The sequence below is a fragment of the Rosa rugosa genome, chromosome 2, assembly GCF_958449725.1.
Source record: "Rosa rugosa chromosome 2, drRosRugo1.1, whole genome shotgun sequence".
Classification (NCBI taxonomy): Eukaryota; Viridiplantae; Streptophyta; class Magnoliopsida; order Rosales; family Rosaceae; genus Rosa; species Rosa rugosa.
The window spans coordinates 62,845,071-62,914,154 of NC_084821.1; the positions used below are offsets into that span (position 1 = coordinate 62,845,071).

The 69,084-nt window shown below is 38.5% G+C and overlaps 8 protein-coding genes, 3 long non-coding RNA genes and 1 other non-coding gene across 17 annotated transcripts; 5 read left to right on the forward strand and 7 right to left on the reverse strand.

Moving 5' to 3' along the window:
• Positions 1-5,545: 5,545 nt before the first annotated feature.
• LOC133733205 (uncharacterized) lies at positions 5,546-7,677 on the reverse strand. Its single transcript, XM_062160833.1, has 4 exons — positions 6,998-7,677; positions 6,587-6,724; positions 6,052-6,135; positions 5,546-5,937 (listed from the first exon to the last, which is right to left on the reverse strand). The coding sequence occupies exons 1-4, from the start codon at positions 7,550-7,552 to the stop codon at positions 5,761-5,763; spliced, it is 954 nt and encodes a 317-aa protein (XP_062016817.1). The 5' UTR covers positions 7,553-7,677; the 3' UTR covers positions 5,546-5,760.
• Positions 7,678-7,857: 180 nt separating this feature from the next.
• LOC133731257 (putative F-box/LRR-repeat protein 23) lies at positions 7,858-8,491 on the reverse strand. Its single transcript, XM_062158675.1, has 2 exons — positions 8,451-8,491; positions 7,858-8,356 (listed from the first exon to the last, which is right to left on the reverse strand). The coding sequence occupies exons 1-2, from the start codon at positions 8,489-8,491 to the stop codon at positions 7,858-7,860; spliced, it is 540 nt and encodes a 179-aa protein (XP_062014659.1).
• Positions 8,492-13,300: 4,809 nt separating this feature from the next.
• On the forward strand, positions 13,301-15,404 carry LOC133729198 (uncharacterized). 2 transcript variants are annotated; one of them, XM_062156687.1, is made up of 3 exons: positions 13,302-13,690; positions 13,902-14,755; positions 15,267-15,404. In XM_062156687.1, the coding sequence occupies exons 1-2, from the start codon at positions 13,591-13,593 to the stop codon at positions 14,723-14,725; spliced, it is 924 nt and encodes a 307-aa protein (XP_062012671.1). In that variant the 5' UTR covers positions 13,302-13,590; the 3' UTR covers positions 14,726-14,755; positions 15,267-15,404. The 2 variants fall into 2 exon arrangements, with proteins under 2 accessions (XP_062012670.1, XP_062012671.1); XM_062156686.1 differs by lacking the exon at positions 15,267-15,404 and having other exon boundaries at positions 13,301-13,690; positions 13,902-15,130.
• Positions 15,242-21,133, reverse strand: LOC133729197 (protein BREAST CANCER SUSCEPTIBILITY 1 homolog). The gene is made up of 14 exons (XM_062156685.1): positions 21,009-21,133; positions 20,620-20,673; positions 20,457-20,527; positions 20,252-20,365; positions 19,307-19,779; positions 18,888-19,001; positions 17,524-18,771; positions 17,301-17,401; positions 16,829-17,015; positions 16,639-16,736; positions 16,423-16,549; positions 16,152-16,317; positions 15,847-15,965; positions 15,242-15,589 (listed from the first exon to the last, which is right to left on the reverse strand). Exons 1-14 carry the CDS (start codon positions 21,062-21,064, stop codon positions 15,242-15,244), a joined length of 3,276 nt encoding a protein of 1,091 aa, XP_062012669.1. The 5' UTR covers positions 21,065-21,133.
• An 893-nt stretch (positions 21,134-22,026) lies between these two features.
• LOC133732891 (pentatricopeptide repeat-containing protein At4g21065) lies at positions 22,027-24,680 on the reverse strand. The gene has a single exon (XM_062160499.1). It carries the CDS (start codon positions 23,987-23,989, stop codon positions 22,148-22,150), a length of 1,842 nt encoding a protein of 613 aa, XP_062016483.1. The 5' UTR covers positions 23,990-24,680; the 3' UTR covers positions 22,027-22,147.
• Positions 24,681-25,334: 654 nt separating this feature from the next.
• Positions 25,335-30,779, reverse strand: LOC133729199 (uncharacterized). Of its 4 annotated transcripts, none has more exons than XR_009856301.1 (11): positions 30,460-30,779; positions 29,095-29,192; positions 28,896-29,021; positions 28,718-28,786; positions 28,039-28,183; positions 27,807-27,949; positions 26,834-26,929; positions 26,387-26,492; positions 26,269-26,305; positions 26,007-26,071; positions 25,335-25,762 (listed from the first exon to the last, which is right to left on the reverse strand). It is a non-coding gene; the product is annotated as an uncharacterized LOC133729199 (long non-coding RNA). The 4 variants fall into 4 exon arrangements; XR_009856302.1 differs by having other exon boundaries at positions 26,269-26,311; positions 27,807-27,952; XR_009856300.1 differs by having other exon boundaries at positions 27,807-27,952; positions 30,460-30,777.
• Positions 30,780-33,425: 2,646 nt separating this feature from the next.
• On the reverse strand, positions 33,426-36,532 carry LOC133729200 (BAG family molecular chaperone regulator 3-like). Its single transcript, XM_062156688.1, has 4 exons — positions 36,138-36,532; positions 35,519-35,775; positions 33,936-34,082; positions 33,426-33,754 (listed from the first exon to the last, which is right to left on the reverse strand). Exons 1-4 carry the CDS (start codon positions 36,349-36,351, stop codon positions 33,614-33,616), a joined length of 759 nt encoding a protein of 252 aa, XP_062012672.1. The 5' UTR covers positions 36,352-36,532; the 3' UTR covers positions 33,426-33,613.
• A 1,907-nt stretch (positions 36,533-38,439) lies between these two features.
• LOC133729201 (probable mediator of RNA polymerase II transcription subunit 19b) lies at positions 38,440-42,364 on the forward strand. Of its 2 annotated transcripts, none has more exons than XM_062156689.1 (7): positions 38,440-38,530; positions 39,016-39,046; positions 39,945-40,228; positions 40,352-40,558; positions 41,101-41,164; positions 41,374-41,432; positions 42,065-42,364. In XM_062156689.1, exons 2-7 carry the CDS (start codon positions 39,016-39,018, stop codon positions 42,092-42,094), a joined length of 675 nt encoding a protein of 224 aa, XP_062012673.1. In that variant the 5' UTR covers positions 38,440-38,530; the 3' UTR covers positions 42,095-42,364. The 2 variants fall into 2 exon arrangements, 1 of the variants encoding a protein (XP_062012673.1); XR_009856304.1 differs by having other exon boundaries at positions 38,441-38,530; positions 41,101-41,165; positions 41,327-41,432.
• Positions 42,365-44,288: 1,924 nt separating this feature from the next.
• On the forward strand, positions 44,289-50,601 carry LOC133731258 (phenylacetaldehyde synthase-like). The gene is made up of 3 exons (XM_062158676.1): positions 44,289-44,859; positions 47,542-47,546; positions 49,627-50,601. Exons 1-3 carry the CDS (start codon positions 44,289-44,291, stop codon positions 50,599-50,601), a joined length of 1,551 nt encoding a protein of 516 aa, XP_062014660.1.
• Positions 50,602-54,316: 3,715 nt separating this feature from the next.
• On the reverse strand, positions 54,317-54,511 carry LOC133734972 (U2 spliceosomal RNA). The gene has a single exon (XR_009858716.1). It is a non-coding gene; the product is annotated as a U2 spliceosomal RNA (small nuclear RNA).
• A 5,588-nt stretch (positions 54,512-60,099) lies between these two features.
• On the forward strand, positions 60,100-60,657 carry LOC133729090 (uncharacterized). The gene is made up of 3 exons (XR_009856235.1): positions 60,100-60,327; positions 60,406-60,537; positions 60,628-60,657. It is a non-coding gene; the product is annotated as an uncharacterized LOC133729090 (long non-coding RNA).
• A 223-nt stretch (positions 60,658-60,880) lies between these two features.
• Positions 60,881-64,260, forward strand: LOC133728190 (uncharacterized). The gene is made up of 4 exons (XR_009855668.1): positions 60,881-60,964; positions 61,064-61,125; positions 63,755-63,855; positions 63,991-64,260. It is a non-coding gene; the product is annotated as an uncharacterized LOC133728190 (long non-coding RNA).
• Positions 64,261-69,084: the final 4,824 nt, after the last annotated feature.

The window sequence follows — 69,084 nt, forward strand, 5'->3', positions numbered from 1 at the left end:
CGTGTTAATTTCTTGTAATGTTTCTTAAAATTAATAAAAGTCCCAGCCGGTACAAATTATTATTTCGGTGCCTCATTCTTAAGTTAATTGAGAAATGGAAATTATTTCGGACAATTATTTACTTGGAACGCTTCGTTTCAAGGGTTGACTTTTTATACGTTATGATTATGTACGTGAAAACTTCCTTAACAGAAATCGTAGAGCGCATCGATACGAGTTCGTGGACATGTGAAACGCAAAAATCGAAGTACGTATGAAAAAGTTATGGTCAGCAAGAAAAATTTCTATTTTTGGAAATTCCTTATAAATAGAAAAAAAATCAAAAAATATAAAAAAAAAACCTAGGATTCCAAATCTGGAAATCCCGATCCTTTTCTCTGTCTCTCTCAGTCGCTGACCCGACCCAATCTCATTTTCTGGCGATATCTTCGCCATCCGGCTGCGAATTTGGGCACCACCGGTGCCGTTGGAAAGCTCTCTTCCCCCTCTTCAAGTCTGTGTGGTTTGGTGGCTTGATTTGAGCCGTAGAAGGTGCAGCAAGGCAGAGAAGGCAGTGGCGGTGCTGTTTTGGGTTCACTATCGAAACTCACGTTTCCGGCCACCTCCAACTGCGATTCTTGTTGGCTTTTGAAGCCCATGAGACGCTAATCAATCCCTCCAAACGGCTTGGGATGATTCGAAGTGTGGTGAGAGAATCGGGCTTCGGAAGGTTTTTGGGAAAAGTCAAACTCGTAAGCTTTCGAGGTAAATTCCGGCCAAATGGCTTAGAATATGACTTTGTGATAGTTGAGACTATTGTTGTGCTTGTTGTTGTGAAGATTTTGGCATATGTTTCATGACCCAATTTGGTGGTTGTCGGCGGCGCGTCCGGCCACTTTTTATGCTTCTGTTTTCTTTGTTGTGTCCTACTCATCAATACGAGCATGTTCATATATTATGGGGCTATGTTGTGATCATTTGAAGCATGCTAGGTTTAACGTAGTTTTGGTTTTCTCGGTTTGATATCTGTGAGGATTCGACTGTTGGATCGTCGTATAATTTTGAAAAATTGATCCTAGAAGTGTTCTGGAGACCCTGGGATGTCTCGGATGAAATGTTGCTTCGATTGACGAAATCTTCAGTTTTTGGTTCAAGTACTCAGTTCGAACCGTAACCGCTTTCGTTTTAATCGTGTACTAAGTTGAGACCTTATTTTACTTAGGTGATTGACGAAGAGTGTTCTGTACTTTATCTCGGTTGTGAGAGAAGACGTAGCGAGATTTAGAGATGAGTAAATCTCACGAGATTCATTTATGAACAAAGTTCCCTTTAATGTTTCGGTTTAATCACTTCTGAAACTGTTTTCTGGAAATAAATATTTGTTTTAAATTATATGAACTTGATCATCTACGGTTCATGGGTAAGTTAAAATGAGGTTTTATTATAAAAATAATTTTCTCGAGTTTTGCAATTGTGGACTATAGTTGGTATTAGTGACATTCCTGAGTGGATGACTACGTGTGTGTGTGTATTTGCGTGCAACATATATCTTAATGGTGTGGCATTATGATGAGTATAATAAATGTGATTTTATTTAGGTTATTGTTTTGAGAATTTACTCTTTTCAGGAATGCAATATATGATGCAATTGTTGATTTATATTGTGTTGAATGAGTACTTTGAGTTTTGGTGTAACATTTTGGGTCATGTGGACCTTTTTAAATGTTATCGGGTGTGAGGAGAATTGGTGTCACTGTAGTGACTGAGGCAAGAATATTGGGATACCAAGCTTTTGGCAGAGTGATTGGTTACGATTCAGTTAGAGCTCTAGTCTGTCTGTCATCGTATGTCATGGGGGTAACAAGGATGTTACTTGCGACTCTTGAGTACACGTTTTTAAAAGAGAGTTTCGAGTGTATTCTTTCTTTTGTTGTCCAGGAGGGACATGGGTTTCATATTTAAAATGTGTGATTGTTCACTTGAGTTGAAATAATGGTTTTATGGAGTTATGTAAACACTTGGTGATGTAATATTTGACTCTAGTGATCGAGTCTGTATTGACATTTATGGACACAGTTTATTTTGTTGCTTAGTTTAAATGGAAAAAATTCTAAGTATTTGGGCGATTTTTTGAGTTATCGAGTTTCGAATTTTAATTTCCTTTATTCAAAATTCAGGGCGTGATAGTTTAGTATCAGAGCGTAAAGTATATATTTGGTGATAATCAATATTACTCGAGTGATGGCCTGTCTGCAACGAATCCCCATCAAATACTCTTCGGTATTGATATAGTCATTGGGTATGTGAGAGTGTTAGGTGTTGTCTTGAACGTTAAATCGTCAAAGCATAGGTTGTCCTTGTCGGTGAAGTGTAGGAGCTTTGTGTACCCTCCGTGTGTTAGTGACTTGGTTAATGTGGCCTTTGTATTTAACTTATACTTGTGTTTAAGTTTTACAAGTATTAAGCAAGTGTTGCTATGCTTCTTAGGTGATGGATCCTCTGAGAGGTAGAGCTAGAGGCCGAGGTAGACCCCGAGGAGGGGGCAGAGCTAGAGGTAGAGGCAGGGTCTCTCCTATGGAGGAGTTTTATGAGGAGGAGGAGATGGAGGTACCACATGTTTGTGCAGCTTGTTCCTCCTGCTGTTGAGGTGGTCGATGTCACCCGCCCGTCTGAGAGTCCTTTTAAGGCACTTGATAATCAAAGGCTAAAAAAGAGATTTGGAACATGGGTCGAGGTTTGCAGCAGATGATCATCCAGATGAAAGATTTGATGGGATTTGGAACATGGGTCGAGGTCTAAGCAGTACCGTTACTGATGTATGTCTGAGATTCATTCAGAACTCTCATGGATATCTGTGTGTGGGTACCTCAAACTTTATTATAGCATCAATTTTGAATGTTTACACAGAATTGTAGGTTTTTTGTTCACACGGATGTCTGTATCTACATCTTACACAAATATATGTGTAATGTTCAGTTCACACGGATATCTGTATGAAAAAGTTTCAGTCACGTACAGAAGATTATCCCGATATAACTCATTTAACACTAAAAGATAACGACTTCTAATAAACTAATATTTGATATATATTGAAATCTGTGTAAAAAGTTGTTCATGCGGATAACAGTGTGAGTAGATGATAAAATATTTTAACTTTCAATCGAAAATTTGTGAATAATGTTATCTCACAAGGACTTTTGTGGTTATTGTTATTGCATAAACTCTGGTGAGCCCAATTATAAATATTTCACAAGGTTATGTGTACGTATTAATGCCAATTCACACAGATATCTGTGACTTTTTTGAATTTGTTTGAGTTAAATCCATATGAATTGCTTGTTTTTTCTAGTAGTGATATAACATATTCCCAGCTACCAAAATATTTGAAGTACACATTTTTAACAACGTTCATCAATTATTAGATTATTAAAAATTTGTTCATAGTAAAACTCCAGCCGCAGCCAACGCTCTCTCTCTCTAGGGTTAGGGTTTTTTTGACTACTAAGTCTCTTTCAATAGCAATGGCTTCTGTTGATGCAATGGTCGCTCGCCATCGCCGATCGGAAAAGGCCGGTGGACCTGCGTCCATCTAAGGGTTTACGGTAACCAGAGGTATCCATGATTGGGAAACTCCTCACTGTTAGGGAGTATAATCATAGATCTTTCCTTGGTATGTTTCGATCTACATGGAGGATTAATGGAATACTTAGGGTTGAATACACCGGGGAAGATGATCGGATTCTATTCTCTTTCTCTGATCTGGCTGATCAGAGCAGAGTTTGGAAGGGAGGACTGTGGGGCTTTAGTAGGGCTCCAATTGCGTTAGCGGAATATGACGGTGTGAGTCAAGTTATAAAGGTGCCTCTGAAGACATCCTCATACTGGATCACGTTGTTGGGATTGCCACCAACCTTTCGATTTGAGAGGATTATGAGGCTTATTGGGAGTAAGCTGGGAGAGTTTCAAGAATCCGATAGGACAGCTTTCAGAACTAGGGTTTTACGTATCCGGGTGGAAATTGACTATGCTAACCCGTTGCTATTCAAGAGAAGGTTCTGGGTGGAGGACAATGTTCGTTTCCTGGTGAAATTCAAATTTGATAAGGTGTTTGGGCGGTGTGGACACTGCGGCTTTGTCACCTATGTAGGGCTACCATGTTCAGGCCTAGAACTGTAGGAAGATGATGATGAGGTGGTGGGTGCGGAGGCACAGCCCTCTGCTCTGGCAGTACTGCGTTAAGACTATAGGGTACGAGTTCTAGTGCAGCAAAGGGTTTGGCAGCTGGCCAAACCCTAGTCTTCGAGGCACAAATCCCGCGAAACATTCCGGAAGCATTCCCTTAGTCGGTGATGGCACTCCGTTGCTCTAGGCGACAAGTACAGATCAGAGAGACAGATGCAACATGCCAGGATAGTGGACCAATCACGGGAAAGCACCGCCCTAAGGCATAAGATGAGGTAAATGTTTCCCCAAGAAATTGCGTTTAAGTTTAGCAATTGGAAAGAAAAACTTGGATGCAGCGACTATGGGTCTGTTGGAGCCACCACTGAGTACCGGTGAACCATCAAAGAAGAAGAGAGGTCGCCCTGTGAGAAGCCTGAATAAGTTGCCTTATGGTTCGGCGGGGAAAAGGAAGAATGCTGAGACTGACACTGAGAAGAAGACTGATGGAAAAATAAAAAGACCAACCTGTTGTCAAGGTTGTTAGCTACAGAAGATGGAGCTACCTCCAACCCTAAAGGGAAGGAGTTAGCTCTAATTTAAATTTATGCTATTTGACATTTGGATGCAAGCCTATGTTTAGGTAGGAGTAACTTCTATTAGCTTTTCTGAGATGTTTCTAGTTTTTGGTTGTACTACAATTCCGTGCTGGCAACATAGGCTAGATGAATGATTTTTCCTTAAGAAGCGAGATTGTTCTTGCTTAGTTAGGCTTGCCTCATGCTAGTGTCTCATAGACTTTAATGAGTTTAGTTTGGCTTAGATAGGTTATCTGATTTTTTTTTTCCTGATTTTCTTATGTAAATTCTGTTAGACTCTGGCTTGTATTATGGCTTGATTACTGTTGAAATCCATCTTTATTAAAAAAACAAAACATTCATCCATTATTCAGAGCAAAGAAACTGCATGCGATCAATTTTATAGGGGATGGAAACTAATGGAAGATTGGGCTAGCTATAGAGGAAAACATTGCACTTTTGAGTGTACCAATTGTAATCTATTAATTGAATGATCACTTATTGAACACAATCACATATATATAAACACATTAACTTAAGGCATGCCGGAACAAGTTGAAAAATAGAAGACATACCTGAAGCTGAGAATGAATTGAGTGCCATGATGAACTGGTCCGGTCTTCTGCAACTGCTCTAAATTCAAGTCTTCTCTTTATGGGGCTGAGATCTTAATACTTGTGTGTAGAGAGTACAGGGACCTGAACCTATATATAGAGGGACTGAGATCTTAATACTTGTGTGTAGAGAGTGCAGGGACCTGAACCTATATATAGAGGGACTGATATCAGGAACTTCCCATAACAGTAATCCTAAATCAAATAGGTCCTCCATATATAAATTATGTATCAATATATTACTTGATTTACAAGCACATTAAGTTTCCCAATACAATATGGATTACAGATACAAATTCCTTATCGTTGCAGGAATAGAATCATCTATGCAATCCCGGTTATTTCATTCAACAGTAATCATATACAATTGTTAAAGTCATAGTGTGATTAATGTAAGTCCAACTCTTACACCAATCACCCAATAAATATCAGCGTTGCGGTCTTTCAGACTTTGGAGTCGGAACCTCAACCAGTATAGGTGGTTGACTGGAAAAGGAGTTGAAAAACTGTTGCCAGTACATCTGGGCTTTTTGCGAGTATTTCTCGGCTTTATCTCTCTCGGCTTTATCACGAGCATCACCACTCAGCATGGTGTAGATAATAGCCTGCAAATTTGAAACATGCACCAAAATCTTCATTAATCGTATGCTAATTGACTACCAGAGCAAAAAGAGGATTTATTCGAAGAAAAGATGAAATGGTTAATTCAAATGAAGTACCTTGTAATATGGAAATCGACCATCCCCACCAACCCTGGCATCATGACTGAGACATCTACATTTCAAAGCTTCTTCGTATTTTCCCTGTACACACACACACATACATTCAAGATGTAGGAATGATCTCTGAAGAAAATTGTTGATAGTTCTAACCTTTATTATCGGAAGGTTAAAACTATTTCGGCCCCCAATTGCAAATGCCTAAGTGAACTGGATTTAGACTCATATCCCATGAGTTCAGTTTTTTTATTCTATTTTATTTTATTATTATTTTTTTCAACTATGATGGGTCATGAATTATTAATCTTATAAATAATATGAGGTAAAGACTTCACCCGGAATAAAACCATACGTACACGGCAATTTGAAAACAAGAAGTCAGATATTCAAAATGGTTCATATTCATGTCTAGTCAAGCTCTTAGAGCTAGCATTGGACTTCCGTAATTCAGGAGAATTAGTTGTAGCTTCAAATGCCCTCTTCCCCAAGATTAGAAAGAAAAAAAAAACAGCAAGTTGTATGTTGTAGGACAAACCTGGAAAATGAGAACTAGTACCAATTCCATCTCCACATTGTATTTAACTTCACTCCCTTGGATGTTTTCGTATAACCCTCTAAGTTTTGTCTCTGCCTCATCGCACTTTCCGGACTTGATTAAATCCGCTACTGCAATCTACAACCGTCATAGGCAAGGTTTGAAATATCATCAGCACAGATATATCGACACTTATATTTAAGGATATATCAAAAAATATATCTCCATACATTGAAGATATATCGGTCTTGAAGAGCATTTCTTGGGAATAAAGATATGTCTACCACTGGAAAGAGGGATATATGTATATCGGCAGAAAGTAAGCTAAGTCTGTGGCAAACAAATTTAGTTTTACATAAACTAATAATATCAAAGTTTAATTAGATACTGGGTGTAAAGGGCGAACAGAACCTTAAGATTGTCGAAGTGTTCCTTTGTAGGTCTGTCGGGAATAGACGGCAGCAGCTTTGTCGATTTGAACATCCTGGATATCGATGGGCCTATCTTGTTTCTTTTTTTTTGGTTACACAAATGTCTATTCACCTTCAACAACGAATCTAACACTTCTTCTGGCCTAGACACGACTACTGGTTCCTCTGGCCTTTCTTTATGTGTGCGCGACAAACTTTTCTTTTGCCCTGCAATGGCCGTGGGAATGAAATTGAAGTTGTAGTTGATGACTCCAAGGACACAAGCCAAAACTACAGAAGCACCCCCCACCATTATCACAATTCTTTTACCATTGTCTTTGTCGTAGTTTGGCGAAGGTGGCGAGGGCTGGTTAAGTACACATATTACAGGACTACAGAAGGTGTGTCGCGATAGGGTGGGGTATGTGGAAGCCTTTGGAAAAAGTGAAAGAGAAGAAGGTTCGAAACTGGAATAAGGCCTTGCTAATCCGGCTGCACGGCTAGTGGTGGAAGGAATGTGTAGAGCACCACGATGGAGACAAAGTGCAGAGTCCATAAGACCAGTTTGTGCTCACAACCGAGGATTTCGGGTTCTTGCTAGAAATTGAAGGGTTAAGGATACAAGTATTTATTGGTCGATCATATTCTGAAATGAGACAAGGACTGAAAATATGAGGAATATTTTGAGGTGCATGTGCTGAAGTAAGGTATCAAACTTTTGTCTTTGTATTATGGAATTTCTTTACATGTGAATGTGTACAGGAAAAGATCAAATGTGTTACACATGATCACACGCAAGAGGTGTAAGGAAGAAGCTGCATTTCCATAGAGTTTGCTGTTTTTCCCAAAAGGGTTTCTTCTCTATATGTACATAGTAAAGCATCGAAATTCATATGCTCCAAAAGACTCGGTTGATTCAGAATCATCATCAGGACAATCCTCTGGAAGCTGCAGTCTTTTAATTTGTTTAGAACATCTTATTTCCAAATCTCCTCCCAGATTAAGATTGAAACAATCCCGCAGATCAAGTGACTCAAGATGAGGGCAACAATCAAGAATCTTCGCCAAGCCATCATTAGTCACTGCATTCCCAAAAAGCTGTAATTGGCGTAAACCATGCATTGTTTCCGCTATGGCAAGTGCATCTTCATTAGTACCCCTATGTTTGTAAAATCTCTGCCAGCTGCCATTATACTTGAATGTTGTTAAAAGAGGGCAAGAGCGCCCAATCACTTCTAGAGTTTGACGCGAGTATGACCTTGGTGATCTTGAAATTTCAAGGTCCTCTAGCAGCTGAGGTTTGGAAGCAGCTTCAATTAATCCCTTGTTTGTCAAACGGAGACGTTTGATTCCAGGTGAACTGTTGAAAATTTCAAAACATGTTAAACATTATAAAAACATAGAAGTACACACAAAGAAATTCTAAACAAAGCAATAACAAATAAATTGAATACCTATTAGTGATATACTTGAGAAGTTCATCGATTGCCAACATATTCAAATTCTGGACTCTTCAAAGAGTTAGAGTAGATATGGTCTCATCCAAAGAAACGGAACCACTAACAGATCTGCTTGAAGAGACATCCTTGTTTCTGAGAGCGTGTATTATGCTACTAGGAGCAGGAAAAACAGTACCTCTGCTGCTGGGAGAATGGTTAGTGACAACTGTTTCAATAGACTCAACAGTTCCTGAAACTGACGTATCACTAAAAGGAACCAAGATGCTTGACTTTGAACTCAGTGATGCCGGAAACACATTCCCTGAGAGGCCATGATTATTATTGAGAGTAGATGTTTCCTTTATCGTCTTCACAACTTTTGTTGTACATGGCACCATAGGCTTTGACAAGGAAGCAGAACTCCGTGAACCAATTTGAGACCCATCGCTTTGGTTCGTGACATCACAGAGAGCGATTTGTTTCTTGGCCACTTGGGGTGTTTGGGAAAAAGTTCCAGCAAGGATATCATTACCAATACCATTATTCAACACATATCTAGGATTAGGAGCGGAAGGAGCACCAGATATAGGACTAAGTACACCACAGTTCTTTGAAGACTGACAATTTGCAGGAACATTGGGAATAGCAAATCCAGAGCTTGACGACATAGATTTCTGTGGTAAAGCATTTCCAAAGTGTGTAGTGGAGACAGTAGGTGATGTATTGTGGTGAGGCACACTTGACACTCCAGGAACCATATTAACACTATGATGCATAGGAGCAGATACAACACAATTACTAAGGTATGGTGATGAAAGCAATTCATGAGCTTTTGCAATAAGATTAGGTAAGCCATACTGCATGTTTTGATGTCCTGGATTTGATACACCATTATGTGCAATCATAGCAGTAAAGGGAGATAAATGGTGTGCCTTGTGTTCAACTTCCAACTCAAACTCAGCAGAGAGCAACAAACACCTAACTTCTTCCATAGTTACAGAATTCTTGCTTCTGATAATTTGCCTTGTATGAGCATATTCACTAGGAAGGCCAGCTAAAATCAATGGTTTGATATCCTCATCTGACATACTAACATCAATAGAAGCTAACTGATTTCTGACATGTTTAAACCGCAACAAATATTTATCTATAGAATCTGATCCTTTCCGAATTGCTTGCAAATTAGATTTCAACTGCATAATATGGAACTCAGAAACAGTTGCATATCGTTGTTTAAGGGTGAGCCATACCTCCATCGATGTTTGACATCCAACAACCAGAGTAAGTGCATCAGCAGAAAGCGAAGTTATAATCAAACAAATCACAGAACTATCTTGTTGCAGCCACTTTTCATAAGCTTCAGTGTTATCAACAGAGAGAGAATCATGATCGGCCTTCTGAAACAGGGGAGGGCAAGGATAAGAACCATTTACAAACTTGAGCAATCCAAGACCACGAAGGTAGTGCTGCATCAGAAAATGCCAAGTGGGGTAATTTGTATCATCAAGACGAACAGAGACTGCATTAAAAAGTTGGTTCGAGGTCGCCATATCACATCTTGAGGATGCACAAATATCTGGATCTTAAAGATGAACAATTTTTCTGAAACTTTGAAGATGAACAGCAACTAAGCTTGTGACTACTATATGAGCTAAAAGACCGGATCTTGAGAAGCAATTGCTACAAACCGTATCAAATGCTGAAATGAATCTTCAAGGATGAACGAAGAACACGGATCAAACCTTGATAAAAAGCTTTCTACGAACTCGAAATTGAAGAAGTACAGCTACGAACACAGATCAGACCTTGAATTTCTTGCTGGTAATTGTACAGACTCGATTTTCTTGTTGATTTCAGTTGGTAATTGTACAAATCGCTTCTAGCTAGCTCTACTGTTCAATGTCAGATTTGCAAGAAACAAGGTCATCATACTACCAAAAGGTGCAGGTACATATTCAATAATCAAAATGCTAACACTGCGATGGTTCCCTGTACTGACAATATATGCATCAGATGACTGCAACCTAGTGCTAACCGGTAATTGTACAGAAATGATGAAGAATATGCAATTTCTAGGGTTCTTGATCTGGGAATTTCTGTTGGTAATTAAACAAAGAGAAAGATTGCAGCGGAAAGAAATGAGATGAGCACAGGTCATCATCTGGGAGCTCGATTGCTCCTAGACGTGACAATATCAACGCGGTAACATCATCTGGGAGCTCCGTCCAGTTTCGGCCAGTTGACTTGGGGCTGTTAGCAACTTCACTACCCCATGCACCATAATCAATTGAATGTGCCCAAGAAATAGGAGTCCGAAGGTCACTATAAGGATTTGGAACATACACAAACCCTCCAGTGTATCCATACCCATAATGAACTCCATAACTAATGCAATAAGGATTATACTGCCCAAAATTTTGAATATATTATTATCAGACGTATACCCTAAACGGTATCCATACCCATAAGAAGCTCCATAACTAAAGCAATACGGATTATAATGCCCGAGAGTCCGAAGATTATAGCAATCATAAGGTTTCATCAGCATGTTTTTCCTATTCTTAGGGTGAGCCCTCTTTGCCTCCACAGACTTATAATTCAATTCATGAAACCTCTTGCGCAACACATCCTCCACAGCCTCCTCTGAATCAAAAGTGACGAATCCAAATCCCCTAGGCATGTTGTTTTCCCTATCATACATTACAACCCACCCAGTCTGTAATTTTACCAAAATTCTCAAAGTAGTTCTTGAATTCTTCATCTCTTAGATGTTAGAAAAATCCTTTTGGAATTATAACCTTCAGCGTTTTGGTCCTCCTGGTTTTTGTTTTTCTCACCCATTGGGATGTATGGTTTCACATCGATCTGCATAATTGTATACGATTTAACTCAATAATTTACATAAAAGAACGAATAGAAAAATACCAACATATACATGAACGTATAAATAAATAAATAAAATTGTAACTGACCATGTTATCTTTGTTCCTTTCAAACCTTCGTAAGACATCGATCGATGGATCTGTAAAGGTAATAGATCAAAATTTCTTTTGGTTATTACGAGTAACTTTGTTTACAATAATCAAACACTTGTTAATTGAACAAATATATTGAAATGTTTCTTCAGAGCAGTTAAATTTCGATCATGAAACTCCTTGGACTCCATGGCAAACAATATATAAGTGAATTAGGAGTGGGAATTAAGGTCTAGGTTTTTCCTTCTTTAATACCTAAAAAGGACTTCAAAATCTGAGCCACTGGTATGATCAAACGGCTGAAACACTACTTGTGCTTATCAAAGAGAATCATAATTAACTACATATGATAAATAAAACTCCACCAACCCCTTTTGATTTTTGAAGGTTTGGTTGGTGATGAAAGAGAGCATTCATACCCGAAGAATATCAAGAGAAAGAAAGCTATTGATGTAGTTGTACGCTATAGGTTAAACTGTTCTTTTCCTTAATTATTATTTATTTTCAAGAAGAAATTGAACTGTGAAAATTGTAGAGCACCTCAATTAATCTCATAATTCTACCAAAAAGAAAATAAATCTGGGTAGGATTTTATCATTTCAATTGTTCCCAGTACTTGTGTTGTGTTTCAAATCTCGGTAAAGTTTTAATCTTTTTGGAAAGAGGATCTTAGTTTCTGCTCCTGTATTAAGTGTCCCCAATGCTTTTACATGAGAATTAAAAAGTTAAAACAGATAATTATTTACTAATATATTTTGTCAAAGCAGCAGATGCTCAACTCTTTTTATAGACTGGTTCTCTATCAACTGATTTACATCATTCTTTGTTTCGAACATCTACCACAGTTATTGGTAAATACTACATTTATCACTTAAAAGAAATTTGTTGCTACAAGCATCTTGTACAAGTTTCTCATCCAGTGTTGTCATGAGGTTACAAATTTAGGGTCTAGGACTCTAGGCTTGGGCTAAGTTTGAGAGCTAGACAACATGTAGGGCTGGTGTTTACAGTTATTTACTGAAGAAAAGATTAACCAAGCCTAGATAACTTCATCAAAAAAAACCAAGCCTAGATAACTAATGCTAATATAGCTCTTTCCTTGTGCCTATTTCGCTTTAAGGGGTTTGGTTAATAGGTAAAACGTAAACCTTTGTATCATCATGTCAATTTCCTATTAATTGATGCATTTTAGATTTGAACCCACATCATTGATTATCTGATATGTGAAATTAAAGCCTTCCATGCAAGAGATATATACATCTGAAACTGATACTCTTAGAGACGTACCATGTATCATGAATGCGAGGACTTTTGAATCCCCAAATTCATGTGACGACTATTCTATGAGATATTGAGATCATAACAATTTAGGGCTCTCCTTTGCACTCCAGTACAAGAACATAAGTTGGCGTAGTCCCACCCCCGGCCTAGAAACTCCAGCATTCACACTCAAAAGGAATTAAGCAAACCCTAAATGCCTATCTAACCATGCTTGTGATGGATCGATCTTACCAAAAAGAAGGTATAATAAGTTCTGCAATAGAACATATCATAACGCAATATAATGTTGTATTCATATCGATAATGTGTTCTCTACTATGTTGAGAATGCTTAATTGACATTGATCTCATTTTAAGCTGCCATGCATGTAGTTAGCATAAAACGACGTTTTCAACGGAAACAGAACTGAACAGTATATATATATATATACACACACACACACGACTGCATGAAATAAGATGTACAACAATAATTGATGATGTGAAATCCCCCATTTTGTTCTAAGAAAGTCAAAGCATCCATTGCCAAAGAAAATGTCAAACTAATACCAATATTTTCGCATGATTACAACTATGAACCAATAATTCTCAAAACAAGCCAAAACCAACAGAACATAGAATATTACAGAGCCTGGGAAACAAAAGGGAAAAGTTTTTCAACAGGAGAGAGGAGAGAGAGAGTGCGAAGGCAGTCTCTCTTTTGGATCTCTCAAGTAGGTGGAAAAAACATATAATACAACATATATAATATCTTGAATAAGAAGAAAATAACCTTTACTTCTGTTGATTTTGATGCGCCATTGTGTCATAGAAGTTCATTCTTAATTACATCTTAGTCTCTAGATTTATTTCCCCTGAAGATTGAAGATCCTTGGGCTTGTCCTTTCGGGAGAAGTATATATGATGAGTCGAATTCGAGCATTTTCGTCTCCTTCAGTATTACCACCATCTTCTTCCACAAGTCAGATAGAAGTCCGGCCAGAAGATCATAGTTTTGAAGGTAATTTATACAATGCCTGTGTTATATAGTCACGAGTCATGACAACCATTTCAGAATAGCATTACATTCGTACATGTATAGACAGATAATAAACACAATTGTGTTTTTATTCGATCCACGAGTTACAAAAAAATTTCCAACATCATGCATATAATACATATATGAAACAGATGTTACAATTATTAATTTGATTTGCTTTTTGTCTATTTAGGCATTGCTACCAATGTTAAGTTACTATTGAAGCTAATCCAAGATCAGAATGAGGCAAAAGACAATGATGCCAGAAAGACACAAAGAGTGGCTGGAATGATATCAATAATTGATGATGTGAAATCCCGGATTCAAAAATCTCAAAATGGGGGGAGAAAAGCCGAGCTGAGGCGCTGTAACACAGATCTTAAGCCACATGCTCCTCCAAAGGACAAAAGGCCTCACGAGCCAATAACTGATGAGAAGGAGAAATTGAGAAGATCACTAAGTGCAAGCTTGGCAGCAAGAAAGAGCCTAGAAATTATGTGTTCAAGTTTGGGAAAGGAGAAGGAGATTATCGCAACTGAGCTTGCAAGGAAGGTTCAAGAATTTCATGGAATGGAGGAACATATCAATGATCTTAGAGTGCAAAATGAGAAGTTGTTGGCAAAAGTAAAAGCTTGTGCAGCAGAGCACAAAGAGAATAAGTGTGGCGGTGAGGAAGAGAGTGATACCTATGGGAATGCAGCGCTCCAGGAGCGGAACAAGGAACTTTCGGAGCAACTCCTTAAGTCCCTTGATGGGTGTAGATCCCTAAAGAGGAAGATTAAAGCTGCACATAAGGAAAATGATGCAATGCACCTGGCGATGGAGGAGATTGGAATGGATATTCAAGATGGACTAGACCGAATACGCTGCCTCAAGGAAGGGATTGTGGCAGGGAATGCAGATATTGAAGAGGAGCTTTTGGCATTGGAGCATCTGTTTGAGTCCTGCTACATGAAGGTCTCAGAACATGAGCAGAAGAAAATTGAGAAAAACAAGGCCGAGGTGAATGCTACTTAATTAGCTTCTGTCATCCCCAAAGAAGGAAAGGTAATTAGAAACCAGAAATGCCTGGTCTCTCCACTTTTGCAGTTTTGTTGGGTTGTCAATAAAAGACAACAAACATCTTGGAAAACTTATAACAAAAGAAAGAAGCAGTTGTAATTTGTCAGAAGTAGAAGAGATTAGTGATGCTGGAGATTGTTGTTCATGAACAATCAGCTAGTTCAGGTTTCTAGGTTGGATCTACAGTTGCCCAAAAGAGTTGTAAACTTACGATTTTTCTTCTCATTTCATGTTCATCCTGGATATCAACAAGGTTGATAATGGAAGGATGTACATAATTTTGGAAGCTCTTGTTTTCATTCCTATCTTTCAAAAGTGCAGAACTTTGGTGACTATTACCTTCAAGCATTGTTGGCTGCATCACATAATTAACTTTATTATCATTCAATAATATAAATATATATAACTGATTCTGGAGAATTTGGAGAAGTTCTGATACATGTACATAACTTCTGGGAGATTTATATTCTATTAAGAGAGATTTTGTAACTTGCAGGCTGCAACAGAGTTCAAAATCCATGAATTGCTTACTACATTGGCTCCAGCAGAACTTGCCAAAGACTTTGCATCCGCCTGCCTTTGGTTGAAAATGGTACCCTTCTTGCTAGGATGACATTGATCAGGTAGCTCAAGACTAAAGATAATGAAGGTTCGACATTCGAGGGGGCTTCCAGACAACCCTTTCTGGCTCTCTGGAACAGGCTTTCTGTGCAAAACAATTCCTCCAGCAGCTATTACAAGGTCTTGTAGATACCCCTTGTATGAAGGTACAAAATCTCCCATGAAGTAAAACTTAAGCCCATCAAAAAGCTTTGGTTCCTGCATGTAAAAGAGTTTGTCAAAGAAACACAAGGTATTATCACCATGTCTGCACAACACACCAAAAAGTAACCTCCTCATGCACTGAACAAGAATTAGATGCAGAGACAAATGGCATGGCCCTTGAAGGATTCCAAGACAAAAGTTCAATTAAATTACATGTATTTGGCGAACAAGAAAATGTATATATAGATCCTTATAACTGCTGAAGGAACTGAGTTTTTCATTATCATAGTTGAACACAAGGAAAAACTAACCTTGTTCTGCAGTCTTAGTCTACCAAGTCGAGGGCCATCCCTGATTCCATAAATGTCAACGCTAATTTCATAAGGCTCCTCATTCACTAGTTTCATGGCTTCCATGCAAGCTTTAATCCCTGTAGAGAGAGAGAGAGAGAGAGAGAGAGAGAGAGAGAGAGAGAGAGAGAGAGAGAGAGAGGTAGATTATGATATGATTTTAGTAATAGACACATGTACAAAATCACTTATTTCAGGCTTTGCACTACAAATGTAAAATCCAAATGCCTGAGGGAGAACATTGAAATAGAAAGAATAATACTCACATCCCATGCTCAGTATCCACTTCCCCTCCAAGATTCCCAACAATACTTTGAGGGTTCTTCTGCATGCTCCATTTTCATCTATTGGCGCAACAATATGTGTGATACTAGAGTCCCACTTCTTTAAGACTGTAACTCCAGATAATTTTTCAAATTCTGCAACATATTCCTGTTTGTAGACAACAAGGAATATTGGAAATATTTAGCCTATTTTACTACCAAAAAGGATAAGGAGAAAAGAGAAAAAAGCAAGCACTTTAAGCAGCTCTATTACCCGCTCTGCATTTGTGAGAGTTGAACAACAGAGAACCAATTTCTTGGATGATCCACAAAATTTCAGATCCTGACAGGTATTGCTGTCTTGTTTAACAGCAACTTTATTATGATCAGCACCAGGTTGTCTGCAACAGGAAAATGAAAAAAGATAAATGAGAATCTTGTTAGTAGAAATGCCAATATTTCAGATCTTTTGAGTAAAAGTTGTACATACTTTCTAGGGTTGCTCTTCTTCCTCCTTGCTTCAGATTCAGAACTTTCATTTGGCAACTTAGAAGAGGCATGAATGGGGCATAACATAACAAAATTATCCTGATTCAAGACATGTAGAATTATATTATAGATGGAAATTGAGAATATGGGATGATACTAACACTTCTTTAAAATAATACAATAATACATACAGAATCCCATCGACATTCAGGAGTCATCTTTGCACAGCTAACATGAAAGCTCTTACGACAACTCTTCTCATAACACCCAAGAGATGCTCCTTTAATTCCACAGCAACAACATTTAATTCTACGACTTCTAGTTAGCTCAGCTTCAAGATTCATAGCAATATCATCTTCAAAATATACGTTGGGAGCCCTGCACATAATGATTATCACTTTATAAGCAGCAAGCACCTAAAGGAAATCTAGATCAGGCTTTCACAATCCCTCCAACAGTGTCACATGTTTCAAGTAAGAAACCACTAAAGTATAAATCTGGTTTAAGTATTAGATCAAAACTTCTCCTCATTTGACTCTAAGTTGAAAAACTTTTTTTTTTTTTTTGGGTGAAAAGAAATTCTGGTGAAAAACTTTATATAAAATAACAGCAAGATTCAAACTCTAAACCATGCTCTTGGTTCATTTCTATGATTTTATTTACCATTCAGTGCAGTTCCTGTGTGAATGTATAACCTTGGACCCTCCATTGTGATCTGCAGCAACAGGCTTGCCATTATAATAGTGAACTATTTCTCCTGATGCCTGCAAATTAGGTTTTAAAAATGAATGTCAGCTTTGAATTCTAATAGAAATTTCATGCAAGATGAGGAGGAAACTGAACTATAAGTCACCCAAAAGATACATAGGGAAGGAAGTGAGGAAACCTCTGATTCTTCTGATGAAAGACAAAAGGCACATTGAATGTTACTAGTAACGGCATCACATCTCCTCAAAACCACATCATTCTTCAATGTAGGAAGCTTCTGCGTTGATGATCGGTCAGTAAAAATTCTAGCATTGGAATTGCCTTTGCTCTTCTCAGAGGGTTGGTTACCATTTTCATTAACATTATGTTGACCCTCTCGAATCTCAATAACAGCCTCATCTTTTGAATTGTCATCAAAGGAAACTCTCAACTTTTTGGTAGTTTTTCGATCACATGACTTGGCTTCTCTAGCACGTTTTCTGACTCCTGATAGTTCCCTGCTAACATTTGTAGGGAGATTTCTAAGGGGCAACTCAGTTGGAGCATTCTTATTTGCTTGCTTCTTGATCTCTGATACCTCCTTATCCTTTGAGTCATCACCAGAGGAAACTCTGACCCTTTTGTTGAATTTCAATTCTCGATCAGATGACTTGGCTTCGCTAGCAAGTTTTGTGGATATAGTCTTGACGTCAGAGACTTTCCTGTTATCATCTGTAGGGACAGTTACATGGGACGACTCAGTTGTAGTATTCTTATTTGCTTGCTTCTTGATTTCCGATACCTCATCAAGTATGTTGGGCATAGAGACCACCTTTTGTTTCCTTGACCTTACAGAGCGACACATCTGGTTCTTGGCATTTATCTCCGTACATATTTTCTTAGCCTTCTCCTGGGCAAAAGTTTCATCACTGCCTTCATTCTTTTCTAGTGAAGTAGGTAATTCAGTTAACCCCTTCTCAGCACTGCCTTCATTCTGCCTTTCAGCACCAATAGAGAGGATGCAAACACTTTCACATGTTGGCTTAGTTGCGAGCCGAGACAGATGAGCTTTCTTATTCCTTTTGCCAGCCTTGGCCATAGAACTGTCACTATTCTTGCAGCCGTGTTCTTGATAAAAATCTTCAGAACCCTTCAAATTAGCACTACTATTCTCAACCAGGTCCATATGACTTGTAGCACACTTTCTTTTAGCTATTTTTCTTGCTTGTCTGCCTCTCTTGTTAGATGGCTTGCAAAGAAATTGATGATTAGCATATTCAGTTTTATCATGTGGAAGATCAGGCAGCAAGATTAAGTTTCCACTACTCTGTCTAGAATTTCTGGACCTTTCTTTTTCAGCAGTGACTTGTTCACCTATTTTCTTGTTTAGTAAAGCTTCTTTTAGTTCCTTCACTTGAATTCTATCAATTTGATCACTATCCACAACCTGCATATTAATTTTATCTTAGTAAAACCCATGTTTCCTTTGAAAATATTGGAGGACATGACAACAGTAGAATTAGCACAAAGGTGAAATTACATCATATTTAGATGACCAGATACCTGCATCTTAGAAGGACTTGCAAAGAGCTCAGGGGAGCACGGCCTTTGCGTCCATTCGAACATTTCACTATCAAAAAAATCAGCAACATTGGAAGATTTCCCCTGCACTTTGCCCTACATGAGATTATCAAAGCTTAAGATAACTTTATGGCATCATGAAGATTTTATTGAAAAATTGCAAAATCCATGACATAAAAGAAATTGGCATCACCCAAGTGCCCTTTTATTTTATTTTTTTATGTTCTTTTTGGTTTCAGATCAGTGTGTAAAGGAGCAACTTGTCAACTTATTAATTTACTAAGTAGCACCTACTGCAATCAAAATCTGGCAGAAAATTTAGACCTAACTGCATGACCAATTAAACAACAGCTCTAGTCTTTTCAAAGCTAGCAATAACTAATAACAGGTTATACACTTACCAGTGGGCTCAATCTAGAACAGTCTTCATCATCTGAGTCCTTGATATCACTGAAAGTAGGAACATTGGGAGATGGAATATCATTAAGCTGATCACCACTAGAAGGCTGACTCAAATTTTCAGCATCTTTGTCACTCAACCAAAAGAAAGGTGAAAGCACCAGTTCTCCCTTTTCATTTAAAACAGGCTTCTCCTTTAGTGTTGTAGACTCCTGCTTCGACTTTTCATCAATAAAACCACCCGGTAACTGTTTAGGCTGTGTAGGGGTTTCTGAAGGAGGACATTGTGGAACCTGAACCCTTTTCTTGGTTGGAAATGAAGGCTTAACTGAAACAGATTCAGAGTTCTTTAGATTGGATTTAGTTTTCCATGATCTTTTCCCTCTTACGGTTCTCCTGTTCCCAGCTCTATTCTGAGAAAGTTTAGGAGGATCTTGATCATCAGGGTTCTCATCTTCAGCTTGCTGCTTTCCATCTATTATAAAGGCAACGGCACAGCAAAAGAACCATAAGTCCATAAGTAGAAATAGCAAGTACCTTAGCATGAACATCAAAAGAAAATAATTATACATTCAATGTCCTTGATGCCAATTTTATCCTAAAACTTTTAACACACAATCAACTGACTACAGTCTGATATATTGGAAGTATACACCCACAACTTAATGAAGTGAGTTTAGCATCCTACAAGCCCCATCATTGGGGGAAAAAGAATGAAGTGAAATAGCTTCCTAACACATTTCAGGTAATGACAGTTGCATAACATAACAGATAGATTAAATGTTATCATGGTAACAGAAAGAATGGAAGTCCAGCATCCTTCAAAGCCTTTGAGAATAAAACAATTTGCGTATCTGTTGCAACACAACACTTACAAGTTTAATTACACCAACATACACTGGCAATCTTAAAACTACCGCATATAAAATGCATGTGCAGAAGAATACCTGATGATTTAGCTGACAGCGCACTTTGAGTCATAAACATGTTAATACCCGAAGCATCCTCCATGCTTTTGTAAATACTAACCAAATTGTCCATATGAGGAGCAGGGCGAACCTCTGCACATAAATCATTGATAAAAAGTTAAAAACTACATAGATAGTATGACAAACCCCATTTCAGTCGCAAAATAAAAGAGTGTTATCATACCTCTCCGCTGAAATGGGATCTTACAAACAGGACAATTGGAACCCGATTTCATTGATTTCACAATACAAGAGCTGCAAGCAATAGCAATTGGTTCCGAGTTTCAATAGAGCGAAAATCAAACCGACATTTATATGCAAAACAAAACAACAAAGAAGGTTCTTACTTGCAGAAGACATGATTGCAATTCAGCGAAACGGCTGAACTAAACAGACTCAAACTGCAAAACCAAAAAGAGAAAAATGAACCCATTAAGCGAATACAAAGAAATTTCAAGAATCTGTACACCCAGAATCAAGCTAATACATATAAATTGAGATGGGTACTATCAATCAAGGCTTAAAAGGGTCTGTTTGGGCATGATTTCAACACAAAAATCTTGCATTACTGAGATGGGTATTTCAATTTTCACAGAGAACAGCAAGCAGATAGTAAAGGGTACGAATTGGGCTCTGTTTAATTGGGTATTTCATCATCAAAAATGGTTCTTTTTCATCTACGAAATGATAAAGAAAACACATAGAATAGAAGTTTTTGGGTATAGAGAGGGTTTACCATATTGGGCATTTGAGTTCTCTGCCCATTTTCTCGAGGTGCGCCAGATTGCCCATTTCCGATTTCTGATCAGAGAAAGAGAGAGAGAGAGAGAGAGAGAGAGATGGAGAAGAAGAAGAAGTAGAAGACGGAGGGTTTTGTTTTTGGGGTTTTATATTGAGATTTATATCTTCCAGGAGAAGCTTGGGTTTTGAAATTAGACCCGCCAAAGTTTCTGAATCTCACGCGCCTACTTTCGCACTTTTGGCGGGGTTTTCAAAATTTTAATTGGAAGTTAATGTGTGCTATATATTCTTTGGTATAGAGCCACTGGATTTGGAAGGTGTTAATGGCTTTCCTTAAATCTTCTCTTTATTAATCCTTGAAGAGTTATCCTTTTTCATGGACAAGGTAATTATCTTTTTCTTATTTTTTATACATAATTTTTATTCTTTTCAAAATTGTAAATAAAATAAAATAAAAAAAGAGGTCCTCTAAATGTTAATTGTTTTAGAGGCTGTTCTGCTTTTGGAGAGTTTATTGACCTAATTTGTACTCTGTTGAGTTGATTGAGTTTAATAAAATTCATTTTGATCCAAAAAAAAAAAAAAAAAATTATTTTGTTTCTCAGCTTTTCACTTTTATCGATCTCCATTCAACATGTTGCGAGCTGGTGATGTTATGACTTGTCCGTGCTTTTAAAGGTGTTAATTTTTTCATTTGACCACCCATTAAACTTTAAAGTGAATCAAAACCCGCAAGTCAACCAATGTAAATTCAACTCTTAGAGCATATTTCATGCTAAATATAAATAACCGTTTAAGAACCGCAATGGTATACAAAAGGATATACTCTTGTTCGGTTGCAACTATCCCAAGAGAACTGATTTGAAAGTTGGAACAGAACTGGCCAAAAAAATTAAGTTGGAAACTTGGAACATAAAATTGTTTATGGGAGAGGATCGCTTGGAGCAAGGGCATATATACCAGCAAGGACAGTAGATCTCGGCTTCTATTGTCTTCCAAGACTAATCAAACTCTAAGGAAAAAAATGGTAATCTTTGTGTGGTCATATTCAAATCTTCAATGGCAGAGATGAGGCTGCCATGCCACCACAACTTTTGTTATTCGAAGTTGACTATTACAAACAGATTACTCATGTCACCAGTAATCACTACAAGAACAAGAACCATCTCTAAAATGGTGAAATCGGCTACGATCCCTCACAACAATCTCCCGATCATAAACCTTTGAGATGAGCTTAAATGCAAGATGACAATCTGCACAAACTCTCAAATTCTTCCAAATCCTAATTGGTAACCCTGGTGCGGTAACTAGGAGCATGAATGCAATTGCAATTTTTTCACTGTGATAGGACAAAGCATTTTCTTTTTCTTCCTCCTCTATGTCTGCAAGAACATTCTCTGTATGAGGCACATAACCTTTCTGTTTCAGTAATTTTGTAATCTCTACCAGCTTTGCATATATCTCATCACTTTGTGGATGAGATCTATCACCCATAGTAAACTCGAAAACTCTGTTCCTCAACTCAACAATACTATAGCCCGGAGTTTTCTTCACACCTTCACTGAGCATTGTTCTCCTCACCTTTTGCACATCCGACCATCGACGCTCAGATGCATAGAGATTGGAGATTAGCACATAATCCCCACTATGTCGAGGTTCTAACTGCAGGATGTGGCCTCTTGCAATCTCCCCTAGAGCCGATTGCCCATGTATGGTGCATGCTCCTAATAAGGTCCTCCAAATAACAGCATTGGGCTGAACAGGCATGTCCTTAATGTATTCATACGCTTCTTTCACTAAGCCTGCTCTAGCTAACAAATCAACCATGCAACCATAATGTTCTATTCTGGGCACAATCCGATACTCCTCTTTCATCACTCTAAAGTACTCAAACCCTTCATCAACCATCCCGCAATGACTACAGGCATATAGAACCCCAACAAAAGTTATCTCAGTCGGCACCAATCCCTCTCTTTTAAACTCTTTAAAAAGCTCCAATGCTTCCTTACCAAACCCATTAACAGCCAACCCAACAACCAAAGCAGTCCACGAAACCACACTCCTCTCCTCCATTTCTTCAAACACCTTCTGCGCCTCCCTTATGCTTCCACACTTTGCATAAACATCCAGAAGCGCATTACTAGCATGCGCATTCCTTGTCAAACCCGCCTTCAACATATACACATGAACCCTCCCACCCAAAGCCAAAGCTCCAAGCTCGGCACAAGCACACAACAAGCTAACCATGGTGAACCCATCCGGCTCAACACCCTCCAAACTCATCTCCCTAAATATAGTCAGAGCCTCATTGGGCCTTCCATTCAAGGAAAACCCATTAATCACAGAGTTCCAAGCCACCAGGTCTCTCTCAGACATTGACTCAAACACCTCGTATGCACTCTCCACCTGCCCACAAACGGCGTACACGTGAAGCAAAGCGTTCTTAACAAAGACCAACGACTCGAGCCCATTTCTCAGAGCAATGGAATGTATCTTCTCACCCTCTCTCACAATCAACAACTTAGCCACAGCCTTCAAGAGAAAAGGGTATGTATGCGTATCGGGTTCGACAGAATTCACACGCATTTGGTGGTAGAGTTGAATTACAGGCATTGGGTTTTGGCTTTCGGCGTAGCCTCTAATCATGGTGTTCCATGTGAACACATTGGGCCATTGGATTTGGGAGAATACTTGGTGGGCATAGGACATTGGGGATGAGAGTGACACTGCGGTGAAGATGAGGTGTTTGCCCATATCTGGGTTGGAGAGAGGGACGCCATGTCGTAAAGAGAAGGCGTGGATTTGTTTGAGTTTGGAAATGGAGGAGGCGCAGCTTTGCAGGAGAGCAATGCATTTTTGGAGGATGAAGGGGAGTGGATTTTGTGGGCGGGTTGGGGAAGAGAAGCTTGAAACTGGGTTGTGATGAGTTAAGGTTGTTGAGATTGTGTGGGTGAGTGAGGGCTGCTTTGGGAGCATCACAACATGTTTGTGTGAGAAAGGGCTTTGCTATTGGTAGAGTTAGGGATGGGTGCTTGAGTGACCCAACTACAGTGAGGTTCAAATCAAGTGCTCTCTGTTTTTTTTTTTGAGAAACAAAATATAGTCCTTTATTCAAACACCAAGCAAACAGACTACAAAGCACGGATGTGACAAGCTGCAACTCCACCCTCATCCACAGGTCGAATGATTGATGAGTCGCGCACAACCTCAGAAACACCATAGGTGACAAGGAGGTCATATGAAATGACCTTCATGAACCAAACAAGTCCAAACCCCGACCACCATTTACGCCCATACAAGCGGGCTACAGAGAGCAGCAACCAAACTCTAGTGTAAAGATACAACCCTGCAACCAACCTGACGAAGAATCGCATCACCCTTTCCGACACCGTGTCCCAAAATAAGCAGACCACGTGTAAGGGTAATTCCTCGTCACGTTGAAAAACAGGCAGCATAGTCAACAGACCAAGCCATAGAGATGGAACTACAAAACGACCATGACACCATAACAATGGCATCGACTCAACCCGGACACACCCACACCCCCGCCCAACAGAGGGGGGACTTATTTTTAACCAAGCAACCACTAGAAAAAAACAGTAACAAACCAAATTGAAAACTACAAAAATGCAACGAGGCCCAAGAACATTAGCCCAGTCCAAGGCCCATTCCCCCCACCCCCCGCAAAAGCCACGCGCTGCAAGCAGCCACACCCGCCTCCGGCAAGTTCCATCGCCACCAAGGTTAGTTTTTATGAGTACTTAAGGTTAGTTTCAGTCCATTTTTCTTTTGTTAAAATTATAAAAAATTAAAATTAAAAAAAATTAATTCATGTATAAATAACAACTTGGTTTTTTCATTGATTTAGAATTTTTCAGTAGTGAACATTGATTCTTTACTGTTCTAAATAAGCCATATCTAATTCTAACATAGAATTACAAAATACAAATATAATCTTGATCCTACTTCGACAAAATTTTAGAGTAAAAGAAAAATTAACAAAATTCATCCACAAATGCAAATTGATATCATCCAAGCAAGTTGAAAAAGCCCCCTAGGTATCCCACACTAGATTCCTGTCAACCTGCACGTAGCATACCCCTCACTGAATTTTAGCAAATAAATAACTTTGAGTAGGAATTACAGTATCCCACCAAATTTATAACTTCCTCTTATATTTCCCTCACCCATAGTGTATCCCACCAAATTGTTATCTCCCTTCTAAATCTCTCTCCCCAAAACAATGCTGGAATTGTTATCTCCCTTCTAAATCTCTCTCCCCAAAACAATGCTGGAAGTGTATGTGGCAAGTTTTCAACTGTGCAAACAATAAAATCTCCATGCTCACCGATTAAAAATTTGTTATCATTACATGTTTAATTTTCTCTAATATTTTATTTGAGACTCAATGCGATCTACGTATACACATTAAATACTTTAAAATGACAAATCTCTTATAATTTATATTATTTATGTCATGTTTTGAGTATGATGGTCATTTTTAAATTATGCGTGTTCAAAATGACCATCATACTCAAACCATGACTTCATCATATATAAAGCATGAAACATTAGTGTGTGCTGCTATTTTGTTAACACTAGGAAAGTAGCCCGCGCGATGCTGCGGGGGAAAAAGCCATATTCCTGTGATAACACTGGAAATGGATAGGCCTTGGTTGCTGCTTTGGCTTTAGTCTTTATATATAAAGTGAGACTTCCATTGCCTGCAAAACTCATCTGTTCCATTGGCTGCAAAAAACAAAAATATGGAAACCCTTTCAACGACCAATCGAAATCAATAAAATGTCAATCTCAATCAAAATCAAAATCACTTGTAGTCAAAAATTTGATGATTGATTTTAATTTTCATAGTATTGTTGTGTTTCTAGAGCAGTTAGATTTCATATGTACCACTTAACCACCTGCACAACATGAACAATATCATTGTATCTCAATCTCAATGATTCGAAAGAAAAAAACTCATCTTCGTTACCTCTTTGTACTTCGACATTCCTTATCCAAAACCAAGGTATGAAACCCACTATTCCAGATTTCTAACTGTAAAAAAGCAGAAACCTATGTCAAGTAAGCCTCAATATACAAAGCCAAATGAACCCACTTCGACTAAAAACATATATAGCCAACAAAGGTTGAAAATCTACATGGGTTTTCTCTTTCTGGGTTAAATATAAAATATCAAAATGTAATGCTAAAAGCTGAGAATTGATTAACTATAGTGGAAAGGAAAATTGCACCTGTATCGTGGTCTGCAATTTATAACAATCAATCAAGCTGTAGCTGACAAAAATACGATGTCAACTGATGTCATTACACAAAACAATCAGTAAAGATCCGCATATCAACAAAACTTACCAGTGATCAAAAGTAAGCCAAAAGAAATCCACTTCAAAAAGATAACCCGCCGTCTTTCAACCTTCCAGCCAAGATGATGAACGTAGTCACATGGGTAATGCTTGGTCTGTATATAAACACAATGGATAAGTAAAATTTTTTTCTTGAATCACAACTAAACATTTATAAAATAAAAAAAAAGGAAAAAAGATCCAAACGAACTCAAGAAAATTGAAATCAATCTGTTCATTAGTAATTATAGTTATAACTAAATTTCCAAACGTTATAGTTGAATTTACCAATTATCTCATTCATTATTGCAGCTTATTGAACAGAAGACAACTTATAAATAAAAGTAGAGTAAAATTTTACGAATATAGTGTAGTGATATAAAGATTAAGGGTGAAGTAATATAAATCTAATACCACCAAATAGACTAAATGACATAAAACTGAATGTTCTAATTACCTGGTTCAAGCTCAACAGTGGATGATGAAATTCTAAAGCCTCTGCAAACTTCAATTCAATTTGAAACTCTGGCTGACAGATTGATAGATGACAAATCTGAACACTTGAAAAGAATTTATCAATTGAACCACAAATTGACAATAACTATCTATCTATAGCTTCAGTGAATGTGAGAAAAATGGAGAAGATATATATTGAAAAGCAATTAGTCTAGTTTAATCACCAAGATTAAAAGGAGACAGTAGATGTTGCAGATCAAATACAGATCTGATATAAAAAGCAAATAGTGATTCCAAAGAGGTATAATCCAAACAGCAGATAATCATTGGAAAGAGCTGTGAAAAGTACAGAACATCATTGTAAAGAGCTGTAAAAAGTAGATAAACAGTGTAATTAAAAAACTAAAGTGCTAAAAACTATCCATGTGAAATGGATCTGTGATAACACCGAGGCTACCCATGTTAACATCCATTGTGCCACTATTTGGACTATCCTCATAAGAGTCCGCAGTATTTCTTATTATTCCTAGCTGATGGGATCATCTTCTTTTTAGATATCATGTTATAGGTCAAATAACTCATTTGATTATTTCTATTAGTGACCAATTTGCAGTTGGCAAAAATCCAAGTTCTGATGTTTCATGACGATGGAATATGCAATAGACAAAATGCTACAACTGTAAGAAATATTGACATCTAGAAATCTGATTATGAAAACATACATAAACAGGTAGAGGAGGACACATCTATATTGATTTGTAAGCGTTGGTTATATCAAGAATTCATCAAACATAAATAAGATAATAACATGGTTTTCATCTTTCTCAGTACTACATCTTGTTCAAACACTAAAACAATGAAAAGAAAATTAAAATACCCTCCATCAACGATCTCATCAAAGCATAAAGTATATATCAAAAAATAAATAAGGAAAGTAAAAAAGAGCTAGAGGCAAGAGTTATGACCAACTCTACCTCAAGAGAAGGGGAACTCATCAAAGAATCCCTGAAGTACAGTGGCTAAATGAGTTCATTTTCATCATCACCTCCGGTCACAAAGAAGTGAAGGTCCTGAACAAACTTATATATAACAACGTTGCACACGAACATCATAACCTCTGCTGCATAAGATAAAATAGTAAATTATGATGACTGAAAATCTGGTAATTTAACATGACTTTTTGTAAATGATACCATTGTTGCACACCTTCTATCCATGCATTTGTCATTAGAGTCTTAGTGAACACAGATTGTTCAAGCTAGATTTGCAGCAATTGTTGGCCAATTATGAGAGTAACATGCTTCCCTTCAGAGTCTAGAAGAAGAATGTTCTTCACAGATGAGCTTGAATCCTAGATGGAAAAATATTAGATCAGAATAGTACGTGTAAAGATCACTCCAAATCCTATATGCAGTTAGCCTAATGGATCCATTCAATACAAATCAAGAATTCTATTTAAATGGCATCAAGCTTCTATTCATCAAGGCAGTCCAAATTCATACACAAAAGCAACATTTACATATTCTACCAAAAGTCTGTCAGGTCCAAGCCAAGGTGTAATTCATCCTAGCTTGCGATCCTTATCAGAGTTCACAATAGCACTGTATCCTTGGATCTTAATTCCGCTTGAACATTACTCACTATTTGTAAGGTTTCCAATTGATTCAAAATTAGTAAAACCCCCAGAATCAGCAAAATTTTTTGCTTCTAATCAAAGAACATACAAAGATATGTCGCCGTGAACTCAAATTAATCACACCTTAGTTCCCAATCAATTGCACCGAACAAATTGATAGAGGCAATTTGAACTCACATATATCCCCAGGAATGCTAGAAAACTCAAAAATAATGTAATTAGTCTAAGCACGGGTAGAAGAGAACTCACATCTTCATCAAACTCGCATCTTTTTGAGGTAACTTGAAGGTCTACTTCATAGTTATTATCCTCTTCCTCCTACCACAATATCCATTCATGAAGTGATGAAACGTAAATCACAAATAGTGTACAGTAGTGCGAATTACAGTAAACAAAACTTCAAAAAGAGGAGAGAAAAAAAGAATACCTCTTTTAAGAGCCTCTTGAAGTTGTTCACATTGGCAAGGGTCATTTAATTAAATTTAGTCGCCCTGTCCATAGAAAACAGTTCCAAGCATTCCTTTGCATCCTATATCTTGGACTTTCGTATAACCTATAAACACGTGAGATAATTCTTTTCATCAACATTTCTAAGATCTAGTCAAATTTTCTTTTTTGGTCCATACATATCAACATCAGTTTATTCTCAAACACCAGGAGATGTATGAATAGCTTGACATGCGATGATCAAGATTCCGAAGCAAAGCTGTTGTTGCCCCTGAAACTGAAGGCATAAAAATTACATTAGGAAAGAACAATATAAGTAAAAAGAGTAGCTTATTGGCTTGACTTTTTGGGTATGGGACTCCTTATATAGAAACTAATCCTAAAAGCTCATTGCAAAATGTATTATGTCAGTTTTGTGCCAAAGCCATCAAACCCAGTATATGTCCTTTTCAAAAGCTTTGATTGTTTCAAATTTAAATAACAGTTAAAGATGGTAAATAATCTCTTCTAAAGAAATGATCCAGTGTTAGCTTGCACAATGAAGCTACAATTTTCTCCACCAACAAAACTTCTGTTAAATCCCTCGCATGATTAAACAGAGTAACAGGCAGTAAATATCCATTTGAAACTAATATTCAGGACCAAAATATTTTCTTATAACATGTCAACCAAGTTCAGACCAAAAAAAAAATGTCAACCAAGTTGGTGCACATAAACTGAGCCATGTATCTAGTCAAACCAAATACAAAAAAAAAAAAAAAAAAAAGGGTATACTGCATATAAAAGAAAGCAAATCAAAATCAAATGGGAGAAACATTTATCAGAGAAGCAAGCAAGGGAGAACAAAGAGGTCCTCAATATGTTAGCAAAGGAAATCAGCAATTGGCATATTTTCATTATTTCTCAAGAACCTCAACTAAAGAGTAAATATGAGTTAATTTTGAATTGTCTATACAGAATCTTGAATACTAAGCTATGCAGTATTCGTAATCACATGTATTGTAAATAAGGGCTGCGGTTAGACCATCCTCCTCTTTCCTCCTTCTCCCGTCACCTCTTGGTACGCCTTAAACCCACCTTCGTTTTGACATGAATTCTTTATGAAAAGGGAAAAAATATGGGAAAAGGAGGAGATGATTTAAGCTGTTGGTAATGAATACCATAGAGAATGTTGGGTTAAGCTCAAAAGCCATTTAATCCAAAAACCAACATAATCAAATCTAATAGCTTCTCTGAAATAATCACTGCGCACAGAAAAAAAATACAGATTCAAAAATATAATCAACCACCTTTGAAGAACTCGTGCAACCACAGTAAAACAGATCGATCACACTATTTGAAATACTTTTAAACGAAATCAAAATTTACAAAACCAAATGGTACCACAATCTTGGATCTCTCCTATTCACAAAACAAACCCAGATTCACAATCAAAAACGCTAGAACAAATCAAAAATTCAAAAGCTCTGAAAACCAAAACCATCCTATTTGCTTTGAGCCCAACGTTTATATCTTACAGCCTGATCAATACAGTTAGTTAATACCTGTGTTTGACGGTGCGTCTCCATCTAAGAGCAAAACCGACAGCAGGACGACCAGTTTGCACCCTTTTTTTCCTTGAGGACAGAGATTTGGATAGAGTTAATTTTTTCTTTTTTGTTCTGGTAAGATACAATTGATGGATCTGAAAAAAATTTTGGGATGATTGAATTGACTGTATCGTTCAGCTTTGGGAGAGCGAAAGAGGGACTGCAGCTGGTGATGATAGTCTGGAAGAGTCGAGGAAATGACGTGGGTGTCGTCCTTATCACAAAATAAGGACGAAAACATGATTTCCACCATCCGGCTCGGCTGGAGCCGATAAAAAACGGCTTAGTAACAGTAACCGGAAACCCAGCTTTAATATATAGTATAATAATCTATAATGTTTTGAATTTTATTTATTTGCAGAATTGCAGACAAATGAAATATATTGGGAAATATCAGGACTAACAACAATTTTCCGGGATGTGAACCCATCTCTTGGAAAAGCAACTTTAAAAAATAGCCTCCTCTCATTGGACTACAGCCTTGAATCGTAAGATTATGCAATAGATTTCCTCAGGTTTCTAATAGACGATCTATATTCAGAAGCAACAACTATAAGATATAAATAATAAATAAAATCGTCTAATACATTTCATAATGCTAAAGTGTTGAGGGTATGCATGGTGATGGTATGAGACAAAGTAAAGGAAAGAGCTAAGCAGGTGACGTCTTGTTAGGGCGAAAAGGAAGATAATTAATTCCCTTAAATCTATACAAAAATAATGTAGAGAATCGCAATGTCTCCAGGTTATTTGGTTACTGATATGTAGTTGATTTAGTGTTAGAGAGAGCATGCTAGATACAAATTCTTATAGTCAAGCAAGCACAAGAGAGGAAAACCCTAGTGTTGATGGCGACTCTCAACGCTGTGTCTAGCATCGACCGCGGTTGACGAGGATTTTTGGATTGTTAGACAATTGCAACACAGGTTGGTCGATTGATCTCTCTTGATTGACAGTCGCCTGGTATCAAAACACCGGTTTCAGATATGTGTTACTTACACGGTCAAGGAGGTGTCGCATATCGGTGTCAGGGTTAGAGATAGCAGATCGACGTCGGGTTTCTCTACTCGGGTTGATTTTGCTGGTGGTGCTCTAGAGGCGTGCTTGATCAGCATCGGGCGAGGTCGAGAAGCGTGTGATTGCAGATCTCTTGCTTGCTTCGTTTGCTCAGGTTGATGGTGTAGACCCGGGTTGGTTTTGACACAGAATTGATGACATGATGCTGTGCCGGAAGGGCCGACAGTCGGAAAACTTGACGGCGTGCCAGAAGATGGCCTACTTCTGTTAGGGTTGCTTGTCTGTGTGTTTGGGCTTTTGGGCCTAGACTCATGTATGGGCTACCTGGACCTAATTCATAGGCTTTTAAGAAGGGTATCTTGCCACCCTCACTTATTATTTAGTTGATTGGGATAGTCTGGCCGAAGAATTGGACCTTCTTGGGCTTTTAGGCTGGTCGGTATATGGTGTTCAAATGCCTATCTACTCGGATCAAGGCTTCTATTGGAGTCAGTAACTAACCTAAATGGCGAGCGCACCTGAAGCAGCGTATGGATGAGGAGTAACTCCTATTTGTTTGTTAGGAAGTGACTTTCTGTTGGTACTACAATTGAGTGATTGGCTAATAGGAGGCTAGCTGATGATTTTTCCCTAGAAGACACAGAGTTTGTTATTTGTACTGTAAGTTCGCTGCTATAGCGAGCTCAAAATGACCTGTAATGAGTGTGCATTTACTTGATAGAGTTCGCGTTTTCATTTGTTTCTTATTCAAGCACATGGTAGATTCCAACCCTTGCTAATGACTATTGAATGTAATGAAATCAATATCCCTTTAAAAAAGAAGAAGAAAAGGCATGATAGTAATTAGGATCCTCTAACCCCAAAATCACCCGATACACATTTTTATTTTAAGGCAAAAAAAAAAGTACTTTGGAACTGATTTATGTTATAAATGTCCATTTGAAGTTTTGAATTACTATTTCTAAATTTGGTGTTTTGGTTGTTGGAGCTCAAATACTTTTCATTTGACATCTCATGGAAAATAGCATGCCAAGATTGGCAAATTATGCAAATGATCAGCATATACCAAAGAGATATAGTGTTTGTTTAAGCAAATAAAATCTCATATTTTGAACATAAGAGTAAAAAATACCCAATTTTCTCGCACATGTTACAATTAGATCTTAATTTCCTCTAATATCTTACTTTTAGAGTTTATACAACAAGTAATTGAATTTGAATCAACTCAAAATCTCTTACTTACAAATAATAGACTTATTCAGTAGACCGATGATTTTGGATGTGTTGTTCTTTTATGAGTTTATCAAATTGAAACTATGCACATTTAGAACAAAATCTGTACTAATTGAAAGAAATGACATTTTTTTTTTGGGGATATAAGAAAGAAATGACATTTGGGTGTATAAGAAAGTTGTTTACTCTCACATATTTAACCTGAAAATATAATGTGTGCTGCCATTTTCCTAACATATTCCCAATATGCAAATTATTGAAACAGAAATTGACACCAATAATAATGGTTGAAACAATGAAAACTCATGGACCAAAGATGGATTTGAACCTTTTTCTCTACTGAAGGGAAGGGTAGAACAGATGTTTCCTACATCTTATATAGGTGTTCTCTTTTATATGAACTTGTGTGCTTATCACAGTTTGGATCATAATCGCCGATTACGTGAAATCATGTCAGCGTATTAGTACAAGTCAAACATCAAGCAACAAAGTATAAGGATTGATGCTCACGACTTGACACGACCATCGGACCATACCTTAATTATTGGCAACATTTATCTTCTGGATCAAATTCAAACACTTCTTGGTCCACCAGCGCCACTTCATGAGGGGTACAAGTTCAACTTGAGGAAACTGTCCACAAAATTCTGGCATAATAGTATCAAAGGGTCTTGACAAAAATGCATTCTTTTAACTATATATGTAACTTATAATAAGTTAATAACCAACACTTATTGGCAAAGTTACTGGAGGAAAAGCTATAAGTACAGGTAGGTATCTCTCTTTGCTGCTCTCGAGCTAATTACATAGAATGAATAAGCAAAGAAGATCGAAAGATGCGGTGGTGATCGAACAAAGATTAATCAAAGAATTCCCATTTGGCTGTAGTCGGAGGAGGATCAAAGGTTTCCCACTTTGTTGTCACAACCACAGGCTTTACCTTTGCATTTGATATCTTCATCGCATCAAGAGTTTCAACACATTTCTGCACCCTCTTGCCCTGCAAAAGCAATTTTAAAAATTAGCCACTTCTCGTTGGAAAGGCTTGATTCATAAGATTTTTATTAGATTTTCTGGTATACAATTTGTATTAAAAAACAAGAAATATCGAGACCAGAAGCGGATCCAAATAGTCTAGTGATAAACTAATGGCATGCATCATAATTTTAAAAAATATATACCTGCAAACTCTTTTGAGCAGAAGCATCTCCTTCAGCAGAAATGTTGTCCAGCTTGATTGCTTGTCTCATAAGCATCTCAATTAGTGTGGTGATCTGAACTTCTGGTACCCTGACTCCATTTGAGATAGATTTTTCAATAGCAGAGACCTATTAAAAAAGAAACTAGATAAGGTTAAGAATCTATACCTTTCATAGTGTAAAGCCTTAAAGGTATGCACGCATGGTGATGGTGTGAGACAAAGAAAAGGAAAGAGCTATGTAGGTAAAAGGACAAAAGAGAACAGAATTAGATTCCCTAAAGTTTCCTAAACTGGTACATGAATGATGTATAGAATCACAGTGAGAATATTGGGGGTTTTTTGGAATATCTACCTAACAAGTTTTCTTTTTGACAGAAGGATCTGGTGTCTACTCAGATATAGACAAATTATGTAATCAAACATTCAAATGTGGTAGCACATCAAACTACATTTTAGGTGTATATACCCAATATGAAATTACACCATGTACTTAGTGGACAGTAAGCTTCACCTAAAACCGAAACCTTAAAATGGACACTTCAACTCTTCCATAATATTGTTGGGAGATCAAATTCAAGTGTTTATTAGACCCCAAAATCAAGTCTTTATTAATATGAGGAGTTTATCAACCAAACTCATTTAACAGTAATCCCTAACCCACATTGAATACGTTGAGTGTTCTCTATTCAACTTGTGTTTATGCATGGATTTCAACGGAGGGAAATAATATATCTGCGTAACTGATCGTTAGCCGTTAATGTACATGACTATTTTAAAAAATCTCATGTACACTCACCAAACAAACCTTCTAGACAAGTCATTATGCTTAGTTCTCAGTCACATATAGACAACTGAAAGCAGCAATAACTCCGAGACTTTAATTTTAACCCATGCACTCTAAATCATTTATTTTTTAAACTTCTCACATGATAGAAAGCGCATGAAGCTAAACTAACTATCGGATGATTCGGATAAAAAAAAAAATGAAAATTCCCTGAGAATCAGCTGCAAATTGATCCAAACTACCAACTATATCGAGTTAATAGCATGCATTCTTTAACAACCATGCAATCACTGATTTTAACTGATTCACTAACAGAAATTAAAATCACTCTCAGGCCATGTTTGGTAACCAGAAAAGGAAAGGAATCAATTTCCTTTCCTTTGGGAAAGTGTTTCCGGAGGGGGAGGGGAGGGAACCAATTTCCCTCACTTTTTCCTTTCATTTGGGAAAATGTTTCCTTTCCTTGGCTGTCCCAAACGCAGGAAAGGAAAATGTTTCATTTCCCAATGCCCACTTTCCGGTTACCAAACATGGCCTCAGTGTTGCCTCGGGTCATCAGAGTCCCATCTCATAATTAGGTCTCAGATAATGGAAGGGTCCACGGTGGTCCATCAACCACCAGATCACATTTCACTTTCACAATTCAATGCAAACGGACCCCCTACTAGTTTCATGCTCAACATTCTAACACGTTAATCCCAGCTGTCTCACCCACTTTCTTCACTCAATCTCAAAAAAAAAAACAAAAAATCTAATAGTGAGGTGTGGGTTTTGCTCACCTGCTCCGCGAGCTTATCGACCTCCAAGCACACGACCGAGATGGCGCGATGAGCGGTCTGGATCTTAGCTTTCCTCCGCATCTCATTGGCTCGTCTCTCGATGCTCGCTGGGTCCTCGATTAGCATGACTTTTGATCGGTCTTTGACTCCGCACATGTCCAAGTACTCCCCGTTTTCTCGCTCTTTTCCCCTGAATATTAGCCTCTGGTCTCCGGGCTGTAACCCCGTCTCCGCCGTAAGAACCTTCTTCAACTCCCCTGCAAAGTCAAAATTACCATTCTATCCTCAGGCATTGATCACAGTTTCGCCACCGACATTGTATTCAAATGGACACCACCGTCATTCACACGCGCGTTTCCCTCCAAAAAAATGTTCATCACTCGTTTGGTTGACGTGAAAAGTGTGATAATTACTAAGTTACCTCTATTCTCTAGGAATCAATCAAGTACACAAAAAAGTTAGATTCATCTTCGTTTAATTAGTGTCACTAATGAATTCTAACATTAAACGGTTTTACATATGAATTCTAACATTAACATTAAACGGTTTCATCTTCGTTTAATTAGTTCACGCACCAAAGTGAATCTAAGAATTGTTTAAAGAAAACATTATAACGTACCAAAGGTAGATTGAGAGCTGGCGGAGATCTCGTACCGGAGACCACCGAAAGCAATCCGAAGCCGTAAGTTCGGAACCGGGGCAACGTCAGATGACTTGTCGACTCTTTTCTGGACCAACATTCCTCCCGGTCTCATTTCCCACTCAACTTCCTCGTCCTTGGTCGTAGAAGACGGCATGTCTCTGCCGTACGGAGTCGACCTTCTCTTCATCATTTTCAAATCCCGACCAAACCTTCCCGGAAAAGGTTCCTCAAACACTCGAATCTTTTGTGTTGGGGTTTATGGTTTTTCTCGGCGAAAATATCTCACGACGGCGCGAATGAATGCGCTGTTTTCTGCCGACACAACCAGGGTGTCAAATGTGGTTAGGGTTTTTATAGTGCCGCGGGCGGGGCTGTTCCTTCGGTTCGAAAGCTTTAAGGAAATTTACTGGGACATTATTCGACCAATCCGAGACATGACACGCGTTCCTGTCTGTCATTTTAGTGTGGAGTGACAGCTAAGCGCAGAAGAGAGAGAAAGCTCTACCGACAATTCCAAGCAACCACACCCCTACTTCCATTTTTGTAACTACTGACACGTGGAGGATTCTGACTGGTCTGTGACTGTGCTGGGTGGTCTTCGTTTTCACCGGAGAGATAGGTTTGCACGTGACGTTAGGTGGGGCCGGCAAAAATGACTCTCAGCTGGACTAGTAGAAACTTGTGGACCAGAGAAGGGTTTGGTGTGAGTGTGTGATGGAGGACCGTCGGATGGCGTATGAAGTCATTTGATCGGAGGGTGGAGAGTGATGTACGGCTTCAAGGATTGTTGCCTAGATTAGTAACAGATTGATATTAACGCTTTAACAACCCTCTGGTTGGTGTGTATAATCAAGATTGATTAAGCATTTGACCAATGCAGCTTAACGTATTCCGGTGAGTTAAGGTGTTGGTCCAATTTTCATAATTGATGTAAATCAACTTAGAAATAAAGGAATGAGGCGGATACATCGTTTATACTTGAGAAATGAGTTGACGTAACAAATAGTTTGATTTCATAACATAAAAAACTTCAATAACCCTTTATTGGTGAAGTGAGATTGCTATATAAGATTATAAGCAATAACATGTCAAGGTAGGGATGAACAAAGCATCAACCATACATTCTCAGTGCCCTTCTATAGGTTAACTAGGTGGGGAAAGGGCCACAATTGAGACTGGCATTGCCCATCGTCTATTGAAGGTCGCTCAATTATCTGCTGATGACCAATTTTGATTGCTAAATGAGGTCAAATGGTTGTATAACAACAGGTACTCCTACTTAATTAAGAATCCAATTCATCAAACACCCACAAAAAACATAGACCACACTATAATGACAAATGAAAAGTGTACCTTTTCTTTTTCAAACGAAAATTGAAAAGTACTTTTAATTATATAAAAAAATGGCATGGGTAGGTTGATGATTAAGAAATGACGGACATGGGGTAGTTCATAGTTGCAAGATGATGAAAACGACAATGGTACCAACTATTTGAGTTACCAAAAGTGACATATCGTACAAATTGCCATCAACGAGTTGTCTCAACTTTCGGATTAGTTGAACTACTATTAAGACCCTCTTCTTTTTGCTACTTTCAATTGGAAAAGTTGAACTTGCCCTGTTCATGATCGTCAATGATTTCTCTAGTTTTAGGACATAGTAGATCGAGACCAAATGGTAAATATTCCCCTTTTCATTCGTTAAGACACATTTGATGTTTAAAGTGGGGAAGATAAAATCTGAAATGAACCGGCCAGTTTGATATGGCTTTGGCTTAAAAAATGCTACTTACCTAGAACACATTGATTGCTTTTGATTCGGTTCTTGGTTTGCTGCTTAAAACAACGGGTTTTTTTTTATCTAAAGAGGATCAAATGATTTCACTCCTACCCCAATGGTGACTCGAACCCATGACCTGGATACTAGGTAGTGGACGCTCTAACCACTGAGTTAACACCACGGGTTAAATTCAACTAGAACCTAACTAACTACACTCTCTGAAACCATACTCTCAACTCTTCATCTCGTTTTCTTTTGGGTGTGGAACCGAACCCAACCGGTTTCATGCTTCAGCCCACTAGTAAAGCTAAAGCTATTGTTATTGGGCTTCATGCTTCAGCCCACCAGTCCACATAGAAAGTGTGATGTCACGTTTATCATATTTTGGCGGGAACAAATCCCGTAAATCCAATTGGACGCAGGAACAGGTACTACCGCTTGTAGGAGATCAAAACTCAAAAGGGAGTTTCTCCCTCAACTCAAAACCTATAAATGTTAAAACTTCAACTCAAAACCTAAATTATCGATTATCAGCGATCAGCCCCCAACCGCCGATCTCCAACATCCAATACGGCGTGTCGTTTTTCAGGTCTCGCTCTCTTATCTCTGAAGCAATTTTTGATAGACGTAATATCATTGAACCTGAAGCAGATTAGATGAACGAAGAAACTTGGGTTTTGCTTTGAATCTTTTTTTTTCATTAGAGATTTCTTTGTTGTTTGTAAGTTTGGCTTTGTTTTTCTAATGGGTCTTTGATAATATATAATGGGTAATCGGCATTGGTTCTCAATAGTAAGATTTTCTAGTAAAGTTTGCAACTTTAATTTGATTTCTTTTCAAAATTTGTTTCTGGGGGTTTTAAGAGAGTTCCAATTTTTTATGCTAGAGTTCCTCTTAAAGTAGGTTTCTTTCTGCTAGTTGTTCTCATGCTGTTACTGAGACATTGATTTATTTGGTTTCAAATACCTTATGGTTAAAATGCTTGATAGCCACTACATTGCTTATGTTTCATTAACTTTTTTCTTGGAAGTTAAATGATGGAAGAAGTTGATTGGAACTTTTGTTGTTGAACAGATGGATCTTGACGCGAAAAGGTTTGGAAGAGGTAAGAATGCTTGGATGATGAGAGGTCTTTTTATGTTGATTATTTGTTTTATGTATGAGCTTTGACTGCTGTTAAGTTTATGTATTTTCCACATAAGATTTTTGTTATGCAGTCTTTCATATGGCGCTCTTATTATTATCTTAGGCATATATCCAAAATATTGTTGAACTGTTTTTAGTTTTGTCTCTTTGTTCTCATGTCTGTGAACTTATCACTTCCTATTTATTCATTGCCTCTGAAAGGGTCCTATAAGTTATGGTTGTGCCTATAGTTTTTTAAGAATTTGTTCAAGAAGAAAAGTAAGGACAAAAAGATGGTACAATGCGTCACATATAAAGAATTATAGTCTCTTCTTGTGTATGCCACTAAAAGGCCTTTGAGAACCACATAAAATCTATGTCTTTTCATCTAATATACTTATTTTCAAAGATCTTTCTGTATATGTTGTTTGAAATCATCACTTTGTGGTAGAGCCATTTGGGTTTGTTTCTGGATTCACTGTTCAGAGCTTCACGTATGGAGAATTTCACGTGAAGTTTAAACTCAGTGATATAGCAATTTGAGCTTTACTGGACCCTTTTGATCGTGAAATGGTCATTTGGAAGAGTTCTCAGCAGTTTGCCACTCAAACATATTGTTCTTTGAAATTTGCTGTATCTGGTCACATGAGTCTCACCACCCACACTCAGCAAGCACACAGCAATTTGGACAGAGTTTAGATTCATGTGCATTATGGTTTATCTATGGTTGTAGTAATACTGGCTTCATTACCCTTAACTTCTTTTTAATTTGTGTGTACTGTTAATCTATTCTATGTGTTGCCCTACGCAAAGTAAATCACCGTAACTCCTGCTGCATTTTTATCAAGGAGCTGTCTTGAACCTTGAATGATTATCAGGGCCTCGGGAACTTGGTGGTGCTGCCAATCTCATAAATCAGTATAAGCTTTGGCCTTATCATGAATTCTTTTGCAAAAGGTCGCTTCCTTTATCAGAGACTCATTATCTTCATAATGTGGTGGGAGACACAGAGATCAGGAAAGGGGAGGGGATGAAATTGGATCAGCTATTTGAGAACACCCCTTATATGAGAGAAAGGAATGCAAACATACATCCTTTCGATTTGGGTATGCTTAGTGAAGCTTTCCGAATAAAGGAGACAACTCCTGTTCATTTACCTTCCGTAAGACATCTCATACCTATGTGTTTGTTTGTTCTGTTGGTCCTTTCTTTTTGGGTGGGTAGAGATGGCTGCTCGGTGTTTTGAATTTTGTGATATAGAGGCATTTCTGCATGGTGATAACAGGCCGAGAAAGGGATCCGTACCTCAGTGGTGAAGTCAAAGGGTGAGTTAGAAGACAAGGAAAGGAAGCATAAAAAGAACAAAGACAAGGATAAGGATCGTAAGAAGCACAAAAAACATCGCAAGGACAACCGCGGTGATGCTGATTACAGCAATAAGAATGTTACTAATGGCTTGAAAACTGTGCAGTTGAAGGAACAGCCAGATATGGTAGGCACATAACTCGTTTTTATTTCCCATCTATGGATCGCATGGCTTGACTAATGACTACTACCCTTCTCTATTGTTGACATGATTTTGGAGCCAAACAATAGATGACACCTTCTTAGATGGTTGGTCATTTATACATATGCATTGACTGGGATGTAGCATGTAGGATGTTTTGGTCAGTGACATGGTAATCATTAGCATGGTTCTGTGCCACTTGTGTTCATCTTTAAGTTTTTTAAGAAAAAGATATTGGAAATTGTAAGTGGTACAATGGTTTGACTGTTCTGTTCAGTTTGTTGTGATGGCAATGTTTGTATGAAATATTTTGGATCACAATGATTTGGGACTTCATGAAAGTGCATTATACCACAATTCAACATAATGTACTCTCCAAGTTATTCCATTAGATTAACTTCAACAAAAACTGCTGCCTTAACATGATTGTGTTTAACATGAAATGTTTCGAGAAAAGAAAGTAATTTAATTTTACATCTCCTTGGATCTACGTTCCTGATGCCTTTTATTTATTTACTTTTTTACAGTTCATTCAGAAGAGGAGGCTCAATGGTTATGAAGATCTTTCTGTCCGTGAAAATAAAAGAGTGAGGTAATGGAGGCAACACAGAGCTTTTGAGAAGGATTTTTTTGCTGTTAATCACATTGTTATTTGCTTATATACTTCTCTTTTGTGAAAATTCATGTTGTTGTTATACTTTTCCTTTCATTTTCTTAATTGTGAATATTTCTTGTCAATTTTATCATCATCAGAATCCAAAGATAACTGAGAATGGCAAGCTAAAGGTGACTCCTTGACGGGTTGAAAACACATTGCTTAGATTTGTCTGGATTTTACGACATGCTCAAAATTTTTCAGGTAAATATTCTATTAATTTGATCAATTCAAGAGAACTAGGAAAACTATACAAGTATTGTAGACCATGTAAATCTTGAATCCTCTTTGTCATGAACACAATAGCTCGGTTCTTATGTCAAATTGATAGGAATATAACACAAAATAGTATGGCTTTATAGTATACGAAGAAACCCACTGCTGGGTTGGGTCATTAGTTGGTACCATCAAGTTTAGTACAGTTTGTATTTGTGTTTCTTTTACAAATCATACTAAGTAGGAGAACAAGTATTGTTATGAAAAGTTTGAGTTGATAGAAATAGGCCCCCGTCAACTATATTCCCTTTTAATAACTGAATAAAATTTGGGATTGTTTGTGTAGAACTGAAGAAAGTATCTGTGTGTTACTGGGAGGTCTAGGAATTGTGAAAGGCCTCATAAACGATCAAGTTGTGATACCAAGTTTGTGATCACTACAGAGAATTAGCAGCTTGCTCTTTCTATTTATTGTTGTTTAACGATGACCTAATATGTTAGTTTCGCAAGTAATAAGTTTCATAAGAAGAGTCATTAGTGGTAAGTTTGTTATAAAGTTGTTCTCATTGAACTTGCTCTTAAATTCAACAGTTTTCATTTTGTTCTTGTGTTTTATGCAGTCAACAACTACTCTGGATGTTGACGTCTAGGATGAGTCCACCGTATATTAGTTGGAGCATTGAAGGAGGCATTGGTCAGAGCTGTTTTCTCCCCATCTTGCTTTGTTTATTTGAATTTTGAAATCTGGATTTGGATGGCAATGTGGACATGGAATCAATTCCAGATTTATGGAAATATTGATAGCCATGTTGATCACAAACTACAAAACCAGCTGCAGATGAGATATCTTGTCTGACTATTGAAATTGAGTTTGATATGAGGAGAATCCAGCGGTTTCTGCTTGATAATTTTACCATGTCTCCCTTTTTTTTTTTTGTGGGGGGGGGGGGGGGGGAGGTTGGTGTGTGTGGTGGTGGTGTTGCATTGAGCAGAATGAGGGGTGGCATTCCAATATTGATCGCCAAAGGTTTTTTTATTCTTTCATGCCAAAGCTGCCAACAAAGAACTAAGCTAGAATTTTACCAGTGTATTGTTCAAAGAAAAAAGAAAAAAGAAGAATTTTACCATAGTGAACCATTTGCTGGACCTTCTAAACCCACGTAAGGAGAACTAATTAAGAATGGAAATACTTGTCTCGTTAGCACTGAACTAGCTGTTGCATCATGAATTCAGACTATTCAGTCCATTCCTGAATTGATTCTACATACCTGTAGAAGTTCAATTATGTAGGGAGCTACTGTACTTTAGTAAAGAATCATATCTTGAATCATTTTGGCTAAAAGAAAACGTGCCATCTACATGAACCACTGGTTTTTTTATTTTTTCTTTTCAAGGAGAAACATTAAAAGTTTAAAACTGAACACAATCTCTGGAGGCCCATACCAGTTAAGAGCAAGCCATACTGGAAAATGAATTGGCATTAGATAGGATAGGTGACAACTGACTAAACCGGTAAACCCTGCAATAACTCCTCTTGTAGAAACTCCAATCATTGACGTATCATCTAAATAGAAATCCTATTATGTCCTTCAACTTTTATTTTGAATGCAACAAGAGTCGTTGATAAGAAATAGATTAAAAATTAAATCAATGAAAAACTGAATCATGTGTTTATGCGAGTTGAGAGCTATGCTAGAAAATAAAGTGGCGTAGAAAAAGAATCAACTCACAAAACCTCCACACCTACTCTGTCTTTAAAAACTCCAACCAAATTTATAGTTCAAAAAAAAAAAAATCCAATCAATTGATGGACTTTTATTTTAATTATATATTTTTTAAGGAACTAAATTGAAACTCTTTTATTTATCTAAGCTGTGCAGACAGTCTTTCAGATAAAAAAATTATGTGACATAATGTCATAGTGACTCTGATAACCAAATAGGCAAACTAAGAATTATACTAAATAAAAGAATAAGAGACTCATCGAGTATTGGGTATATAAGTCGTGTTCACTTGCTCAGTGAATTATTTGCTCACTTGTGCTCAACTGCCGTTGGATTTAAATTATAGGGTGGAGAATAATAAAATAGTTGGAGTTGGTTTATTTTCTTCTCTATTATCCACCAAAGCCAACGAACAGGAAGTTGCCAAGGTACAACTAAAGGAGAATCTAGATAATCTAGCACAAGTGACGAGTCAACCTCTAACCAAATGTACTTCCAATCACGTACCAAGGAAGTTCAATAGCCTATATAAATGTCATAACTTTCGTTGCTATGGAACTAGAATGTAAATGCTGGAAGCAATTAAAATACCAAGAACATGACCCTTCAAATCACCAAAATTAGCACCAAAACCCCCAACACTTGCCTCATGCTTCCAAGCACCATACGAGTTAATCTTAACACACCCAATGACGTCAAACAACCTTAATCACTCTAGGGGCTCTCCGCAATCTACATTCTGCTCCAAAACTCTATAAGATGTGTAGATCTTGAACTTAACTATTCATTCCAGGCTGAACATGTTGGAAACTTGGAACACTTGAGAGTTTCTATATTAGGTAAATAAAACAAAGATAGATTTCTTCATCTTTTTGTCTTTTGGTCAAAGATTTCTTCATCTTTAATTCTTTATTAACCAAAAAAGAAAACGAAAAAAGAGAAGGGACACGAGCCTTGAGAGTTGAGAGGAAACATCCTACATGCACCTCTATATATACTGTTCAATATACCGCAAATTTAAAGCACCACTTGTCGAAAACCATTTTAAGCAGTTTCTATCCTTCGATCCTCTCTATCTCCTTTTGTAGTTGTTTTTAGTCCACTCTCTGTTACTGTTCATATGGGTAGCCTCCCGTTCCTCCATGATCCACTTGAAAACAGCTCTTCCCACCTGACCAAAGCCCTAGACACTGAAGAGTTCAGGAAACAAGGCCATATGGTCATAGACTTCATTGCTGATTATTACCAAAACATAGAAAAATACCCAGTTCTAAGCCGAGTAGAACCCGGGTATTTGAAAAAATGCCTACCAGCTGAGTCTGCTCCATATAACCCTGAATCGATACAAACCATACTCCAAGATGTTAAAGATCACATTATTCCTGGCCTAACACATTGGCAAAGTCCCAATTTTTTCGCTTACTTTTCTTCGACTGCAAGCACTGCTGGGTTTCTTGGCGAAATGCTCATAACTGGGTTCAATGTAGTGGGGTTCAATTGGGTTTCATCGCCGGCAGCAACCGAGCTCGAACACATAGTCATGGATTGGCTCGCAGACATGCTTCAGCTTCCCAAGTCGTTTCATTTCTCTGGTAACGGTGGCGGTGTGTTACATGGGAGTACTTGCGAAGCCATTGTTTGCACAATGGCAGCTGCCAGGGACCAAATGCTAAGCCGAATTGGTAGCGAGAGTAATCCTTAATGCTTCAATAATATTCACCCCCAAGAATAGGGTTTATAAAGTGATGTGATACAAGAGTAATCCTAATAGGAAACGATCTCCTACAATTATACAGAAAATATAATCTACATCTACAAGGAAAGTAAATATTTACAGAATATTCTACACTCCCCCTCAAGTTGGTGCATAGATGTCAATCATGCCCAACTTGTCAATCGAGTTGTCAAACACTTTCCTTGACACTCCTTTCGTAAGAACATCTGCTAACTGATCTTCTGTATACACAAAAGGGAAACGGATGATTTTCCTGTCCAGGTTTTCCTTATTCCACATGCTTAGTTCGGTCATGCTGAACAGGATTATGAGCAATTTCAATAGCAGACTTGCTATCACAATGCAAATCCATAGGCTTCTTGAGCTTAAAACCCAAATCTTTCAACACATTACGAATCCACAACATCTCACAGACTCCATGTGCCATACCTCGAAACTCAGCTTCAGCACTTGACCTTGCAACAACCTTCTGTTTCTTGCTACGCCAAGTCACAAGGTTTCCTCCAACAAAGGTAAAATACCCAGATGTAGACCGTCTGTCCGTCTTATCACCAGCCCAATCTGCATCTGTGTAACCCACAACCTCCAACTCTTCCTTTTTTTCAAACAACAAACCCCTTCCAGGTGCCATTTTAAGATATCTCAAAATACGATACACTGCATCCATATGCTCTTCACTAGGACAATGCATAAATTGACTGACCACACTCACAGCATAAGCAATATCAGGCCTAGTATGAGAAAGATAAATAAGTCTTCCTACTAGACGTTGGTACCTTCCTTTATCAGTTGGAACCTGATCCGGATAGATGGCGAGGTTGTGATTCATCTCGATCGGTGTCTCAATAGGGTTGCAGTCAAGCATTCCGGTCTCAGCTAACAAGTCAAGTACATACTTACGTTGGGACAAAGAAATCCCCTTCTTAGACCTTGCAACTTCAATTCCAAGGAAGTACTTCAATTGCCCAAGGTCCTTCATCTCAAATTCCTTAGAAAGATACTTTTGTAGAGCCTCCATCTCTTTTAAGTCATCCCCTGTGACAACCATATCATCAACATATACAATTAGAGCGGTAATCTTCCCCTGACGACGTTTGATGAACAAAGTGTGATCTGAGTTGCTTTGTTTATATCCAAACGCCCTCATGGACTTAGAGAATCTTCCAAACCAAGCTCTCGGAGACTGCTTCAAACCGTAAAGAGACTTCTTCAACTTACAAACCTTGCCAGTATCATAAGGCAAATTTTTCACTCCTGGTGGCATGTCCATATATACTTCTTCCTCCAAGTTACCATTGAGGAACGCATTCTTCACATCAAATTGATGCAGAGGCCAATCTTTATTTGCTGCAAGTGAAATCAAGATTCGAACAGTATTGATCTTTGCTACAGGGGCAAACGTCTCTTCATAATCAATCCCATAGCGCTGAGTGTAACCTTTGGCAACTAATCTGGCTTTGTACCTGTCAATGCTCCCATCAGCTTTAAGTTTTACTGTAAACACCCATCGGCATCCAACAGTTTTCTTTCCAGCAGGCATAGTCACAATATCCCAAGTCAAATTTTTTTGCAAAGCCTCTAGTTCTTCATTCATCGCTTGAGTCCACTTAGGATCTGCCAAAGCATCCTGTACACTACTAGGAATAGATACAGTGGATAATTGATCAACAACAAGTACATGTGACCCAGACAACCTATGGTTAGACATGTAATTAGCTATAGGATATTTAGCTTTGGTTTTGATGTCTGGTTCATATTGTTTCTTAGGAAAGCCTTTGGTAACCCTCTGTGATTTCCTAGGCTCAATATTATCTACCCCAGATGATTCATTCGAAATTAAAGGTACCTGAGGAGAAACATTCGCAGCGGATTCTTTAGTTGACGGTGTAGAGAGGGGGAAGAACTCTGCATCTGTCATATTTGACGAATTATGATGTTGGCTAGAGGACCCCACGGTATCACCATCTATTCTGGAGGACCCCACGGCATCACCATCTATTCCTTTTCCACTTTGTCCTTTTTCTTGTCCAATTTCTCTTCCTACGGCAATTTCATTGTTTCCTTGGCAGATGGAGGGCCCCACGGCATCACCATCTATTCCTTTTCCACTTTCTCCTTTTTCTAGTCCAATTTCTCTTCCCACGGCAGTTTCATTGTTTCTTTGGCAGATGGATGGACCCACGGCAGCAGTTCCCTTTTCTTTTTCTTTTTCGTTTCTCACGGAAGCAGTTTCTGTTTCTTCAGTTGGAGAATTCTCTTCTTTTTCTTTTTCGTTTGCTATTTCGCTTTCAGTTGGAATTTCAGTTGGAGAAGAATTCCCAACTCCAAATCTTGATTCCAAAGCTTCTAATTCTTCAAACTCTTCAAATGCAAATAAATCTTGAGGATTTCCTTCACAACCTCTCTCCCCCTGAAGGGAAGACTCCGAAACTCCCCCTAAATAATAAGGCTCAGATTCGCGAAATGCAACATCAAGAGAAACATACATAGTACCAGTAAGAGGATCATAACATCGATAACCCTTTTTGAATTCCGCATAACCAACAAATATACACTTACGGGCACGGGGATCAAGCTTGCTGCGTTGAGGCTTGGGAATATGAACATAGGCTACGCATCCAAACACGCGAGGTTCAAGATTTGGTAACGACGGAAGTGACATAAGTTTCTGAAGTTTCTGCTGAGGATTTTGAAATTCAATTACCCGAGAGGGAGTACGATTAATGAGGTAAGCTGCGGACTTCACAGCTTCTCCCCAATATTCACGAGGAACATGCATGCCAAACAAAGAGGCACGGACAACTTCAAGTAACTGGCGATTCTTCCTTTCTGCCAATCCATTCTGTTGAGGAGTATATGAGTTAGAAGTCTGATGTCGAATTCCATGAGATTGCATAAACTCCTGCATAGGACCATTAATATATTCTCCGCCATTGTCAGATTGGAAAACTCGAATATTCTGTTGGTACTGTGTAGACACCATCTTGTGAAACTCTTTGAACATGGAACACACATCACTCTTGTTCTTCAATAAAGACACCCAAGTCATACGAGTACAATCATCAATAAAAGTCACATAATATCGAGCTCCAGAGAAAGACGGGATCTTGGCAGGACCCCAAACATCAGAATGAATTTTCATAAACGGAATGGGACTTCTATTGAGACTAGGTGAATACGAAAGTCGATGACTTTTAGCCAGTTCACAGATATCACAACGAAAATCTGAATCACTAACAACCGAAAATAACTGAGGTTGTAGTTTCTTAAGATAACTGAAAGACAGATGACCCAAACGACGATGCCACAACCACACTGTTTCCTTAGCATTCTCTACCCCATTGACCTGATTCACTTGTCCTAACAGCTGTTGCTCTCCACTTGTTGTTAGATCCAAGTAGTAGAGTTTCCCCCTTCTGACACCATAACCAAGAATCCGCCGAGTCAGAATGTCCTGAAACACACAGAAAGAGGGATAAAAAGTCACAATACATGCTAGTGCTAGGATAATCTGGCTAACAGATAGGAGGTTATATGCTAGTGAAGGGACAACCAATACAGAGTCAAGGGTTAATGTGTCAGATAGGACAACAGAGCCTTCTCCGGTTACTGGAGTTGGAGTACCATCAGCAGTAGAAACAATACGTTGAGAGGAGGGTTTCAGCTTTTTCAAGAGGCTAGGATCATTAGTCATATGGTCAGATGCACCTGTATCAATTATCCAAGAACTATTCACAGACACCTTACCCCTTATACCTGACTGTGCTACATTAGCGGAGGCATTAGATGGTTGCTCTTTCTCTGCAGTAGCCACGGTAGCTTTTCCAGGGTTCTTTCGCTGTTTCTTGGTGAAATCCCACCAATCAGGGTAGCCAATTACTTCATAACACCGTTGTTTGCTATGACCCAAATTTCTACAGACCGGACACTTTGTGTTTGCATATGGATTTATTTTACCCGAAAGGTCGCGTGGTAGAGGCATGTTGTGGAGTGCAAAGGTGGTGGGGTCGTATTCCATGTAGCAGAACGAAGTCAAAAAATGGAGCTGCAGCAGCGTAGCAAGACAGGCTTTGTCGGCTAGAGTGGCACGACTTGGCTCGGCTTGGCGGCTTCAGTAAGATTGCAGCAGAGCTTGTCGGCTAGGCCTATAGGATGGGTCACGTGATGTTGCTTTTCAAGGTTGTCAGAGACAATTTCGAAACTGACTTTGTAAGGGTGAAGGTGGAAAGATAAATTTGGGTGGAAGGATAAATTTGGTCTGGTGGTCCGTATAGCTTGGTTTGTTTGTTGGCTGTAGCAGAATTGTCAGTGGGGCAATGGTGCAGCAGGAGTCTTGTTGGCTGGTGTTCAATCAAACAAAAGATGCCCCAAGCAACTTTTAATTAAATAAGGGGTACGTCACCTTTTAATTAAACAAAAGGTGTGGCAATTGATGGTGACCTTCAAGACTTATTTCGAACTTCAAGGTTTGGGTGTTTTTCAGCTTTCGATTTCGGGTTTCAAAGTACGGTGCAAGTTTACAGGATTGAACCTGCTCTGATACCAAGTAGAAAATAAGAATTCGATATGTTTGGAATGCTTCAATAATATTCACCCCCAAGAATAGGGTTTATAAAGTGATGTGATACAAGAGTAATCCTAATAGGAAACGATCTCCTACAATTATACAGAAAATATAATCTACATCTACAAGGAAAGTAAATATTTACAGAATATTCTACAGGGAAAGCTTGTTGTGTATGGTTCAGACCAAACACATTGCACCCTTCAAAAAGCTACCCAAATTGTTGGAATCAACCCGGAGAACTTCAGGGCCATCAAGACTACAAAGTCAACTGGATTTGCACTATCACCTGAAATGCTAAGACTGACAATAAGTTCAGACAGAGCAAAAGGGCTAGTGCCACTTTTTCTATGTGCCACAATGGGCACAACCGCAACCACTGCTATAGATCCATTGGGGGCAGTGTGCAATGTAGCCAAAGATTATGGCATGTGGGTTCATGTGGATGCTGCATATGCAGGAAGTGCTTGCATTTGTCCAGAGTTTCGTCATTTCATTGATGGCGTTGAGGGTGCAAACTCATTTAGTTTCAACCCGCATAAATGGTTATTTACTGCAATGGACTGTTGCTGCCTTTGGGTTAAGAGCCCAAGTGCATTAATAAATTCACTGTCGACGAATCCAGAGTATTTGAGGAACAAAGCCAGTGATACAAAGCAAGTTGTGGACTACAAAAACTGGCAAATAGCACTAAGCCGGAGGTTCCGGGCATTGAAGCTATGGCTTGTGCTAAGAAGCTACGGCGTGGCTAACCTTAGAAAATTTATTCGAAGCCATGTCAAAATGGCCAAGATTTTTGAAGGGCTTCTGAGAATGGACAATAGGTTTGAAATTGTGGTTCCTAGAAACTTCTCCTTGGTCTGTTTCAGGATTTCACTATCCGCAATAGTTAGTGATGATCATTATGATGGTGAGGAGTACAATATGGTAAACGAGATCAATCGCAAGTTGCTGGAGGCCATCAATGCATCAGGCTCTGTGTTCATGACTCATGCTGTGGTTGGAGGTGTCTACGCGCTACGGTGCGCAGTTGGTGCAACTCTAATTGAGGAAAAGCACATTCGAGAGGCCTGGAAGGCGGTGCAAGGCCAGGCACATACAATTCTGTCAGCATGTATTGTTGACTCTGCATAATCCTGGGAGATCTCCCAGCTAATATATAGTTGTTGGACACTTCGACCCAACACTAAATTATTTGTACCATTTGAGATTTTGAGTGTCTTTTATTTAATCAAACTAGCCTCATATCGGTGTGAGATGCACGTGTTATTATAGAAAAAAAAAAGATTTTCCTCACTTCTTCAATTTGTTCACATTTATGTGTTTTTTTTTTCTTTACTTTTTTTTTAATCAAAGAAATAACTTTATAGATTGAAACTCAATTGAGTTGATTACAATCATATCATAACATATCCATAATACATTCTTGAAGTGTTATCAAATTACAAGGAAATTATGCTAACCTCAAGCCATAATAACCATTACATACCATTCCGCTGCCATCTATAGACAGAACATGAAGATATGGTAGTACCCACATTGGTATATAGAGATAGGTCAACTCATTGAATATCCAACGCTCACTCATTACAAAATAGCTTGAATCCTCATTCAGTATTTACTTCGGAAGATTCACCAGTACCACATATGTTAAGCAGAAATGTAGTTTGTTGGATCAAACCTCTGAGATCCCAAATACAAAACTCTAGAGAGCTTGAGCCCATCGGTATGGTCCACAGAAAAATCCAAGTCTAGCTTAGAGCCCGCAGTTGAGTTCACTTCCAAGTCCTTTTCCAATTAGGCCCCTAACTTGCTTTGGACCCCAAATCTTATTTTGGTTTGGGCCCCAAAACTGATTAGGGCATCCCCACTTCTGCATCTCTCCTGCCGCCCATCTCACACTAGATGCCGATCTTCTCACCCCTAGATACTCAGACCAAAGCACCTCTTCAGCGAGACATGCGCTCCCAACTTGTAAAACCGGACTCATCTCTATCGTTGCACCCGCAGAGTAGTGAATGCCAAGCATCTCTGTAATTCCCACACATCACAACCCAGAGCTTCATGCTGACCACCCCTGCAAAGAGAAGCACATTTTCTCTCACCACCGTCTCCACAAAAATGATTGCCAAATCCCACACCAGTGCACCACCCTGCTCTGGGTATCAGAATCCGTCCTCTTTTAAAAGCGATCTTCTTGCTTCACTCCTGGCGGCTTCTAGCCAGCGTCGCTCGCCACCCGTAATTCCTCCATCATGCCAAAACATATGTTCCTCAGCGATGATGTCAGTCGCACATGATGTGGTCGAGGACACCCAACTCTCTTTGATATCCCGGTCCAGAAAGGCAGAGTAATAGATCGATGTGCTTTACCCATCAAATCACATAGCAACGGGGCTTCAAGGTTGAGACTGAGAGACAGAGGTCGTGGTAGGAAAAAAACCCAGCCATGGCCTATTGGAGGAAATGGTAGCAGCCGCGCTCAATGAGTCCGATGAAATTGAAATCAGAATAGCTCTCCATCGATGATGGAGGAAGGTGATAAGATGCCAAGGTGAGTGTAAACTTTAGAGAATAGCAAAAAGTAAAAAAAAAAAAAAAAAGTGATTTAACCATATTACTAATTGCTCATAGACTGGTCGGCAAAGATTCTGCGCATTGAAAATGTGGCTCGTGCTTAGAAGTTAACCTTAGAAACTTTCTTAGAAGCCAAGTAAAAATGGCTGAGGTTTTTGAAAGAGCTTGTCAACATGAACAAAAGGCCTGAGATTGTTGTGCCTGGGAAGTTCTCCATGGTTTGTTTTAGGACTTAACCGTTGCGATCGGTATATAGGGAGGCTCCGAGTGATGTTGATCGAGGAGAATGGGATGATAAATGATGTTAATTGCAAGTTTTTTTTTTTTTGACTAGGCAAAATAAAACTACAACACAAAACCCCTAATACAACCACAACCCAAATTATCAAAATGGAAGGCTTGACTAGCTGACAAAGGTAAAGAGTGGCTCCATGAATGAACTCCAAGATGATGACCAGATTTGGCTATAGCATCCGCAAGAAACTTTGCTTCACGTTTGACATGCTTGAATGTGACATTCCCAACTCTATCTGCCAAAATTCTAATATCCTGTAAAAGAGATTGTAACTTCCAAGGGGTTTGACAAGCACCCGAAATACTGTCTAGTAGAATTTTAGAGTCTCCCTCCACCTCCAGGTTAGTAAAATCATGTAACCAAGCCGCAATTAAGCCAGCCCTAAGTGCAGAAGCTTCAGTAGTGAGAACATCAGTATGGCCTAATTTCTTTGAAGCTGCTAACACAGGAAGATCTTCTGCATTACCAAAAACAAAGCCTGCCACCAAGATTATTTATTGTACTCTTCATCAAAATTCAATTTCAGATTCCCATCAGAGGGAGGATGCCAAATAATAGTTTCATTAGAAGGGCCATTCTTTTTTTTTTTTTGAAGTAGGGCCAAAATGGCTGCCCTTAAGCCATAACCATTAATGAAACCATAGAATACAAGGGGGGGGGACATAAAGCCTAAACCCCAAATTATAAGAAGCCTTAAGAGAACATTCCGAAATAATATCAGAAGTCCCTACTAATATGGTGTATTCTATCACGCACCAATTAGCAAAGAGTGCACATCTGGCTACTCCATTTGCTTTACAAATTTGGCGACATACCGGAAAGATAATGCTCACGCGGAGCCATAATAGACTAATAATATCAACTTTCCCACTATGTTGCCACCGAAAAATAAATCCGGTGACACTTGGCTTCATTCTGCCACTAGGAGGCTGCAACCATTTGACAATGCAAGAAGTTTGCCGCTGCCCTAGGCCAGACAAGGCACGCAAGGTGCATAAACCGGGACAGCGTCCACATCGCCCTACAAACCTAGAGTAGGACATTATTATGGGCATAAAGCCACCTAAAGACCCTGAAAAATAAATTAAAATAGATAAATAAACTGAAAAATAAATTGGGCCTAGAGCCAAAGCCCAGGCCCATATGATACCAAGCCCAAGCCTAAAAAGAGAAGTGCAGAAGCCACGACGCAGCCCTCTCGTCCTGCCGCCGACAGCTCCACCGCCGCCCCCTTGACGCCGTGCAAGGGCAGTCTGACCCTCCAACCGTCCAGTATCCCCACACCGGCAAGATGCGCCACCCCATCCCCAATCCGAGCAAAGCCGCCCGAACCCAACCGAAGCAAACGGATCCGAACGAAAATCAGAGGAACCCAGCGAATCCGCCCCCGGGTCTTCACCGCCAACAGACCGCCGATCCCGCCACCCCAAATCTAAACAACCACCAAAGAGTCTGCGCGCCACCCGAGGATAGATGGACTCCGATCCCACCTGCCTGCCCTCGCCAACGTCAGAGTCTGCAAATGATCGGGTTTGCGCCGTCATCCCCCTGCAACCTCTTCTCCGACTGGACCGTGCACAACCGGACACTTGGTCCCTTCTGTCCCGTCCGACGACGACGCCGAGAGGGCGCGCCGCCGGACAGGCACTACTGCTACTTTGCGTTTTCTCTTAGCTAGGGTTTTTCGCTCTCAACTGTTTCTTAGAAGGGCCATTCTTAGAAGTAGGAGGATTACAACTTAAGTAATTATGAAGCATAGTTGCAGAAGCAAAAAACACCTGTATAGGATTTGTATGCTTGTCTTATTCCTAACTTTCCAAATACAGTAGGCAGTCATAATAGCCATTTCAAAATAAGTAGACTGCTACTGATCATGTAAAGATGAAAGATAATCCAGCCAGTTAACAAAACCTTGATTCCAAGAATTCATAGAAAAATTAGGAAAAGTCAACTTCCAAATTTTTTTATTCTTTTATGGTAGGGTGCGCCAAAACCTTGCTGTAGTGCAACGCAATGATGACACGCGTAAACCCCAATAGCAAGCTATTGTGGTGCACTCACCTCTTCAAAAAAATAATTTAATATCGTGTGAACCATTGGTCCACGTATCAGAACAATGTAAAACGAGATGATCCAAATCCTCAACTTGAGAATGACAAAAAGAACAGCTTCTTTCAATATACAGATTTGAGAAAATTCTATCTCTTGTGGAAAAAGTCTATTTCTTATCATCTGCCAGGCCATTACTTTAACTTTAGGAGGCAAATTAGTTTTCCACATCCTGATAAGTAATAACTTAGATTTAGAATGAGCAACATTACGTTGAACCAAAAGATTGGAAGCAGATTTAATAGTAAACTTACCATTCCCAGTAGCACCCCAGATCATAGTATCCTCTTGAGAAAAATAAGGGAGAGGAAGAGCAATAATTTTATCTACTATATCAGAAGGAAGAACATCATTAAGCTTTTGCACATTCGAAGTATTATTAGATATATAATAAGAATCTAGGTCATTTGTATTGATAGCATGTTTTTTTTTTTTTTGATTGGGGGAGATTAGCGTTAGAAAGTTAGCAACACACACACCCTAAAGCATGTCTTTGATTCTCGGGAATAAAATTAATCAGACGAAAAGGCAGAATCCAATTAAAAAGCCAAAAATTAATAGGTCTTGGAGGCAATAAATGCATCAGGTAATGTACACATGACTGAGATCCTCTCCTTGGTCTCTTTTGGGACTTGTTTCTCCTTGACTTTTAATTCTGGCCATTAACTTCATATCCAAGGGCTCATGAGTTGCCACATCAGCAAATTCTGAATATTAAATACAAAAGTTAGTTTTCCATGCTAACGACACTTAACGGCCTTTTTTTTTTTTTTTTTGGTCTCACCTCAATCTCTTTTCTCTTCGACAACACTTGACTTCTCCATGTTTCCCAGAAGTCATTCTGTAGGTAAAGCTATTTTCTACTTCTGAGATATTTATAGTTTCCATAATTCCGCCGATCGAACAACCTAATGTTGAGCACCCATATCCATTGGGTGCAAGACAACAACGTTCCCCATCAATTGAAATCTTAGTGCTTTTCGCTTCTCATACATAGCGCTCGAAAAGTTCAAGAGTCAAGGACAACCAAGAAGAGAGGCTAGCCAAGGAGAGGATCCTAACCCCACATGACTCATGCATGATGTGATTTTAGGTACTGCGATGCGCCATTTTTTTTTTTTTTTGAAGTAAAGATGAAATTGTATTAATGATTCATACGATTGCAATCGTACTGTAGGGCATCCAGAACAGACTCTGGAGCTTGAAAGAACCATTCCATATGAATGTCAGAATCAAAACCAAGACCTACTAATCTATGAGCAACATGGTTAGCAATTCTATAAGTATGATGAACACCTATAGACTGCAATTCAACTAGCAAACCTTTAATTTCTTCAACACTACACCAATTTTGTTATCAGACAACGGCAGAAAACCGTTGTGGGATTTGGAGACCCACCGTTGTAGAGTGAGCCGTTGTCTGATGAAAAATCAGACAACGGTGGAACACAGTTGTGTGATAAACACACAGACAACAGGTATGTGCTATAACTGTTGTGTGATAGCTCGGCAGATGGCTCGGCAGATGCCAAGCGCGCAGCTGCGCAGCAGTTGAGGGGCGTCTTCAGACAACAGTGCCAGTTTCCAACCGTTGTATGTTAAGCATGTCAGACAACATTTTTTTATTTTGTCTGTTGTCTGATTGCTCTTCAAACTTCAGTTCTTAGACTATATCTGTTGTGTGATTAACTTTAGGACAACAGAGTTCAATTGCTTCCGTTGTGTGAATATAAATTAGAAGACACTAATTTGTTAAAAACCGATGTGTGATATGAATGATTGCAGTATATTTGTCCCAATTTTGGCCATTCATGCAGTCACCATTATATCTATTCTGTTGTCTGATCATTTGAACATCCCATTCTTGAATTAAATTGTGCATTCATTTGGTCCATTTACCAAATGAACAGTAGTTTATCAAATGTAAACATTGCAAACCATCAAATGAGTAATCTAACCAATGTTTTAAACTTCAAAAGCAAAAGAGGTGCATTTCCCAATCATTCAAGCCAACATTTAAACTATAAAAGCATTCTAGCACATGCCCATCTACTTGGGACATCAAAAGTGTGTATTTATATTGTTCCAAAACATGGAACATATATGATGCATGAAAATGTATCATCTACTTGGGTCTCTTTGGCTTTTGTGATTCTTCTTCACGATCTGCAACTGTTGCAGTAAAGAAGCTTGCTTTTTGAAAATGGAGTACATGGGTTGTTAAAGACTTGAGCTTTGAGGCGGTTTTGCTCATCTGGGGAAGTATTCCATACCTTGCCACCACATATGAAAAAAGAAGAACAAAAAAATTATGTAGATAGAAAAAAATACAAATTGTAAAGCACCATAGTCTCCAATGTAACAGAAATGTAAAAACAAAAATTGAAACAAAAAAAATATAGACATTTGCTGGAAAAATTGCATACCTTGCCACCATAGTTCCTATTCCGTGAATTATACATTCTTTCAAGTCCAGTAGAGCACCTGATATCAAAGACTTACAAAATTTTTCAATTGCTAGAACATTATATACCAGCAATATAACTAGAGGCGACAAAGACTATAAATATTATAGCAACATATTTAATCAAGTTTATACAGCATACTATGAATTGATGCCAGCTGAACTTCCAATTCACGAAATTTTATGGGTATGGAGACACATATACCATTTGTGAAAAATGAAATGAACAGAAAACCAATGAAAATCATGCTGCCAATCATAACTGAGGCACAAGATTGGGGGAAAATATATGTGAAAGCTATGTGTAGAAATACAACAGAAGAAAAGGATTAGAAAATTGTGCTTACCCCAAAAGTGACAAGACCAGGCCCTCTTGCATTTGGTTTCAGACCCTCTACACCATCTTTTCTGTAGGATCAGACCTGAATACATAGACCTACATGCACATAAGATAGTAGCACAAACAAGAAAAGATTTTAATAAAAGCCCAAATGAAAAGGTAGATGAATGCAGATGGCTGGAATATCATGTATGAATGTAAAAGAAATCAACAAATGTAAATCTCCAGGAAAGTTATGTTAAATTCAAAACCATATTAATATTTCTGGAACACATATTATAAATTAAATCCTGAAGTTAGAGGATGAACACACATGACGATGAAGTAGCCCTTTTGACAAGTAGCATGTTATACACTCTTTAATTAACATTAATTTATTTGATTTCATTTTGCCCCTCTTTTGATTTCATTTTCTTTAGACTACAAACGCATGACAAATGTTATAGGCTTCCCAGCAAAGATGGTGAGTTTGTTCAACCAAACTTTAGGCATAAACATGAACACTTATTCTAGCAAGAGAGACCATTATTTATGTAAAAGCGCATTTAAAAATAGCAAAATTGTAAGAAACGTGAACAAGCCAACTTAGAACACAATCATAGGATTCTGGTTCACTTTATCTTGATGGTTGTAGCAAAATTAATCATGGAGGCTGACTCGGTGGTGACTGGGACACAGAGAAAGTCAAGCTTCAGAAAGTATAGGCTAAATAACCAATTTCTCCTAGGTTCCTAGCATTAAAACAAAGAGAAATGATTCTTAGATTAAATTACCTCACTTGTGCTTTCTTGCTCTCTTCTTTCATCCTATCCAGCGATTCAAAGGCTGCATTCCCAACTACCACTCTTAAAGTGGGATACTGCTTCAATATGGCATGAACCTGAAATCACGAGGAAAGAATATCAAGCAAAATGATTTGAAGCAGACACAGAGTGCATTTTATGACGTTATTCCAGCAGCAGCAGTAACACTGAGAGTCTGAGAGAATGATAAACATAAACATATGGTTCACAAAGGCTAAAGTCTAGCAGCTTCTCTAAGGCATTTTCACAAACACCTGGTGGGCAAAACAAAAATGCAGCTCTCCATTAAATCTGCCAGCTGTTTCAGACTCTTTTAGCTGCATCTCTCTTATTGACCAAAGCTCTTCTAGCTCCAACTCAAACTATTCTTTCTTCTTCAGTCCTAAACAACAAACAGTTAAACCACATCCAAAATAACCCGACAAAAATTCAAATGAAAATAAGGCAAAAAACAAAGTCAAAACCAACCTTCAACTTTTTTATTATCCCATTGTTTTGATCTAGCTTCCATTCCTCCACTGGTACCTCCAATCATTGTGCCAGATTTTCACAGCATAATTCCATCAATAGTTACAACTAATTTAAGAGGGATAGACAAAAAAAGTTATATATCTAGCTAAATATAAACAAGTCTGACACAGAATACTTATCCATAACAAAGTAGAACTCATTACCTTTGAACCTCTCACCAATCCAGCTTAGGCGCTTAGCCTCATCAAGTTCGTCACAAACAAGAGTATTGCCAACCGCAAAAAGAATAGCCTTCTAGAGTTACTTCTTTTATAATATCAATTGCCATTCCAAGTTGAATATCAACACCCTACATTAGAAATTAGAAAGAGTACGTAAGTCTAAAAAAATCAAAGTAAACAAGAAAGAGAGTAACCATCATGATATATCATAGATGAAAAAGTAGGGCCTGGAAAACAACAACCTTGAGAGTCCCGTAACTTGTAGAGCTAGAGTCAAGTACAAAACCAATTAAGCCACTGAAAAGTTGAGTACAAACTTTAATACTTCATTAATAAGAAATCTTACCTTGTATCAAGTTATTGACGAATCACAATATATCTTGTAACTAACATTTTATATCTACAATTCAATACAGATTTGAATACTAACCAAGCAATCACATACCAAACACCAAAACTTAATCAGACTTGTATTAGACAAATTTCATAAACTAAAGCACAAAAACTTACTAGGCTGCCAGTGGCTTAGTAAGAAGGAGAATAAAGAGGACCATGCCGATTCTAGATTTTATCACAGAACATTAAAATGAAAAACAACACATTGAATCGATCTAGCCTAATTACACTACTACCACCACAATCAGGTCTCAATCACATAGTTAATGCCAAAAAAAAAAGGTAAACAGTAACCAAAACATCTTCATATTTTCAATTCGAAAAGGAACTTCATTAACAAAAAGAACTCAATCAAAACAGTAACAGGTTTCCAATCCCACAAGCCCCATTTCACCTTCATCAACTGGAACCATAAAACTTATAGAATTGCCGTGCAACAAATCAAGGGCTCGTTCTTTTCCATAGAATTTACAAAATTTAAGCTAAAAGAGAATTAAAACCTGAATTCAATTAATACCATTTAGGGCTGGCAATTTGGGCCGAAGCAACCGAATGGGCCGAAATTCGAACCGACCCGAACCGATTTGGGTCGAAAATTCGGCTGCCGACTTTCGGCTCGGCTGAGCCGTACCGTTTGGCTCCATTCGGCTCGGCTACGGTATGCCATACTGTATACCGACGGTATACCGTACCAGCCGAATATAATGTATACATACCGCAAAATGCCAAAATATACATATATGTATAAAATTGTGTAAGAGGCAGGGTTCGAACCCACATCCTCTTCCACAAAGACTCAGCTCCCAACCACTAGAGCACAAGCTGCTATCGATATATGATACTACAAATGTTATATTTATTTCTCACTTAGTTCTTATTGTCAAAAGTCAAAACCAACAAACCCTAATACCCTATCACTTACTCGCTCGACCCCAGCCTCATTTCTCACTTCTTCAGTTCTTCGTTTTGCTCGACCTAAACCCGCCTCCCTCCCCAAAATCATTGATCCCAGATTCCGGCCCCTAAAATCATCAAAACCATGGACAAATCTCTTGCAGTACGTCATATCCCAAATCCCCAGCCTTATTTCTCCATAATTTTGACAGATTAACCTTTTGTTGTTTGAAAATCCCCAAACCATCGAAACCCTAATTCTGGAAAAGTGTTGTTTCCTTCACCGAAAGGTAATCTCTACCCCTATTCTATGTTGTTATTCAATTTTTATTGTCGATTACTTGATTTTGATCAAAAGAAACTCCAAGGTCAAGAAGGTCAAGCTCACCGTCCTCCAGTTCTACAAGGTCGACGACTCCGGCAAGGTGCAGAAGCTGAGGAAGGAGTGAAAGAGAAGGCAGAGGGAGAGCATTTTTCTGGATTAAACCCTGGATGTTTAGGTATGTTAAGTTGGGTCCTCATTCCTTAATCCCATAAGATGATTTTGGCCTTCTTCTTGATTTTTAATTTGGTTTTCTTTATCTGAGAAGGTAGTTTTGGAGCTAAAAAGTACTATTGCACTTTAGAATCACTTATTCTCCTTCAATTGAGTTAATATTTTATTTCTTGTTTAGCTTTAGGTTAGCTATAACTCGAATAAACTGGTATATGATTTGTGGTGGCATTGAGGACTATATAGTTTGAGACAAACTTGTATGTATTTGATAGCTTGTGAACCCCCAAAGACTGAGGCTTTTGTCTATTTTTTTTGGTGGCTAATTCAACTCTTACCAAGAATTGTGATTTCCAATTGCAGAAACTTCAGAGAGGGCCAGGAATAGAGAAGGAACAACTCGATGATGTTGTTCTTCGCCAATTAACAGAAAGGTTATTGACTTTTTTTTTACCCCCTTTTATATTTTTGTTCATTAACAGACTTTTGATGTGGAAATTGTGGTTTCTAACATTACTTAATTTCTTTGGTAGGCAAGGACAAAACTGGTAGGAGCTTACGTTTAGGAGCATACGTTGGAGCTTTTATTTAAAAGGTAATAGACTAATAGTACTTGAGCTGCATGTGAATGATGAATGCTATGGGTAGATGAATGCTATGTGAATGATGAATACTATGAACTGTTTGATGTATGCTGGAATGATTAATGAGTACTAGGAATGTCTGCGAATGGTAATGAACTGGAATGCAGATTTTTGTTTCTTGAATGCTAATGATTAATTGTGAATGGTAATGATTAATGGTAATGTTTTGGTAATGAATTAGAACTGCTTAATGATAATGAATTGGATACGTTAATGCATTGGACCTGCTTTGCTGTTGTGTTGCTGATAAATGAATAAAATGATAGTGTTGCTGATCAATGATAAATGCTAATATTTGATTATAAGTAATGAACGGCTAATGTTTTGGTAATGACACTTGGTTTTTTTTTTTTTTGCATGTTTGTGTAGATGGCATCTTCTTCTAGTAGTTTGAGTACCCCCTCAATATGCAGTAACCTTAATCTCACCTCTACTTCATCTATAGTTCAGCCTTCAAACCCCAACCCAAACCCTGACCCTAACCTAAATATCATCCCTCAAGTAGAGTCACAGTCAGTCCCAACCATTCCTACGCACGAAGGGCATGATAATACATTTACGTTTAGGGCAGGTGGAAAAACAAAGAAAGCAACTAGGGTGAGGACAGGGGGTAAAAATGCAAAGCCAGCGTTAGGAAGAAGCAAAACCTGGGAGTGTTTCACTAGGCCGAAACTGACTGATGGGAGTGATAATCAAGAGGTCGCACAATGCAATTTCTGCCAAGAAATTGTACCTGCCTCCACCACTGTGAATGGGACTTCTTCAATGTGGTCTCACGCAAAGAAGTGCAAAACCAGCCCTCTTTACCAGCCACCACCAGAAACGAAGGGTCAAACCACTCTTAAATCAGATAATGTGAGTGGGGGGGTTACTTACCATAAATTCAGCCAACCTAGATGTGATTTAGGGTGTGTTAGGATGATCATCATGGATGAACTTCCTTTCATGCATGTTGAAGGGGATGGGTTTAAAGAGTTTGTTAAGGAGTTGCAGCCTCAGTGGAAAAGAATGAATAGAAAAGAGGTTGCGAAAGGAGTGTGGGAGTTGTATCAAATTGAGAAAGCCAAGCTGATGAGTGATTTTGCTGCTCACTCAACAAGAGTGAGCATAACTACTAATACTTGGACGAGTATTCAGAACATAAACTACATGGTCGTCACTGCCCACTTTCTGGACAGTGACTGGAACCTTCACAAAAGAATAATTAACTTCTGTTCAATCATTAGCCATAAAGGGGAGGATATAGGGAGGGTTTTTACATCTTCGGTGTGCTTGTCACATCATAAATCTGATTGTGAGAGATGGAATCGATGAGATTGAGGATGGGATAGAGGCTATTTGGCACTGTGTGAAGTTTATCCGGTCTTCTTCAAGCAGACTTGATAAATTTAGGGATTTTTTAGTGCTTGAACAGTTGAGCAAGACTGTAAATGTTCCCCTTGATGTTATAACTAGGTGGAACAGCACATATTTAATGTTGGATGCGGCATTAAAGTATGAAAAAGTGTTTGAAAGGATGGCTGATGAAGATGACGCTTTTAAGAAGTACTTCGACGAGACGGATGCCAAAACTAAGAAGAAAAGGGCAGGTCCTCCTTCATCACAAGATTGGAGGAATGCACAAGCTTTTGTGCATTTTCTTGGGAAGTTTTACGAAGCAACCATGAAGTTGAGCGCTTGGAAGAAAGTGACAGCACATCTGCTGTTTTCTGAGTTGATAGGGCTGCAAACTGAGATTGATAGCAAGATGAAGGATGTTAGAGACCCTATTTTGCAAAGGGTGGCTTGTGGGTTGAAAGCCAAGTTCGATAAGTATTGGGGTTCATTTGAACAAATGAACATAATCATCGTCATAGCCAATGTGTTAGATCCTAGGTGGAAGCTACAATACCAAAAAAAGGCATTCGCCAAAGTTGGTTCCTCACCAATAAGAGTTGTAGCAATAACTAGTGAGTTAAAGGGGATTTTAATGATGATGTACGAAGAATATAGGCGCTGTGATGCTGCCTCTTCCCAAACCACACCCCTTGAAGGAAGTCAGCCAATGGAGGGGATTGAGTTTGACGGTGTTGATGGTGGACAAGCTGAAATTTTGGCTGATTTAATGCAAGAAAGAATGGATGAGCAAAATGAGATGATATCGAATGAGGTTGACAAATACTTGGCTGATCGATATGTTAATCCACTAACACCGGGTTTCGATGTGACAGTTTGGTGGAAAGTTAATGCAAATGCATATCCGATACTTTCAAAGCTTGCAAAGGATATATTTGCCATCCCTTGCAGCACTGTCGCAAGTGAAAATGCCTTCAGTTTGGGGAAAAGGGTGGTAGATCCTTATAGGAGTTCCCTAACACCTAAAATGGTGGAGTGTTTGGTCTGCTCAAGTGATTGGTTGAGGGCTACAACACCTAACTTCTACAAGGAACCAACTGTGGCTGAGCTGGAGCAGTATCGCGAGCTAGAAGCAATGGAGAGAGGTATAATTCTGCAAATATTTAATTGAATTTACTCGTTTCTGCGATTTCTGCAATTTTCTTGAACTTTTACTCGCTATCAATTTTCTGTTTTAATTTGTAGAAACTGCTAGACTTAGATTGGATGAACCAAGCTCTTCTACGACCACTGCTGCAACATAAAGAAGATGCACATTTCAGTTTTCTGCCGGTGCAAAGGTTTTGGTATGCAATCAGTCTTGTCACTTACCTCTTCAATTTATTTTCATCATGTTTTCTTTAAATTCATCAATTCTGGGCTGCTGCATAAAGTTGTTGCATTCTGTTTTAGTCTAATATTGACAAACTGAAACTGTGCAGCGGCATCCCCATACTGCAGAAGATGAGGTGATGGTTGATCGGAACATTAAACCAACCTAACTTGTGTTTTTTTTCTTCAGTTTTATGTATAATGGGGCTGCGTATTTTTCAGTTAGTTGTTGGTCATGTAATTTCTTTATAAGTGTTGTGTTATTCTTTTTTTTTTTTTTTTTGGACTTTTGGATGCGTTGCAGCTTTGTACTTTGTTGTGGACTTGTGCAATGTGGCAATGTGCCGTATGATGTACTTTTACACCTTTAGGTTCTATAACTTGTAGTTGTAGCTCAATGATTTAATGTGTGGATGATATGATGTAGTGGGCTGCAGCAGCAGTAAATATGGATACCATAAATAGGCTAAAACTGTGCTGTAAAAGCCCAAAAACTGGAAAACTAATAGTCAATAAGTATGAAAAAATTAGGCTGCTAAAAGTAAAGAGCTGGAAAATTGAAATGGGCCTTCTCAAACCCAAAAAATTTAGATGGCCCAATAGTTCGGTGGAAGCCCATTACCGAATCAAGCCAACCGAATAATCGGCATACCGAAACTTCGGTTTGGGCCTTGCTCGGCCTGGTTTCGGTTACAGTTTGGGCTTACCGACCCACTTCGGTTCGGTAGTGGTTTGGCCCAATTGTGGTCGGTTTTGGGCCGAATCCAGCCCTAATACCATTGTTGACTTGGTCGCTGTCTCCGGGGTGAGCTTGTAGTGACAAAACCCAATCCGCAACTGCGTCCTTGTTAATATGAAAATCCAAACTTCTAATTAGTGAATGAAAAAACTGAACTCCCTAACGGCAACGTATTGAGGAGGGATGACGTACGCGGTGGAGAGCATGGAGGAGGTCAAGGCCGGAGACGACGAAGTAGGCGAGAGTGAGGCGGTTGATCTCTTGCATCTGGTATTGGTGTGGGAGGAGCTGGTACATCATCCCCAGAAAAGTCACGTTCTTTTCTCTCTCAAAAGGCTCGGAATCCATGGTCGGAGATGGAGATCCGAGTCTCTGTTAAACTCCGGTGATTAGAGTGCACAATTTTAAGATCTGCTTATGAATATCAGAACCCTAAATTTTGTATCTCAGTGAATTGAAACAGTAACGAAGAGCGAAAGCTGACAAATCCAAATCAAAATTGAATCAAAACAGTGAAGGAGACGACGAGAACTTACCAAGTTCGAGACAAATCGAATCAAAGGCGTGAATCGAAGTTCGAGATGACGAAATTGTTTAGGGCTCCGGTGTGAATCCAAGTCTAAGGCTGCTTCGGTGTGAAATCAAAATGACGAGAGGACGAGAAACAAGAAACCCCAAATTTTAGGGCTTACCGGATTCTAAGAGAAATCTCCCATTTAGGGCTTCGAAGGCTTCGCTTCGGAGGCGGTGGATTTAGGGTTTAGGATTGTGGAGTGAGTCGGAGTGAGAGTCGGACAACGATGGAGTCAGAGAGAGAGTCGGTGTGAGTCGGGGTCAGCTGTGGGGGTTTTGTGGAGTGAATGTCGTGTCGGGTTTAGTTGTGGGCATTAGTTTTGTCTGAATGGATTTTTTCTGAAGTGTTCTAATAGTTTGGTCTGAATAGATCGATGCTATTGTGTAGTTGTCTAGCGCTAGGACACATGGCCACATAAGCCATTAATTTCATCATGCAGGCATCAGACCATGGTCTTCCACATATCTGTTGTCTGAATGCCACTTAAAAATTTTCAGTTTTGCCGCCTCTTGTTGCCTGTTGAGAGGGAATCGAATTTTGGGGGAGAGAATGCAGGGAAATGTTAGAGGGAATAAGTGCCATTTTGAGGCAAATCTACACACATCCAAACTTTCCCAATACATCTCCCTTTATCAGACAACAGAAAGTAAAAAAACAGTTGTATGATATTTCGCAAGCTACACTCATACAACAGATATAACTATTCTGTTGTACTTTAGAGTATCAATTTGGAGCCAAATTTGAGTCAGGCTAGGAGGGAAATCTGCAGCTATTTTTTGTTTCATTCAGACAACAGAATTTTCTTGTAACTGTTGTGCGATGACCTTCTACCTAAAAAGTTCAGAATTTTAACCGCCTTATACAACGCAAGTTTTGTAAACGCGTTGTGTGATTCACTTTCCTTCATCACACAACACTTTTTTTTTTTTCGTTGTGCAAAAAGTGTCGTCTGATAAGGTTTTTGGTGTAGTGAATAGTTCCCAAAGGAGATAAATCTTGGTCCTCTTCTGTCACAGCCTTGACAGCCTCTAAACAATCACTCATTAAAGCAATATTGGACATGCCAAGTGCCTGAATGATCTCCAACCCAGATTTAATAGCAAGCAGCTCAGTATGATAAGCAGAATACACATTAGGCATCCTATAAGCAAAGCCAGCGACAAACTCGCCCTTCTCATTACGCAGAACACCTCCTGTGCCTCCATGTTGTAGTGAAGGAACATAAGCACCATCAACGTTCAGACACAACATACCAACCATGGGAGGGGACCAGAATGTTGCAGCTTTTGTCCTCTTGTGGGTTACTGCGATGCGCCATTGGTGCAAATCTAACATAGGAAAAACACATACTCATGGCATGAAGGTTCTACCGGACTATGCAGATGTCATCCTGAGTGATTATAATTACTAGTTACATATGTCCACGATTTCACAGTTGAAAAGGAGAAGATTGATAACATTTGTTATAGTTTAATTATTAAGTTTAAGTACATTTTAGTTCTCTTTTGTAGTGATTAGCTGAGGACTAATTCTTTTTAAGTAGAAACAATTTTTATCCCTAGTTGCCCCATTCCATAATGTCAGTAAGATTTGAATCTGTAAACTCCATGTTGTTGGTTATTCTAAATAACCAGCAAGGCATAGCTCACCGATTAGCTTAGGACTAATTCTCATACCTATTTTCTTATCAATCTACGCCAAATCCACATAGGCAAATTTGATTGTAGAGTGTTGATGTATAATTAATATTTTTTATTTTTTTCCTATCTGTCTAATTTACCCTTTAGTAGTAATATGAGATGATAACTTATCCTTAATTTAGCATCTTTAGTTCTAGCTACTTTTTGAATTTTGAATTAACTTCTTTTGTTTTTTTTTGTTAAGAAATAAAATTGTTTAAAAGAATTCTTGTTTTTCCAATTTATATCCTTAATTGTTTTGTTTCTTAAAAACTTTGCCTCGGTATATATGTGATTATTTCATTTTACTAAGGTTTGCAATTCTTTCATCAGTTTTCTTTCCACATATAATTTTAGATTTCTTTTCCTTAATGTGATGAGTTCTTCTCTCAGTAAGGTATGTTATGTTATATTCTATACAGGGGCGGAGCGAAGAAGGGACTGATTGGGTCCCGTGCCCCAATCGATATTTTTGGGCAAAAAAATTATATGTATATTAAGGAGCGGCTCACATTTATGCACTACATTTCTTCTTCTCCAACGTGTTGTTCTCTTCCCTTCAATCATCCACACCCATTTTTGGGCTTTAGGAAATCAAATCATCTTCTTCTTTATTGTTATATATGGAGATTAAATCATCTCTAATTATATAAGAAAAACCTAAAAGCTCTGTCAATTAGTTATGGTCATGGAATTGGCATAGAATTTTAATCTAAATTTCTATCCAAGATATTTGTAGCAACAATTTTGATCCAGATCTTACTGTAATGTGCTAATTAGTGTAGTATTGCCCAAAATTTATATCAAGGAAAGTCAATTTGGTTATGGTGTATGGAAATTGATTCACCACTCTGAGCATGAGCTCTGTTGATTACCATAAAAGCCACAGATCCAAGTATTTGGGTTCTTGGGTATGTGAGATTTGGAACCTAGAGAAGACCATATCTGTCATTCCAAACTAACTAGAGTTGTAGAGGTATTGAATCAGAGATGGTTATGAGTCATATGACAATACTTGGATAGCATAGAGATTGGCGTTGAAGGGTGGAAGAAGATGGAACCAAAAAAAGAAATTCTTCAGTTGGTCACTTGGTCTAAAATGTAAGCCGTTCCTTGAATTTAACGTCAGATTGAAAATCCTCATTTGGTCCGCATTAATGCGGCTTGCAATAGAGCCGCTCTTTATTATTTTTTTTTTGCCCCAGTCAGCTTAAAATCCTAGCTCTACCACTGATTCTATACATGTATCTCTGCATACTCGCTTGCTTCATTGGTCAAGATATGTGTTATAATGAAGTGAATATCTACTACAAGCCATTGCAACAACGTCAACCACAAGTATATTAAGTATGACGTATTCGAACAAACCTCTACATCAGGTATGCAACCAGTACACATTAGTTATGAGGTATCTAAAACTATATACCTTTTGACAAAGTATTGAAAAAAACTCACAACATAGCCATGAATATCGCTAAATATCATACATTTGAAATTGGTAACAAATGAAACTCAAAGCATAGAAAAAAAAAAAAAAAAAAACCAGTAGGCTAGGTTTTAGAACTTAAAAGTCATACCTACTACATACTTAATTAACTCCTGCAAGTTAGCATGGCTATAATAGGTATGGTATAATCGAACAAACCTCGATGTTAGGTGTTGCAAGCATTATGCGAACTAAATTATTAATAACTTCATCGAATACATTGAGTGCACCGCAGAAAAAAAGTAAAAAACACAAAAAACGATAAACACCGTTCTCCACAATCTCAATCACATAAATAATTACTATCGATAGTAGGAATCAAATAACTTACCTGTGTGATAGAAGGCTTGCAAACCCAAAAGAAAGATTTGAAAAAGTCTCTCAATATTTGGTTCATTTAAAGCAGCAATCAATCCATTTGAATATGAAAAAAAAGACCAAAATTGCATGATTCTAGCAATATTAATGACGATATTAATGCTAGGTATTACAAAACCAGAGAAAACCCTAGAGAGAACGCCGTTGGCTGGGATTGCGCCTCGGCGCTGGCACTGGCCACTGGCCTTGTCGTTGCACTGTGCGTGTGGCACTGTGGCTGGAAGGGTTCTATTGCCCGTGGCCAGGTCCGACACTCGGAGGCTATGGTGTGGAGGTGTCTTTCCCCATTTATTCTCGGATCCGGCTGCACCAGGATATGATATGTCGTTGAGGGATGGGATCGACGTT

What these genes read in the sequence shown, in the direction of transcription:
- LOC133731258 (XM_062158676.1), top strand. Translation starts at nt 44,289, where the DNA reads ATGGGTAGCCTCCCGTTCCTCCATGATCCACTTGAAAACAGCTCTTCC.
- LOC133729200 (XM_062156688.1), bottom strand. Translation starts at nt 36,351, where the DNA reads ATGATGAAGAGAAGGTCGACTCCGTACGGCAGAGACATGCCGTCTTCT. An exon ending in TCGATAAGCTCGCGGAGCAG is followed by an intron (nt 34,083 to 35,518) that starts GTGAGCAAAACC and finishes CTTTTTTAATAG; the next exon opens with GTCTCTGCTATTGAAAAATC. An exon ending in CTGCTCAAAAGAGTTTGCAG is followed by an intron (nt 33,755 to 33,935) that starts GTATATATTTTT and finishes TTGCTTTTGCAG; the next exon opens with GGCAAGAGGGTGCAGAAATG.
- LOC133731257 (XM_062158675.1), bottom strand. Translation starts at nt 8,491, where the DNA reads ATGTTGGCAATCGATGAACTTCTCAAGTATATCACTAATAG. An exon ending in CTCAAGTATATCACTAATAG is followed by an intron (nt 8,357 to 8,450) that starts GTATTCAATTTA and finishes AATTTTCAACAG; the next exon opens with TTCACCTGGAATCAAACGTC.
- LOC133733205 (XM_062160833.1), bottom strand. Translation starts at nt 7,552, where the DNA reads ATGGACTCTGCACTTTGTCTCCATCGTGGTGCTCTACACATTCCTTCC. An exon ending in AACACTTCGACAATCTTAAG is followed by an intron (nt 6,725 to 6,997) that starts GTTCTGTTCGCC and finishes TGACGGTTGTAG; the next exon opens with ATTGCAGTAGCGGATTTAAT. An exon ending in TACTAGTTCTCATTTTCCAG is followed by an intron (nt 6,136 to 6,586) that starts GTTTGTCCTACA and finishes GTGTGTGTACAG; the next exon opens with GGAAAATACGAAGAAGCTTT.
- LOC133732891 (XM_062160499.1), bottom strand. Translation starts at nt 23,989, where the DNA reads ATGCTCCCAAAGCAGCCCTCACTCACCCACACAATCTCAACAACCTTA.
- LOC133729198 (XM_062156686.1), top strand. Translation starts at nt 13,591, where the DNA reads ATGATGAGTCGAATTCGAGCATTTTCGTCTCCTTCAGTATTACCACCA. An exon ending in AGAAGATCATAGTTTTGAAG is followed by an intron (nt 13,691 to 13,901) that starts GTAATTTATACA and finishes TTGTCTATTTAG; the next exon opens with GCATTGCTACCAATGTTAAG.
- LOC133729201 (XM_062156689.1), top strand. Translation starts at nt 39,016, where the DNA reads ATGGATCTTGACGCGAAAAGGTTTGGAAGAG. An exon ending in CTCCTGTTCATTTACCTTCC is followed by an intron (nt 40,229 to 40,351) that starts GTAAGACATCTC and finishes TGGTGATAACAG; the next exon opens with GCCGAGAAAGGGATCCGTAC. An exon ending in TGAAGGAACAGCCAGATATG is followed by an intron (nt 40,559 to 41,100) that starts GTAGGCACATAA and finishes ACTTTTTTACAG; the next exon opens with TTCATTCAGAAGAGGAGGCT.
- LOC133729197 (XM_062156685.1), bottom strand. Translation starts at nt 21,064, where the DNA reads ATGGGCAATCTGGCGCACCTCGAGAAAATGGGCAGAGAACTCAAATGC. An exon ending in CAAGTCCTTCTAAGATGCAG is followed by an intron (nt 18,772 to 18,887) that starts GTATCTGGTCAT and finishes ATTAATATGCAG; the next exon opens with GTTGTGGATAGTGATCAAAT. An exon ending in CACAGGAACTGCACTGAATG is followed by an intron (nt 17,016 to 17,300) that starts GTAAATAAAATC and finishes CATTATGTGCAG; the next exon opens with GGCTCCCAACGTATATTTTG.